This window comes from Thunnus thynnus, chromosome 1 (genome assembly GCF_963924715.1).
Source record: "Thunnus thynnus chromosome 1, fThuThy2.1, whole genome shotgun sequence".
Classification (NCBI taxonomy): Eukaryota; Metazoa; Chordata; class Actinopteri; order Scombriformes; family Scombridae; genus Thunnus; species Thunnus thynnus.
Window position 1 is genome coordinate 34,242,570 of NC_089517.1, and position 72,089 is coordinate 34,314,658.

Here is a 72,089-nt window from a genome sequence, read left to right on the forward strand (position 1 = left end):
GATGGAGCTATAAAACACAGGGGGGGAGGGTCATGTTTGCTCCTTCTCCTCCCCTCCCCACTTCCACCTCCTGGCTCCGTCCTCATTGTAGTGGTCAGCTCCTTATGTCAGAACACAGGGACTATGCCGGAAACTGTACCTTCAAAATAAAATGAAATTCATGTATATGTATTAGTAGCTTGCAGAGTTTTACTCTTTTAAGAGTTTTAGATGACTTTTTTAGAGACTTTGCCATTTTTAGGTTGATTGGATTGTCATTGCTGGTAGAACATATTACATACATTGTTTGGGCCTTTTATAAAGAGTACGGTCTTGACCTGCTCTATGAGAAAAGTGCCTTGAGATGACTTTTGTTGTGATTTGGCGCTATATAAATAAAAATTGATTGAATTGATTGATTGATTTTATGTGCTGTTGATATTTGTGAGGGACACAGAGAAACTGTTGTGAGGGAGAACATGTCACAGGTTTTGATTGGAGAAGAAAAGCAACTGTGTGTATTGGTTGAGTCATTAGCCGTGTTTTGATTGCAGTCAGGACGTATCAGAAAACTCACCTTTTATTTTGAGTGTGGACCGGAACACATCTTTTACCGCATTGTGGTACTTGACGGTAGCATGTGTCCACGTTAGGCACCGAAACACCCGAACAGCCGATCACTGTCCGTCCTGCTCCGGTAGGGAGACAACGCACAGACACTGACTCAGGACAGGACCCATCGCAAGTAGCTAAGTGTCGGCTTCCGAGAAGATTTCCGCCGGGAAAAGGGAGAAACTGGATTTAAAGGGCTAAAAAAAAAAAGAAAAACGTCAAATATAATTTTGACAAGAGAGGTCGCGATCTTTCAGCTACGACACTGCTTGAAGCGACTGCTGAAGGACTCGGTCAAGTGCGGTGAACTTTGTGCTTATGATTTGTTTGCAGTTTGTAACTTTCTCAGGGTAAATTTAACTGCACTTCATTGGGCATTATTATTCAGAGAGCCGATTATTAATCCACTGGATTTGAACATGTGAGCAGTAAATGGTTCACTAGTGGGTTTCTGCGGTAGATGCTTATAGTGGACACTGCTGAAAACGTTGTAAAGTGCAATTTCAAGGTGGCTAATTAAGGAGCGACTTTGAAGTTGATTAAATGAGACATTTTATCTCTGGTGGGTACAGACAACAGAGCACAGTACATAAAGATAGGTAGGTGAGACGGCCTGTCAACGGAGCAGAAAAACTACAAGGGGAAAGCTGTTTGGACCCACAGGCTCACATATGAGTGAGGACAACTCACCGACATTTATGGAGGGTCTGTTTGTAAAGGGGCTCTGGCTGTAAATCTGAAAATGGAGCTCTCTCTTCCAGGATGCAAGTTGTAGGCGCATTTAGCTAGTTTTATTACAGCTTTTCATTTGGTCTTTTACCTCGTAAAGCAGCAATAGCACGAGAGAAAACTCACAAAAAGACATATAACGTCGTATTACGCCGCGGACCATGATGGCCTCCTCCTCGCGGGACAGCTGCCTCTGGTTGCTCTGGAGACGGACCCTCCTCGCGCTGTGGCTGTGCGCGCTCGGGGCTCGTGGAGCGGAGGATGATAGCACTTTCAACGCAGAGGTAAAAACAAAAAAAAACAACATACACAAGATTGCTCCTTACTTACTGACAGAAACCAACTCAGAAGCAGCAGAGGGTAGAAGTGACTCTTAAATATCGAAGTAAATTAAACTTTATCTCTGCACTCTTCAGAAATGACTGAAAGACGTGGAGTTAGTTAGTTCACTGTGGAAGCAAACAGTACCGCAGCCCTTGCTCGTGTCAGATAAACTCAAATAACCACATAACAGTGCTGTTCATATGCTATTCTTCTGGTGAGAAATATAATTCCTCATGGTTAAGTTTATAGCTGCTATGGGAATTTTTGTTGTGAATGGTAATTTTTGTGTTTGCCAATTTAATTAACCGACATGAAGGCATGACTGTACCTATGCAATAGCTTCAAACGTGACCCAGCCAATCAGAATTGAGGCAATCTGTCCGGTGTACAACACCTGCTTTATATTACTCATATCAATTACTTTATTTTGTATGTTTGTTATATTTGGTTAGCAAAGTATGTTAACAGGCAGGTGTACAGTCTATAAAAACAAGATCTTTTGCACTGCAGGTGTATCTAAACATACAATGGTTCCAAAAATCTTCTTGTGACAATTCACAATGTATCATCCCCCTGTCACACCACCTCTTTCAGTAGGACATGTTTTAGTTAAGATGTTTTGTTCTTCTGGCCACCATCCATCACACCATCTCAAAGACCCTTCGTGGTCTCTGGAACCTTTTTAAATAATACCTGTGCTATAATCTAGGAACCCAGTCCCCCAAACGTAGGTAAATGGACAGACACACACACAAGTAAAGCATTACACTAATACTCACTGATTTTAACTTCAGGAGCCATTGTTTAGATGAACTATTTGGAATCAAACTTGTTTATTTGAGTAATCATCACAATACAGACCAGAATCAACATGCCCAGTTGGGTGTTTCCTCTTGTCCAGTTATTCTTTGTCATGCTTAAAATGTTGTTTTTTTCTCTGACCCCTTAACCGCCAAGGACACTCATACACATTTATTCTGTGTTTACTTAAGTGTGGAGACGCCAAAGTGTGCCAAAATGTCAAGAACCAGCCCCCTTTTGTTCTTGTTACACCAGTCCAGCTTCTATCCAGCACATTTGTTTGTTTTGTGGGACAATTAACGAGATAAGAGCGAACCTTATACCAATAAGCAGGTGATTAGTGGTAGAGCTGTTGATGCTGTTTTTGTGTGTTGTTTGACAGAGAGAGACACAGACAGACACAGATCTCCCGGTCATTAGAGGTGAGCTTGCATTACCAAAGTCAGTGACCGGGGGGGGTCTGGTTGCCAGTCAGGTTACAACACATTCTGATGGGGTATTAACATAGTTGTAGTGTGTGTGTGTGTGTGTGTGTGTGTGTGTGTGTGTGTGTGAGTGTGTGTGCATGTGCCAATGTGTTTTACTGAGACAAGAGACAGAGGGTTTACACAATGCGTGGACTGATGAGCAATTCCTAAACACTTGTTGCCAAATGTGTGTCAGCTGAAAGAGTAACAATTGCATTTAGGCTCGGGCGGTATCTTTTTTTTCATACCTTCCTGACATTTCACCAGGGTATACAGTATATGATGGTATTTGTGTTGAAAAAAACAAACAAACAAAAAAAAACCAAACCAAACCAAAAACGTAAAAGCTGAGCTGCTCATGAAAGAAGTCGTCGTAGCATGTATGACATTGTCTAGTGGTGATGCGTGGGTCAGAGATTTTTAATACCTGCACTCACCCGACTCGTTATGAGAGCCTGAGCTGCAAAAATATGCATCAATCAACCGCCCGAACCCGACCCTCAGACCGCCAACTGCGCAGAAAAGACGTTATGAACATGAGCGCTTAGGTAGAAGCACAAGATAAAACAATTAACACTGTCTCTTACTGTTCATCCGGTACCACAGCGGAGAAATGACTGAATAAATGTCAGGAACAAACTGACTGAAAGCCAGAAGATGAATATCAGCTCAAACAAAGAAAAGTCTTGCAAGTTTTATTCGGCACAAACATAACAAGACACAAATATCTCATATTTTGGCTAAAGTTTTCAGCAAAGTTATAAACTCTCAATCACTACTTCTGCAGTCTTCACTTCCTGCAGAGTCAACGAGCGGAAATACAGACAGCGTCACATTTAGTGTGTATATATGAATGCTCCACACAAGGATCTCTCCGAAAAATATAGTGCTTCTGTGCACCTTGGACACAATGCTGTCCTACTTTATTGATGGTTACTGTTCAAGCAGAAGTAAATTTGGGCTGCACAACTGACTGGAGAAGAAAGGCTTGACAGCTTCCCTAACAGGATGTTCTGGTGAAAATCTAAGATGTTGTTGCAAAGAAATGAATGTCCATGATTTTCAAGAAATATTTTTTGTCTCCCTCTGTGTTTATTTTACTGGAGAGCTATTTACTTAATAACATCAACATATTACAAAGCGTTTTCACAGGCGCAAGGGACTGTCCTCTTGAAAACCTGTCATTTTAAAGTGCATGAATGTTTCATTATAACAAGTAGACGATCATTAAAAGTTAAATGATTGAAACAGTGTGATAGTTGTAGGACTGCTTTTATTTAGAAGCTGCATCAGTTTTCACTGAGGTGACCAGGTGAGAATGGGTAAAATTCAGGACAGGGGAGTTGGGATGGGTGGGCGTGGTCATGTGACCATAGTGGGTGTGGTCTACAGTACATTACTGTCAGGGGTGGATTCACAAAAGGATTGCGCAGCTATTGTGGCTGCTAAACCTGCACAAATTAGACAAAAATAAACCGTGTAATTCACAAAGCTCCCGCAAAGGGTGAAGTGCACCACAAACTACGCTGCCAAGCAAATAGCATCTCAGTGCTCCTTTGCTATTTGCACGTTTGGTGCGAATAGCAGATGAGCCTCATTGCAAAAACTGTCCAATTCACAGAGACCAGCGCTAATAGCTACACACAGTTTGAGTGAAATTATTAGCATCTTCAGAGAGTTGGTGGTAACTGAAGCAATCTCTCTCTCTATCTCTCTTTCTTCAAATCTTCAACCTTGTGCGGCTTGAATGACATTGAATTGATATTGAATGATATCAAGGGGGGAATCTTCAGTCAGATATTGGGGGCGGGATCAAGTAGGTATGGGATGGTAGGCTTAGCTTGGGCTACGTAAAAATAAAAATGTCCTGACAGCACTGATGGAGCTCAGGATTCATCTATAAAGGCTACTTTATTACAAACAATCCCACTGTATAAACCTGGAATCTGTGTGTAACAGCTGATCTGTGTGGATGTGTAGCACAACACAGAACATTAATGACCGTCAGATCCTGACAGATCCGGTGTTAATGAAGTTACCGCTGCTGTGCTGCTGTGCTGCTGTGCTGCTGTGCTGCTGTGCTGCTGTGCTGCTGTGCTGCGTGCGTAAATGCACACAGCCTCTTTCTCAGTTTGGAGACGCACTTATTGTTTCAGCTACTGTGTGATGCTGCAGCCAGCTGTGACACACAGCCAGCTGTGGGCAACAAACAGCACATCAGTACTGATGTTTCCTCGAAATCCTTGATACATTCACTGATACCTGAACAACATTATTGTAAGATTCAGACATTAATCTAACACTCTTCAGACCTGCCTGAGTCACATTCAAAGCTGTACTTTTGACATTTGCCATTTCAGTAGATAATGTTAGAGATGTGAAATACTAGAGAACTAACAGAAGCAAAATACATGAAAGTTGGTTTGTGATTGTGGAGAGCTGTGTGTGTGTGCATATCTCTGTTAATTAAATACATGCAATTTGAGGTTTTGTGGCTCTCTGCAGTTTTCATTATGGACCAATCTGTGTGCTGAAATATGGAGAAAAGTTTGAAACACTGTAAACTGCTCCACTCACTCAAACAGATGCAAAACAAGGGCAAATTGCACTCAGCTGCAAACTTTATGGGAATGTCGCTGCAAATGATGTGCAATTCATGGTGCTGTAGCAGCCACAATCCATTTGTGAATCGTGTTAATGAACAATAAAACTTATGAAAATCAAAACTCGACGCTAAAATGTATTATTTTTGTTCATGGAGTCAACTGTCTGTCATTAAGAAAAAGAAACACAGTGACTGTGTTGTCTGGAACAGTGTGTAAATAGTGACATAAAATCCATTTTGTTTTATTCATTTCATCAGTGCCTATCACATCTGTCTGCATGACGCACATCTCAGATCACTCCTCTGTGGCTGCCTGCAGCTACGCTAAGCAAAACTTGGGTTTAGTCTAATTTCGGTGACAAACAGGACAGGGTTCGGGATTCGGGACAACTGTTCATAATTCGAGCTATCCCGAATTTTTCAGGACGTCTGGTCACTTATTTTTCATTACATGCTTATGAGTATATGCACTTAGGCCTATAAATTTTAATGTCAGTGGTCAGGATGCTTGTTCCATGCTGATGTTGTTGTGTTGCCTTGGAGGAAATTATAACGAGCACCTGTCTGCCTGTAGCTCTCCATCTGACTAGTTCATATGATTTTAATGTGAACTGGCAGGACAGACAGGAAGTGTATGCATTGTTAGCTTATGTTAAAATATCTCATATCCGTTAGATTAAAATGAGACTCTAAGTGTTACTTGATGACTAGTCATGCTGCCTGATTGTCGATGGGCCCACTAATCTGTCTTAACTGACAACTAAACTTAACGACAGGGGAATGAAACGCTGCTTTTATGAAGTCACAGTCAGTCATATCTGTGTGGATGATGACGTTTTTCAAAAAGCACATTGCACAGTCTGAACAGGGATTGAAGAAACATTCATGTGTGAGCAGAAAATAGCACATAAAGTCTATTTCTTGAAGGTGGAGGACAGGCAGAGGAGGACAGAGTGAGTCTTGATCAACAAAATCAACATATCAAAGGACCATGCATCTGTTAAACAAATCCATAAAGTGTTGGAACTACATTAAATACATCTACTGTAGAGTTTGACTTGGCTGAGACAACTCTGAGACTTCAACTCCTACTCTGTCTGGACAAAAATGATGAAGTGGGAGGTTAGAAGAATGAGGGGAAAGAGAGGGATTATCTACGTGTGTGTGTGTGTGTGTGTGTGTGTGTGACAAGAATCTGAGAGATTTAGATTGAAAAAGAGAAATGTCACAGCAACCACCAGAAGAAAAAAATATGATGGAGTTATATATGAGAGATGGAAAGAAAAGACAAAGATGGCGAGAGAAAGTTGACGGGGACGGTAGCGGCCAGCCTCAGCTGTGCAGCATGTGATGGCTGAATGTGACAGCTGTTCTCTAACTGGGACACACACACACACACACTGTACACACAGGCATGCTGGGCCTGGGACTCGGAGGCATCTTAGGAAATACAATGGACCCTCTTGTCTAGAGAGAGGGAGCTGTGAGAGCTTGTGAGAAAAAAACTTGCGAATATGAGCAAAAGAGGATGAGAGAGCACAGAAAGACACACGATAAGAGACAGGTTGTGCGGGGACAAAGCAAAGAGTCCGCAACAGCTACTTGTGGCTAAAGCGGAGTAAAAGTGGTGAGGGGTGGGATAATAAGTGGCTTATTGCAGCACATAACTAGACAACTTCCTCAATCCATATCCTCTTTGTATCCATGTAATCTGCAACGTGCCGTCTCTTCACATTCCAGCCGCTTCCCCCCTTGCTCCCCTGTGATTGGCTATCATGTGTGTGGATTATTGTCTCACATGCAAAAAAAAAAAAAAAAAAAAAAGAGACACTTCTAATCTTTTTGACTCTAACCGCACCATATACGTTATAAAACGTTCAAATTGAAGACATTAAATTCTTCCCTTCCTCCTCTCTGTCCGTCTCTCTTGCTCTCTCGCTCCTCCATTTACTCATCCATCCTCTTGGTAGGACTTTAGGGGGGCGGGGGGGTAAGAGATGGCAGCAGACCAAGCCTCGGAATAAAAGCTCTGTTAGTATCTTGGCTGACATTGTGGTGGAGTCACACACACACACTCACACTCACACACACTCACACTCCTGGCAGGTTTTACAACTCCTTGTATATTGCTGGGTCTGGTTTTGGCAGGTAAGCTCAAGGACTCTCTGAAAGACCATTTAATAGAAGAGGTCTAGCGTACACTAACACACACACACACACACACACACAAACAAGCCTTCCCCTATTCCTCCTGTTGTCTAAGACTTATTTTGTATTCAGCCCAGCTGATGAGGGAAGGTGAGCGGCCAGACTGAAGCACTTTACCATTTTAGAGGATGGGGGGTGAGGGGTGGCAGGGGTTCATATGCCTCCATAGATCTTCCAAACAGCACTGCAGCTCTGTCCTTGTACCCAACTACAGCCTGCTGTAAATACTTGCTGGGATGGGACAGAGAAAGAGTTTGTAAGATACACACACCCATAGACCACACAAAGATACAAACATCAACAGACAGGAAGGCATTTCCCTTTTTCATAAAGTCCCATCACTGCAGCAACGACTAGTGAGGAAATGGCTGGAATGTGAGGAGATGTATGTTGGAGATTGCACATAATAATAGCTTTTTTTTATTATTATTGAAATTCAGATATGAATTGTAATTGTAGATACCCACAGTGTCAGTGTTGTGGTTAGATGACCATTAGTAGCATTTCTTTGTTTTTTGTTTTTTTATCTCCAGACAGTATGAAATATGAGCAACATTAGCCGACATGAGAGGAAAATCAATACTGCCCATCACTAATCAGTTCTTGAAAGATTTGTTGTCTCTTGTGAACATGTTTTTTTGTCATTTAAGGAAATTGATTTTCTTCAACCCATCGAGTGGAAACTAACTTATTATGATTTGCATTTCAGTTTTTGACAGAACAGTTGAATGCAGAGGCGGTCGTTCTAAGGAAATCACATCGATGCTTTTAAAACTCCTCAGTAAAGCAGCAGTTACGGTATTGTGTAACAGTGAAGCCAATGTAAGCTGAAGTCACTTGAAAGAGATGAAAGGAGTGTTTTGTGAACACTGCCATCTGTTCCTCAACTGTGTTTTGTGTGTGTGTGTGTGTGTGTGTGTGCGTGTGCGTGTGCGTGCAACAGAGGGAGAGAATAGGACAAAGTTAAGATAGTTTCAGGAAGTGCATATTTGTGCTTGAGTGTGTGTGTGTATTTGATTGTGTGTCAACGTGTTTGAAGCCTCCTTATCTAAAGGCAGAGGTGGGTCAGGGTCATGTCCAGTTCAGCCTTCACTCTGCCTCTTCCTGCTCCTACACACACACACACACACACACACACACACACAGAGATACAGATACACACAAAACTGCTACAGCCAGTGCAACCACTGCCAGAAACAGAAGATAAGAAAGAGAAAGGAAATAATGAAAGAAAACAGCATTGAGTGGTATTCTTCTTTTTGCAGTTCTATACAAAATAAAATAAAAGGTGTAAATAACAATAGAAATGATAGAAAAATAGAAAAAAAAAAGTGCTGGAACAAAAGACCTATAAACCTCACCTCTTACTGTAGCAGCTTTTCTGTACAAATGTGTTTGGGGTAGTGACACAGAGGTGAAACAGGTTTTAAAGGTTTGAGCTCCTCAGGCCAAGTGCTCCACAGCCTGCAGGCTCCAAAACTTCTGCTTTTCATCCTTGACCTCCTGATGGCCAGTGGATAGACGATAAAGACACGAGGCCTCAGGTGCGAACTGGGTTTGACTCACTGCACTGCACCGTTGACGTGCATGTACTATCACTCTGAATCATTCTGCATAAATATCACTATATTTAAAAAAATATATTTTTATGAATATGTAACATGTAACAAACATATTTTGGCTAATGAACATATAGAACAGCTTGATTTTTCCTGCAGCATTCTACTGCTGTCAACGCATTTTTAGGATATAAACTTTTAACCTTCAGGAGAAAAGAGCAGAGGCACTAATTCACACAACAAAGGCCATACATTTAATGGGTGACAGTAGTCATCTACTAAATGATGAGGTGCCATCAGGATCTGTCAGACTCAGCTCAGCGATAGACAGTGATTGATCGATCAGGCATTGTGCGTTCGCTTCATAATTAATCACAGCAGCTCTGTCAGGATTGGCCTAATGGTGGAAGAAGGACACACAGGCAGAATATAGTTTTTTTTGTCAGTCAGGAAGTGTGGGGAAGCAAAGAGTTCACCGAGTTAAAGTTACTTTAAAGTTTGATACGACCAACTGTTCTTTTATTTTAATGTCTGTTGCTCGGTGCTGATAATATTTTGATAATTGATTCATTGTTTTGAGTCATTTTTTAAGAAAAAAAAGTCAGAGAAGCTGGAATTCTCTGATCCCAGCCTCTTAAATGTGAATATTCTCTGGTTTCTTCAGTCCTCTATGACAGTAAACTGAATATCTTTGTGTTGTGGACTGTCGGTCAGAACATTTGAAGACATCATCATCTCAATTTTACAGACCAAACAACTAATCGATTAACTGAGAAAATAATCAACAGATTAAACGATGATGATCGCCACTTGCCGCCCTTATATCAACTCCTTTCATCAGAGGAGGTCCACATATCTGACCTTTTTGTTACATGCAGTCATTTTACAGTTCTGTAGCAAGTGCAGGACGCCCAGGCAGAGTGTCAACAGAGTAAATCACGGCTTTGCAATTTGTTTTCATTGGGCTGTGGGGACATTGTGGGGGCGGGTTACCGGCTACACTTAACCAATTTTGTGGGCAGCACATACAGATATGTGACTACAGCTCTTATAATATACAGTGTTTCATATTTATAGAATGTACGTTTGGGGGAGAGAAAAGACAGAGAGAGCTGGGTTTGTTTTCATGGTTTTAAAAGGAGTGGTTGAGTAAATACAGAGCTTTATCAGAAGTATTTCACATTGTGAAAGATGGGCGTAAACTGCTGCACACACAGACGCTGACACGCTTATATGCACACACACACACACACACACACACACACTTTTTACATTCCCTGCACCACCATAAGGAGTGTATCCATGTGTAGGCATATCCAGTATCTCAGACAACCCACTATGTAAGCGTGCCTGTGTGTGTGTGCGCGTGTGTGCATGTGATATTAGGTTTCTATATAACAGGTGGGATAGACTTTGCGTCATCTGTGATTGGGTCAAGTATCACGTTTTCTCCCTCAAGTCTGTCATTAACCTCCACCCCCACCAGCCCTCCCTGTTACACACTCCCACAGATACAGTCAGATACAGCTGGCCTGACAGTGTACTGATCTCCTCCCTTTCACTGTATGTACAAAACATTACATGCAACCCAAAGCAGCGGTAGTATACATTTCCTCTAATAGAAATTTAATGTGTCTGTATTTATAATAATTAATTTTAAGCATGAGAATTCATCCAGTGCAAAAACGTCATGTTTAACCCGTTTGAGAGACTGCCAACCTGTCTAGTGTGTGTCCTGTCCCAACTTTAATAAGCTGGTAGAGAAAATGGGTTGATGTCTGGACCTGCAACATGTGCCTGTATTCTGCAAAATAAAATAACACAAAAAAACGCCACAAAACAAATGATTATCTTATAATATAGTTTCTTTCTTTTCTTGAAAACAAAACATTTCTGTAAAACAGCAGATGCAACATTCCTCTTCTTCGAGATCAAATAATAAATATGAGTATCTCTGTCATGTCAGTTTATTGGCTTCAGTTCATTGTTATCTGATGTACACGGCACAAATTGCCTGTATGCTCATAAAATATCTGTTTCTGTCATAATTTGCTTCTTGATTATATCAAAATGTTCTCGTTTGCCGGCTTTGATTAAAGGCTTTTATCGTAAATTTTCATTTCGTCAATTAACCTAATGAGCTTTGTTTTCCTACTGTACACTTACTATACTCCTTCACTTCACATTGTACAAACATATGCTACTTGTTCTTCATTCATCTTCCTTTATGTTTTTCCTCCTTTGTGTCTCCAGTCATGGCTGAGGATGTACGGTTACCTGCCCCAGGCCAACAGACAGATGTCAACCATGCGATCAGCTCAGATCCTGTCCAATGCCGTCAGTGACATGCAGCGGTTCTACGGCCTGGAGGTCACTGGACAGATGGACTCACAAACCATCACGTGAGCAAGATTTAAGTTTGACATTTCTATACGTTTAGACTTACACCTCAGAGAAAGGATGAGGATTAGTTCAACTGTCATTGAGCAAGGCATGTTGCTCCTGTGAAGATGCTCAGTGGCCTGGCTGCACTAGGCGGCTCACGGGTATTCTTTAAGTTAAAGAACAAAAAAAAGTACACAACAACATCAAGAGGAGAAAGTAGGAGTTTTTATCGTCATGCTTTCCTTCATCTCTTCTCGTGGGTATTCCTTCCTTGCAACACGCACTCATCCCACTTCCTCTTTCAATTCCTGCAGAGCCATGAGGAGACCCCGCTGCGGTGTGCCTGACAAGTTTGGAGGCCAGATCAAAACCAACGTGCGGCGGAAACGCTACGCCCTAACCGGACATAAATGGAACAAAGGCCACCTCACGTACAGGTGATAAAAAAGAAATCGAGTGTGCCACGAATGGACTGAGTGTTATTTTGTTGTTTGTGGCTACTTTAAAACATCATGTTGTGACCTGAATTAATTCTAAATACTCATATTATGTACAAAACTTGATATACATGCTCGGCTCTGGTCTGATAAACGTGTCAATTTGGCTCAACCCAAAACAATTTTGGAACTAAGATATAAGTGCTGTTATCTTCCAAAGACTTTGAATTGCTTACACATTTTATAACTATTGTTCTTTTTGTTCCCATAGTATCCAGAACTACACGCCTAAGATTGGAGAGTATAATTCATACGAGGCCATCCGGCGGGCCTTTAAAGTCTGGGAGAGTGTCACCCCATTGACCTTTGACGAAATCCCCTACCAGGAGATCAAATATGGACGCCGCAAGGAGCCTGACATCATGATCTTCTTTGCCTCGGGTTTTCATGGAGACAGCTCTCCTTTTGATGGGGAGGGGGGGTTCCTAGCCCATGCCTACTTCCCTGGACCTGGAATGGGTGGGGACACACACTTTGACTCAGATGAACCGTGGACCATAGGAAACCAGAATTTACAAGGTAGGAAGGGGATTGTTGTTGCTGGTATAATTTGGAATGTGTACTTCATTGTGTGTTTTAGAGACAGACGTAATTTTTATGAGAGGCAACTAAATGCCATTTAGAAACATAACAAAAATCAACCGGGAACAGGGAAGAAAGCTATGTTGCGAGCAGAATAATCTAAAGCTAACACCTTCCTAGGAGAGGGTTTTTTAGATCTTTTTAAACAAGTTCAGAGTCTATTGTGGCTTCAGATGGGTGGATGTTTTGCAGCACAAGTTGAGTTGGTGTGTCTGTGTTTATGTGTGTGCAGCCACACAGACGGCTCAGATGTCGAGAGGGAGTCCGCTGCTCATTTTTCAGGTGGAAATGAAGCTTTGAGTCTATATAAAGTCCTTGATTGTTTCTGTGAATGTTCAGCTGATGAGCAGTTGGCAGCACTGAAGTTATGTCATGTTGTTGAGGTTTTAATTGATCTATATAACAGATTGCAAACAGCTGTCCCCATCGCTTTAGTACACACCTAACCAGAGTTGGCATGGCTCCACTACTCCACTTACCTCTGTAAAAGTTCAAAGTCGACACTTTGTGACATCACACAGTTTTTACCCCAACTGCTTCTCCTTATGGTTCTAAAATGTACTCACCATTACACAGCTAAGACCTTGTACTGACACACTAATCTATGGACTCTGTGATCAGTGTACTTACACCATGGTGCATACATGCTGCACTGGACACACACACACACAAGCATACACACATTTGACGGCTTCCTTCTAATTAAAACCCTGAGCCCAATTACAGCTTTTAACCCCAATCTCTAGCACTAAACTAACAATGTGCAGAAGACAGGATTAAGAAGAGATCTTCTTTTTTAAGACTCTTCATAGTTCCTCTTCTCGCTGTGCACCAATCCACCCCACTGACCAGAGGGCTTTTTTATGACAATGGGCTTTCCTGCCCTGTTATCTACATACACACAGCAGACACAGACAGCTGAGCTTTGTGTGTGTGTGTGTGTGTGTCTGTATCTGTGTGATCAGCTGTGTGTGGGATGTGCTGCAGGACAGATCACAGGGACAGTGGAATGCCACAGTAAGTGGGAGTGTGTTCCACTCGGGGAGATCTGTAGACTGGTCCCTTTGTTGCACCACGCTACTTACACTGCTTAAAAGCAAAGTGCAACCAAATTACAATCTTGTCTGGCTTTAGTTAGACACATGTCTAACTAGTCTAACTTTTCACAGATGTAGCCTTCATTTAAGTCCTGCATTTTTGCTGCCCTTAGTTGTGCAGTTGCTTAAATGCTCTACGCTGTTGGGAAAATTTGGAATTTGTCTTCTTTTAAGGCAAGTAAACCTATGGAGACTGATCCAGCAGCTGGTGGAGGGAAAGCACAGAATATGCTAAAGAATGCCTTTTTTAATTATATAAATGAAATAAGGAAAAGTCCATTATAGATTTTTAATGAAATGTTTACGGTCCTGTTTATTGCGGAATAGTTCTTACAGAACTACCATTGTTCATTTACTTGTAGCCTGAATGAACAGGCAGTAATTTTCATTATTGATACATCTGTCTATTATTTTTCCAATTAAAAGATTAATCATTTTTCCTATAAAATGCCAGAAAAAATTGTGAAAAATGTCCATTACAACCTTTCAGAGGCCAGGGTGATGAAAATTAGCACTTTCGCCTGATCACCTGCTTAAAGTATCAAAACTGTTGTTAATACATTTTCTGTCAATCAACTAATCAAATAATTGTTTTAGCCTAAAAAAGTATAGATTGTACCTTAATCTTACATGAAACAAAAGAATTGCATAAAGTAAGAAGAAAGGCCGTCCCTCAACTTGAAGAACCGTGTTCAAACCCCAGTAAGCTTCACTTCTGCCCTGCTGAAATATCCTTGACCATGAAAGAGAATCAGCACTGACCTCTGGCCTCCATTCTCATGGAGGTCAGAGGTCAAACTGTCGTGGCTTAAATGTTAGAGAAGCAAGCTTGTGACCAGAAGGTGGTCGTATCAATCCCCGGACGGTTCATTACCACCAATCCCTTATTGATACTGAGGTGCCCTTGAGCAAGGCTCTTAACCTCAACTGCTCCAGTGCAACTGCACAGTGGCAGTAGATCAGACTGTGGTTGTACTGGGCAGCTTCTAGGTGGGAATGTTTAACTGTGTGAATGTGATCAGGGCGTTCCTACTAAAGAGAGGCTTCCTCCTGCTCAAACTTCCCTGAATAAATAAGGTTCTAAAAAAAAACCAGACTCTAGCCCAGGAATCAATAGCTACACATAAAAAAAATTATATGACAGCGATAGACAGTAAAAGCACACACCCATTTCATTCTTTGCAGCTTTCCCTTTCTCTGACCTCAGTTAAATTTCTCAGTGAATAACAGTTGCATGGGGCTAAACTTTTTCATGTAAACCTTGTGACGCACAGTGTGATTAATCACACTGTGCACAGATGCTCTAACAAAAAAAAACGCTTTTACACTTCATCCACAAATCCCTCAAACACACCTGACATGGATGAAATGCTGCCGGCCAGTAGCTTTAAAAGGTCAGAAACCTTTGTGGTTCTTTGTGATCAGATGAGACTAATGTGAGTAAGTCACTGGAAAAAAGCAGAGCAAACTTGGAGAGTGCATTCTGGTTGTCAGGGTGCTGCTTTAGTGTGCATTTCCCTCACTGGGAGTCTCCTTCGTTGCTGATGAATGAGATGTGAATTGTGGTAAACAAGTGAACAAAGCTTCAGAGAGCAGAAATAGGATTTGAATGACTAAATGTGTGTGTAGGGGAGTCAGAATTAGCATTGGATGCATTGGTTGAACTTCTAACTTCGCTAAGACGTTTGAAGTTTACCGTTGCTTTTCTCTGTCAAACTGAATGGTTGTCACGGTTACCTCACAAAGGTCTCTTTATCTACTTGCAGTACACACACTCTCTCTTTCTTCCTCCTCAGCTATCTCTAGCGCTCTATCTTGCCCTCTGCTGTTTTCTCTCCTCGAGTGTTAGCTGCAGCTTAGCATGCCATGAGGACATTCATGTGACTCTGAAATTATAGACGGGGGTGGGGGAGATGAATTGTGTGTATCTGTGTGTGTGTTTGTTTGTGTGTGTGTGCTGCAAAGAGGAAATGAAGACATGCACAAGGACATGCATCCGGAGCATCTCTTTTTCCTCTGCATGCACAGCAGTGACATCACCAAGTCCCAGTCTCCCAACAGCATTATGTCATTGGCACCAATCTGACCAATCAGCATGTGCCATCAGGCCAGACAAAATGGCTAGCAAGTTCATAGTTCACCCAGAGCAGAGCAGCACAACAAAGAGGTATTTACTGAGGGGAAGTACCCTACTGTGTGCTGGATCCACATCAGAGATGCCCCTATAGGAATATGTTGGTCAACTCGAAACCAGGTTTTCTTTGTTTGTACTTTTCTAAAAAAGAAAAATCTGTAAGAAGTCTTTTGTGCAGAGAGGAAGTTGATGCAGTGGTCAGTGTGTCACAGCTGTGTTGTTTCCTTGTCAATGTGTAATTGTCACAGTGGCAGTGGACAACAGCAGCCCTTGATTGGTCATGTATGCTGATTGATATCAGCGATCATTAGCGTGCCTATCTGTGATTTATGGGTCTGATCTTTGGAGATTTATTTTGACATCATAAGTGGGAGAGAACAATGATGAGGCATTCTTACCCATGCACTGCATCGATAAAAAAAGGACTTTCTGCTGCCTGCAGAGGGAAACGTGGATTCTTTCTTTCTCATTCTATACAGATAAGCCCCCTCAAAAAATAAAGTGTTCAAAAAAGAAGTATATTGTCCAAACTGTCTATCCCCTAACTTTTCTCTTTGCTCCATCATATCTTTACAGGTAATGACCTCTTCCTGGTAGCAGTCCATGAGCTTGGCCACGCCCTGGGTTTAGAGCACTCCAACAACCCCCTGGCCATCATGGCTCCCTTTTATCAATGGATGGAGACTGAGAACTTCCAGCTACCTGAGGACGACCGGCGGGGCATTCAGCAGATCTATGGTAGCATGTTTGGGTATTTTTTGGATGCCCCTTTTGGTATCCAGCAAGTATAATCATTGCAGGGTGTTAAATGCTGACATGAGTGTGTGATTTGTACACTTTTTTGTAAAAGTAGGTTTTATGCATTTTATTTTAAGTCACCACCAGTTTTGCTATTGTCAACAAACCCCATGTAAAGATGAATTAATCTAATTCTATATCTTGTCACCATGCATATGGTTGTTAAATAAGTTTCATTCACTCTGTTTATGTCTCCCTGCAGGTCAACCAGACAGTGGCCCAACCCAGGCCTTGCCCACAGTGATACCCCGTCGCCCGGAGCCCAGGCCACCTCAGACTCCCCCTCGGCACCCCGACCGCCCCAGGACCACTGACAGACCGGATCACTATGGACCCAATATCTGTGAAGGCAACTTTGATACAGTTGCTGTGCTCCGAGGAGAGATGTTTGTTTTCAAGGTAAAGGGGCTGAGGATCTGGAAATAGGGATATTTTTAAGTGAAGCCACAGCCTGCTAGCTTGAGTTAAGTTATGAGCAGAGGACATTAGAGGAGATATGTTTATCTTCACAATCGTTAATTATGTGTCCCTGCTTGGAAATTCAGTTGGCCTTCAGCAGAGGAGCTGTCCTGACAAGTCAATAAATTACTTATTCTTTTCTGGAGAATCAGTTGGAGCCAAATGGCACGTGCATGGCCAACAGGGGATCTGTTTTCAATCAGGTCCTTGTGGACTGTAAACCAACAGGGCCGGTGTTTTTTATGAGATGGAACATTGTTCAAAGGGGTGTGGTGTGGTCAGGTGTTGGCCTTAAAGAGCCTCTGGACCCACACAAATATGGGCTGAAGCAAGCAGCAGTTAGTTATTAGCTGGGTTTGCTAGTCATTTGTACCATTTTACTGTTGGCTGTAGTTGCTATGTCAGCTGTTTTATTATGTATTTAATACTTAAGCCCTTTTGCTATTATGCAACCCAGCCCTGTGCCTTTAGCTATTGTATAAATCTGCAAAGTATTTTCACAGAACGTGTAGGTGCTGTTATTGTTCCTGATGCAAGAAATATATGTAGGCTAGTTTTAGCTTAAAAACTAGATTTTTTTTTTTAATTTCTTGAGAACATTAAGTTAAGAAATTTAAATTTTAGGGTTTGGTGACAACATTTGTTATTATTTCTGACATTTTGTTGATGGAACAATTGATTGATTTGTTGAAAAAAGGGGACTGATAATTGTTCATATAGCCCTTATGTTATCTTATTTCTAGAACCAGACAGTAAACATAACCTGCACTGCAGTTAGTGGGCTGCAGTGTAGGAGACAGTAGTAAAATACGGCTTGGGTTGATATTAAAAATTCCCCTTCGCAAAGTAGCTTGAATTATAATTTCAGTAGCAAATAGGACTCCACTTCCTCCTGTGTTTTCTCTACTAGGTCTGGATCTGTTCAGTGACGGTCTATACATAGTGCAGCTCTACAAAGATAAGCAATGATGTGTTTCAGTGGGAGAGGTCAGAAGAGGTGTCCAGTGTTGGCAGCGTTGAACACCAAAGAGCTTTGCAGATATGAGAGCGAGCTGGACAGAGAACACCCAGGCTTTACTGTAATGGAGCTCTGCTTCCCTTCCAGAAATGTTGTTATGATATCTGAAGTTTTGACATTTGACAGTAGACTGCTACAGTAGGGAGTCACTGACATCCAACAGTGTCGGCCACATATTGAACTGGATCCCAGTAAACCTTTTTTGACACAACAGTATTTAGATGAAAATTACAATCTATATGAAAACCCTGTACAGATATTTACATAAAGCTTATTAGCTTATCTATTTTATTGTGGTACAATAGAATACAATAGACATTAAACTTAACTCTGGCATGGAAATGAAACAGCACTGTATCAAAGGTCTACTAGTCCTGTCCCTACAAAGACATAGAGTCAGTCTATGAATATCTCCTATCTTGGACTGGAAGTGTGTCTGACTCTGACCACTAGTTATAAGATTTGGCATCCAGCTGTCTGGACATGAGCTGCACATGGTCAAGCAGTTATATCTGTGCTCTTGGGTTTCATCTCAGCCAGTAATATCTGTATTCTTGGGTTTCATCCTCAGTCCTGATTTCAGTCTTGACAGCATTAGTGTCCAAAAATAACTTTTTGTCTTCCCCTACCAACAGCTATTACATAGGTCTGGGGAAAATATGCAATTGCGATCTCTCTGACCTGACCCATATGGTGATGGCAATTTAAATTGTGATTATCTTGTGTAAATGTCATTACAGGCAAGGCCAATCAGAAGCCTGGTCGACACAGAGCCATGTTTCTGTCTCGCTTATGTCTTAATGGTCTGAGTGTGGGAAGAAAAGGATTGAGATTGGGAAGTGATATATGCACTTCAGATATTATGTTGTCTCAAAATGTTATCAGCTAGAATTGACTCATTTAATTGTTTTTTATTTATTTATTTTTATCACCTTTTAGCACTTTGCTCAGTATTAAATTCTGACTGTGCTGTTCATATTCTGATGTGCTCTTGTCAATTTGAAAATGATGCCTCCACTGATCAGATATTGTAGCCATAGTTCTTCTCTGTTATTACTCTGCATGGGCAAAAATCACTTACTTGTACTTTATGAGTGGGAGTAATCTGTAGCACATCATTAGTACGCTTCCTTCTCCACAGAGTCCTGTCCATTAGAAGAAGAAAGGGGCCTGTCATTCTGAAGGGAAATTGCTACTTTCTATTATTCACTTCTGCTATTTCTTCACAGCAGAGAGTTGGACATAAAGACAGCCAGCAGTGCACACTGAGCTGCTTTCAATATTGAAACTCCCACATCGAGATCTGGTCTGTTGTGCTGAGGACTAATATGGTCAATTCAGTCTTAATCTGGTCAATGCAATGAGCCATCAGACCACACAAATCGAGGAGCAAGTAGTCTGCCCAGGTCGGCCCTGTTCCGTTACTCCCAGCTCTCCGTTCTGTTCCATTCTGTGCTGTGCCGCGCCGTCCTGTCTGCCAGTGTGTCCTGCGTGAAGGACAAATCTAGGTGTGCTTGCCAGAAAGAAGCAGCTCTGAGCATTTTACCGTTACATTATCCAGGACAGGCAGGGCTACTGACTCACCACTTATGAATGAGTCTGAGGGCTTCTGGTGTAAATCTGTCCCCTGGCTTGTGTGCACAGCATATACACAGTTGTATGAATGTTCACTACAAGTTTCTGTCCGTGCTTAAAATGTGCTACCGGTGACTTGTTTTGTGCTGCCGGCTCGACAGTTAAATCACCTGAACAGTTCTTTATAAAAGTTATCTTGCTATGATGAACAGAGAGAGTGCAATAATGAGACGTGATAAAGCCAGCAGAGTGGAGACTGACTATTATTAGACTGCTAGTGTTCAGCTATTGTTAGTTTATTGTACGTTCTGGTCTAGTTATCCTGCAGAGCTGAGTTTGCTTGGCATAATAACCACCGAGCTTTACAACAGTGCTATGTCGTGGACTGATAAAAACTGCTAATATATAGTGCTAATATAATATTCATAGATCAGCTGTCTGTGTATCCCAACCGTCAGCTGTTCTTCTGTTTGAGATCCCTTAAATTTATCAGCTGATTTTTGAAATTGATTTTCTTTTGGATTTATTTCAGCCAGGAATTAAAAATGATAGAAAGAAAGAAAAACTTTTACTCTTGGGGGTTTTTTTAAGCTGTAGAGTTTAACTGAGGATAAGAAATGATGCACACACAAACACACTTCTTAATTTCTTCCCCTCAGGGCCGTTGGTTCTGGAGGGTCCGCAGGAATAGGGTTCTGGATAACTACCCAATGCCCATCGGTCACTTCTGGAGGGGGCTGCCTGGAGACATAGATGCTGCCTATGAGAGACACGACGGCAGGTTCGTCTTCTTTAAAGGTATGCAGCAAACACTCACATCTCACACACTGATGGATGCATGATCCTCAGCACACAACTCTCATGTGATGAGTCCATCCATCCTCCAATCAGGTCAATAAAGAAGTACTGCTGCAAACAGTCTTCTTCTGGAATTATTAGCCGTCAACAGCCTTTGATAATATTCCCAATTTGGAAATTAAGGTACTAGCTGCCGTACAACGTGCAAGAAAGTAACATACAAACTTTGTGTGACAACACTGCTGTGTTTTAGTAGTAACAATGACAAACAACACCAGTGTTTGGATTCAGTTTCCAGTGAAGCAGCGGTGTTTATTCTACCATGCCAATATACAATCATAGATGGATTCATTGGATGCTGTAGTGTAACACAACATCCAGGTTTTATCATAAGTCAGTCTGTCCTACATTTGTATGTAGCAGCACGTCAGCCTTTCAAGGTAAAAGTATTTGTATCTTTTCTTCTTTATAGATAAGATATTGTATTTTATCTGATGCAGTGCAGGGTTCATATCACAAGTATATGGATAATAAATATACCCTTCAGCATTCTACTGAGTAGAAAACCATGCACCAGCTGGTTTCTCCTTTACAACCTAAATACAGCTGTATCGCTCCACACTCATTTTAAACTGTTATCTCTTAATGCTGTCATATTATAACAGTTAAACACACTCTGGGGCTTTTTCATCTTCTGCAGATGAAGAAGATATACTCTACATACCTGCACCTCCCTTAAAGCAGTGCTACATGATGTATTCTACACGCGAAGTGTGAATCTCTTCTAGCACATCTCATGAATTATACTATTGATTTACTGAAAGCAGCTTGTATTTCACTTTTTCTTTTTATTGAGACTTTTTGGGAGCTTGCATGTTTTTTTTAATGTTTTTTTATTAACTAATAAAAACAAAAATCAGACAGCAGAGTAATAGTTTGTAACTTATACAGACAAGCATGCAGACAATTCCAAAGAGCCAGCAAATGAACTAGCAAGCAAACAACAGAGGTAACCAAAAAAAACATCATAAAACAACAACAAAGAAAAAAATAAATAGATAAAATAAGTATCTAATTAATTTCTAATTTAGTCTAATTTAGGAAGAAAGAATACATAGGGAGTTAGTCTCTGCAGGTCATAAACTTACTACCTTACTGTAGCAAATGGACAGACACATGTTTTTTAAAAATGCAACTCTTTCATTTGGTAACTTTGCCATCTGTAGTCTTCAGGACATTCTGTTATACTTATCTAGACAGCCATTATTCATGTAAATTACTTAAGTTTAGCTATTTGACCCTTTATTAGATAAACATTTCCAGAAAGTGCTATCTGGTCCTAACCTCACCCTCCACAACCTACCGGGAGTCCAGTGATACCTGTGTAAGGTTTTGAGTTGAGTTAGTTTCAGTGAGACATTCTTGGAGATAGGGCGAGCTATTCTCCAGACCTCGTTCCATTCATCATTTGTTATCGCACATCTTAGTCCTTTCCAGAGCTGGAAAATCAGATGATGTTTTTTTTTTATAACTTCATTATAGATATTTTTTGTTGAGGCTTTGGGTAGTTATTTTACCTGATTCCTAAAAGCAATAACTGCACTCCTCACCAAGTTTCAAGTTCAGGTTTCAAGTTTCAAATGTATTTGTCATTCCAACCATATCCATATAGAAATTAAAATACAGTAGAATGAAAATGAAAAATATACTAACATACCTAGAAACACGTAAGGACAATTAAAAACTCAATAAAAAGCAGCAGTAAGAAGACCAGTGCTATGCTAAAAAACTGCAATTAAGTAAATGAATTAAAAATACTTAAGGAAAAGCATGTTTTTATATAAAATAAATAAAGCCTAAATAGATAACATAAAATATGAGAGAATATAGCAGCCCATGTCCTCTAATTAAAGACTCAATAAATAGAGAAGCAATAAAAACAACAGATTCAAATGGTAATATATTGTGCTGGATGTGTAGAGTACTGAGTGTTAGCAATGTTTTAACTGATGGCTGTTACAGATTGCTGTTCAATACTGACCCAAGATGATTTAGGTTGACTAAATCTAACTGTCTTCAGAAATGCATGTAGAGTGACAGCCCAGTGATACAACTGGATACTTGACAGGATAAACCCTCCTTTGTTTGTGCTTTTCTCCTCTTCCTTATAAAATTGGTTATAAGTTATTTAACTTGATTGTATAGATTATCGGGCGTTGCAATTGGAAACTTAACACACAGAATCATTTTGGGATGGCCATCATTTTTATGGCAGATATTTTTCCCCAAAGAAAAAATATCCATCTGAGGCTTTTCTATCTTTCAAACATATTTTTCAATTTCTCCAGAATTGGGGTAGTATTTACTTCTGTTATTTTATCCAAATAGGGAAGAAATAAAATGATAAGATGAGTCAGGCCACTTTGAGCAGTTCACTTTATAACCATTTATGAATAAGCTTGTCTTTTACACTGATGGATGAAGTTGCTGAATGAAAAAGAAAGAACTCAGCCTTTAAGGCGGCTTGAGTCGGAGCTACAGGCTTCAGGGCAGCTGTTGACGAGGAGGAGGAGGATGACGTCATCGGCAAGACTCTCAGTGTGACACTTGGCAGCAAGCCAACAGCATAGATTGAGAGAGAGAGAAAGAAGGAAAGAAGGATGAAAGGAAGAGGAGGCGGACCTGAGAACACAAGAAAAGGGGAGACGAACACAAGAGTAGGATATCCATTTAAATGCGCCAATCAGATCTGTCAACGACATGACTTTGCGTCAGCGTGAAGACAGCAGTACTTTCTCAATCTCCGTTTGAGTCAAATCGAGTCCACTTCAACACAAACTCTTCTCACTGAAACATATATTATATCCAACACACCCTTTCAATAACAGCGTATACTTCACCAGAAAGCTATGCTGCAGCTGTTCGTATAGCATCTCATAACCCCCCCCCCCCCCCCCCCCCCCCCCACCTCAGCATCCACCCGAAGGCTCTGAGTTTACACTTTCCTAAGGAGGAAGTCATTAACGTCACTCCCCGCTCCCTCCCGTTCTGAACGTGGTGTTTCCTTTTGTGGAGTGACCTTTACACCAAATATTGACTCGGCAGCTCAAGATGACCAGCTGGTCAACGTCCATGGTCAGGGTCAGTCTTACATCAGCAAGCTTCAATAAAAACTAATAATGATACTGTATATGTTAAACCAAACAGAGGTATTAGATTTCACATTACAGTGAGATTAACAGGTGTACAGTTGTGTTTGAAACGGAGCTGTCAGCAAGAACACTGCTGGCTCAGTCGCAAACTGACTTCACTTCTGTTTTTCAATTCTTGCACGTTTGGACTACCGAGTTCAGCTTGTTTGGACTCTGCCTGCTATGTATCAAGAGAGGTCTTGTGTGAAGCCTTAAAATTAGGTTTTAAAACTAATTTTTAGCAAACGCCATCAGGGAATAGAATTAGTGAGGATATAAACAGATAGAAGGATGAATGGAAGCACAGATGGAGGTTTGTGTTTGACATCAAATATCTGGAATGTCATTGATTTTGAAAGGAAATCATGACTTACAAAATATAACTCATCATTTTACAATCTTATCCACTTCTTTTTTTTTTTTTTTTTTGTTTTACACAAAGGTTGCACAGCTGTTTTTAACCAAAACAAGCCCAACAGTAATTTAAATCCCTTAAGAAAAACAACTGTTACACAGCAGGAAGGAATCAAATCTTTAGGTCACTGAAGCGCTTTGATGAAAGTCATGGAATAAGTCATGGGATTTTACATCAGGACTCCACACAGCAGGAACCCTGGGAAGCATTGCGTCAACTTCTTGCTCTCTCCAGATGCTGAGTGTAGAGCTTTCATTTTAAACGAGGAGCAAGGGGCCGGAGGTGGATGGGTGGGTGCATAGAGGGAGGGAAAGATGGATTGAAGCCAAGAGGAGCGATGTAATGATGCCAGGAGGAACGGAGTCCCCCTGTCTGACACAGTGAAAAACAATAAAACCTTCCCTTTAGCGAGAAATCTGCTTTAGCCCGACATAAGACAAGCCGCTCCTAATGGATAATTACAAGCCAAACCCAAACTCCTTAGTCAATGATGTCGTACTCGCTTCTGCTGTGCTTTTTGATTGCTTGCCAACAAATCATTATTGCATTCATATAATTTATAAGTGTGTGTAAATGCTGGTGTGGTTTCTATGATTGTTCTTATTGTTGTCTTATTATTCCTCATTCCATTTCAATTATTTTGCAAACTCTGCGCCAACAAATTAAATGCCTGTGCTCGAGCATGTCTGCGCCTGTCAGAGTACGTGTCAAATACAGTATGATTGTGTGTTTGTTAACATTTTCCAGAGTCCACAAGGGTTATGAGTGGGAGTGGAAAGGGAATGTCCCAGTGTATGCACCGTGAAGATCGTTAACAATTCTTTCCTCTCCTCTCTGCTCTTTTCTTTTTAGGACACAGATTCTGGGTTTTCCGGGAAGCTAACCTGGAACCAGGCTATCCGCTGGAGCTAGTCGATTATGGCCAAGAGATTCCCTACGACCGGATAGACACAGCCATCTGGTGGGAGCCATCCGGCTACACCTACCTCTTCCAAGGAGACAGGTAATGTAGCCTACAGGAAACCCCTGTAATTCACCTGCATTTCAAGGAGTATATTAATAATTTTATTAAACTGCTAAATATTTTGTCAATTGATTAATTGTTTAGTGAAATATGAAGAAACTGCGGAGAAAAAAATACCCATCATAGTTTCCCAGAGCCAATGGAGACATCCTTATTTGTCTCTTTTTGTCCAACTAACTAAGACTAAGTCTAAAAGATCTTTCCGTTAAAATGGTATACAAGCAGTGAAAGGCAGCAAATCCTCACATAAGAGAAGCTTGAGCCATCAAATGTTTGAAATTTTTGCTTGAAAAATGATGATTAATTGATTGAAGTGTGTGTGGTTAATCCACCTTCTGTTTCCCAGCAACATGGCTTAGAAGGTTTTCGTGATGCATTCAATCCTTTTCCACTCTTCTTAAGGGAAGACTCATTTGTCATACACCAAATGCCTGTATTTAGTTTTATTCTCCATAGATCAGATAGAAAGAAGACTCCATGACATGAACTCATTACTGTGTGACATTGAAATTATATGTATGAAACGTATATTTGTTAATGACATGCATCATTTCACTGTTGATGTGTTTCTAATGTATATTAATTTATTGTCATGCTAGGAAGTAGAGGCAGCAGATAAGTTCATACAGTATGGTGTTTTTACATCTGTTCTCCAGGTTCACCAGTGTTTTGCTTTTATTTCCATATATAGACTCAAATGACTAAGATCACAGGAATCATTCATGTCAGAGATTCCTAGCATTGTCCTATGAGTGTTATGCTTTACAAGAGGGATAGCAGCAGCTATATTCGTGCAGATCTTTCGTTAGCGATGTTAAAAAATGCTGTGAACAAAGCAAACATTTAAAAGACGCTTTGCAGTGCTGTAAAATAGAAATAACACAAGTGTGTGCTAGGGTAACGTAATAAAAGAACTGAAAAATATTTTTATTGAAAAATAATTACACTATTGGTCAGGCTGAGAACAGTACAACTCTGGACTAATCAAAAAGTAAACTGAATAAAACTCAACAAAGTTTAAGATCATTTATTAAAATTTGAAATGTGACTGATTTGCTTCAGGTTTCACACTTATAGGAAAACAGATATTACTGTCCAGTGGAAGCTGTACTGTTAAATACACACCATGCAGGATCATCATGTACTGTGTAAATAGCCTGCTCTGTCTTGTTTGGACAGTTGATCAACAGTAACAACCATCTCCTCCGCTGCTGTGTGCAGGTACTGGCGCTTCAACGAGCAGTCGCGTTCAGCTGACCGAGGCTACCCGAAACCAATCAACGTCTGGGGAACGTCAGTGCCTTCCACTCCCAAGGGGGCCTTCCTCAGCGATGATGGAGGTGAGCTGAGACAAGGAGAGTGGTTTCTGAGTGTATGTGCACATATGTGATGAAGGGCAAGGAGGGGCTCAGGCAGACAGCGACACGCCTGAAACAAAGAATCAGGGAGTGGTCGGTCATTCATCGGGAGAAAGAGGGGATGGGGTTGTGTTTGTGTTTGTGAGTCTGTTAGGAAGTGAATTTGAGCCTTCATGTGGAGAGTTTTCTGTGCTTAGTGAAAGTAGAGAGGATGATCCAATCTCCGAGCAATTTCTGTGTTCATTTTTTCCGTTCATATATCAAATCATTTTGTCATGGTGATGGTAAGAAATAATCCCACACATGAACCCAACAACTTGTTGATTTTACACTTCCATATTTGTATGGATTAAAGTTAGTGATCTTTTGTTGCCATAAGACAGAGCCAGGCCAGAGTCCTGCACGGGTCTGATTTTCAAGACCTACCCCCCGCGACGTGCAATACCAGGTCTGCCCGTCACCCGAACATATGGCCAATTAGTTCCACAACCCGATCCTACCAGTCGACACAAGATCCATGGCCTGACCCGAAACTGCATATCCTATAATAACCATGTGCAGTGGAAACATCTCATAGGGATCACATTACGGTGATCAACCGCATATTTGGCTCAAAAAGTGTGTGATGGAATCATCTCAAGCGCGTTAGGCAGCAGTATGTTTAAAGTGATCAATTTTGGGCCATTTCATATGTGAAATTAAGATAATATATTTTAAAACAAAAGTAATTCGGGAAATACAATTTAAATGAATATTTCTTGCTTATTCTCATGATACTGAGCAGCACATTTCCACAGTTAACGTGCCTGTTAGTAACGCACCTGATTGAAGCGGTTCTCATATTCCAGGTGGCCAGTCCCGGTGCCAGAGGAAAGTTACTGGCTGGGCATTTGGTTTTTATGGGCGGGCCATTTTTACATTTTTTCTGACATTTCTTTGACTTAATGATTAATAATTAATCAAGATCAGAAGATTAATTGATAAAGAAAACAATAATAGCAACCCTAAAATGAAGCCTGAAGTAGGTTGTATAATCTTTTTATATGTATTATGTAAATTGGTGACCTCATCCAGCAGTAAGCTTTCAGTGATAGCTATACTTGCCAATCACCAGAGTGTGATCAATAGGCATTACAGGAACTAATATAAACAAACTGAAAATCCATCTACAGACACACAGCAGCACAAGACCCCATTAAGTTTTCATCCAAAATATGCACAATAATGTAGCTTAAGTAGCTAACCTTTGACATCCTCAATGAAAATATCTCCCAACAACCAAGTTCAAGAATCTTTATTTACCACCCTCAAATCACTTTTTTTGTGGGTCACCCTATGCAGGACTCTCAGCCAGGCTAACTGTTTCCCCCTGTCTCTGGTCTTTATGCTAAGCTAAGCTAAAGGCTGCTGGCTCCAGTTTCATATTGAACAGACAAATATCAGATCGATCTTTTCATCTAACTCTCTGCAAACAGAATAAGCACATTTCCCAAAATGTAAAACTATTCCTTTAATTTGTCCATCTTCAGACTGTTATGTTGGCTTATATTTTCTGCTCTGCTTGTCTTCTGCAGCTTACACCTTCTTCTACAAGGGCTCCAAGTACTGGAAGTTTGACAACCACCGCATGAAGAGCGAACCAGGCTACCCCAAGTCCATCCTGCGAGACTTCATGGGCTGCAGTGTGGACCTGGACCCTGACAGAGACACCGACACCGACTCAGGACGCAAACAACCAGACGTGAACCGCCCGCCGTTCAACCCTGACGCCGGAGGTGACGGCGACAAGGGCAAAGATGGAACAGATCGTGGCAGGACTGACAAAGACGGAGGCAAAGGCACCGACAACGACATAGACGAAGACTACCGCGAGGGTCGTGAGGAAGACACCAACGAGGTGGACGTGGTGCTGAAGGTGGACGACAGCGAGGAGCGGACCATGAACATCCTGATGGTGACCATCCCACTCGTCCTGGTGCTGTGCATCCTGGGACTGATCTACGCCATCATCAACACGCTGCAGAGCAAAGGGGCGCCGCGGCTGCTGGTGCATTGCAAGCGCTCGCTGCAGGACTGGGTCTGACCCTTGACATTAGAGGACACTGAACTTTGAACTTAAAATGGACCTTAGACGCCCCCGTCCTCCTCTAATCCAACCCTCCTTCCAGTGATCATCTGTCTCAAGTCTCTGTGCTCAGTGGCTCCTGCAACTCATAGTACACGTGGTAGTAGATCCATGCAAATACTGTACTGATACACATACACACACACAAACTAGAAGCAAGCATAATTTATGTCTTTTACACAGACACACACACACACACACACATACACACACACCAAACACACCACCACCCTAACCTCCTCCTGTCTCCCATGGTGCTCTACAATGCGTTGACTGTAGACTATTTATATGAGAGAAGTTTGCACATTGTTTTTTTTTTTTTCTTGTTTTTGTTTTGGTTCATTTTGTGTGACTTTTTACTGTTATTATTATTATTTCTAAACCAGGAAGGCCGTTCTATTCTCTGCACCACCCTCCCCGTTCCCCTAATCTCAGTAGGGGCTTTTTCCTCACTGATAACTTGACATCTGCTTATGCTATCACAGTTGCCACAAATGCAAGACATGAACAGAGCTCGAAAAGAGAGAACTATCAGTCAACAGACCACCAAGCTTTCACAGCCCTCTCTTTCCTCCATCTCTTCCCTTTTCTCTGCAGTACAGTATGTTTTGGGGCGGGAGTTGAGTTAGAGAGAAACGGGGTTTGGTCACAACAGACATTTCACTGGAGTTTACTTTTAAGAGGTATCATGAAGCCAAGTCTGAGACCAGATATTACCCTTTGTTTGAGGCCCTCTGAGCAAGTTTTGGTTGAAAGTCTGGAGGTTGGATTAGAGGTTAGTTTGTTGTTTGGTTTTAAAGGGTGATATATTACAACTTGGATCTTATTTTTGCAGTTATGCACATTTGTACTCAAGTTAATTTCTGAAATCTGGGAAAGCTGCGACATCTCTACGAAGAAGTCAGGCGAGTTGAGCGTTCAGACGATTAGACCAGTTTTTAACAAACTTCCAGGTTATTCAGACTTATTTGAGAGAAAACAAAACAAAGAGAAATGGTTAATTTATTCCCCCAATAGTGGTTTATACTGGCTTACTTGTTTGTTTACAACCAGTTCTAATTCTTAACCTTGTCAGACCTCTTGTAGCAACATTTCCATGTTCTCAGTTCTGATAGAAATGATGGCTAAAACTCAAATCAGACCCAAGTTGTAATAAATCATAATTATCCTTTAAATTCAGACTAACTTCTTTATTTTCTTTCTTTATCTTGTGCTCGCACAGTTGGACAATAGTCGTACCTTGTCTTTCCCTTATTTGGAAACCATTTAAAGAGCTCTTAGGCTGATAGGGTAAACAGACTTTAAAAGGGACCTCTTCCCTTAACTTTCGTTTATGTGGCTAATTCTCTGAGTGCCTCTATCTGTCAGCAATAAGACCTTTTCCTTTGTGCTACAGAGGAAACAGACTAATGGTTAATTTACAAAGTCAGCTCACTGTGAAATAACACAGAAAACAGAGCATTCATTGCATCCATGTGTTTGACGTGAAACAAGCTCAGAACAGGATGTAACACAGCAAGTGCAACACAGCAGTCGCATGGCGCAGCTAATGTACCATGTCGTTTCTAATGCACTTTTTATTGCTGGTGTTTTTTAAAAGGACAAGTCAAGAAACCTCATTCATGACCTGCGGTCTTTCTGTTGTAAAGCTGGGAGCTCCAGGGTGGGCAGTAGATAGATCGCGGCTCATGTGAACACGGACTAATCCTCTTCATTAAAAAACAGCAGGTGTGTGCAAATGCTGTTAACCCCCTTGACCCTTAAACTAAACCTTGAACTCCCAGAACCAAAACATTCTCCACTTCCTTTTCATGTTGCAAGAACAGAAGGGTGTTTGCACAGAAAAACGTCCATCTTAACAACTCATTTAGTTTGCCAGTGTTAAAGGACCATACCAGTGTTTTTTTTAACTACAAATCATTGACAACCATGAGTTGAGTTTTACATTTTTGCAGTGGTGGAAGAAGTCATCCGATCCTTTACTTAAGTAAAAATCCTACTTAAAAAACTCACTTAAGTAAAAGTACATAAGTATAAGCAGCGGAATGTACTTAAAGTATTAAAGTAAAAGTTCTCATTTCATCCCTCTGACTAATATATTATTATATATGACATCATTAGATTATTAATACTGAAGCATCAGTGTGTAAGCAGCATGTTACTGTTGTAGCTGCTGGAGGTGGAGCTAATTTGAACTACTTTATATACAGTTAGCTAGTTTAGTCCAATGCTTCCCAACCTATGGGTTGGGCCCCTCCAAAGTTTCACCAGATAAATCTGAGGGGTCGTGAGACGATTAATGATAATCAAAGCTGTCAAATAAATATAGTGGAGTAGAAATTACAGTATTTCCCTCTGAAATGTAGTGGAGTGGAAGTATAAAGTAGCATCAAATGGAAATACTCAAGTAAAGTACAAGAACCTCAAAATTGTACTTAAGTACAGTACTTGAATAAATGTACATAGTTACTTTCCACCACTGCATTTTTGTATATATATTTCCTAAAGTACAGGACAGCCATTGCTTTCCATTCATTTACATGCAGTATGAGAATCAACTAGCAGACTCTTGAAACACAATTATACTGTAACTTTGACATAGCTTACTTGATTTCTGACCCATATGGAAATGCATGGAAACCAATGGCTGCCTTTGAAAACAGCATTCAGAATTCTAAAACATAACAGCAAAGTTTGCAGAATGGTTGGCTAAAGTGTAAAGTATACTTGAATTCTAGTAAAGAGGCCAAAACATATAAAACCACTAGTGTGGTCCTGTACAAGACAATACAGTTTGATTTGACTTTGTAAATAGATTTTCAAGAATATCATGGGTCAGGTAACATCACTCTTGTGGAAGGAACCGTCCTATTATAGTCACAAAGGTGTAGCAGCAATGAAATGACCTCATACAATCATCCATTTTCTTTAAGAGAAATAAGATTTGGAGAGTGTAGGAGTGGATGACTTCAAAAAAGAATGGGAGGAAGGCTTATCTGAGATAGCATTAAGAAGTAAGCTGCCACTCTGACCAGAGGGGGCTCAGCTCGCCCAGATCAGGTTACACAGATGTGGACGGGGAGGGTGAGGAGAGACCAAATTTCCTGCAGCTGAAACAAGGAAAGTGGGGAGGAAGGAGGGAGAGAGGACAGAGAGAGGCTGACCTCTTCTCCCTGAGCTTGCAAAGTTTAGATCTCAGGAATAAGGAGGGGTGGGAAGAGAGAGAGCGAGAGAGAGAGGGTTTTGATGGCTCTCATTCTATCCCTCTGGCAACAGCCCATGTGACCCAAATTCTCCTGCTAACTCAACAACAGCGCCGGCCAGAGAGGAAACTTTAGCTTACAGTAGGTGACAGGCCTTTTTTAGGAATGTTTGCTGTAAGTGCTTTGCTTGCAGCTGCGTATGTGCCCCGTTACATGTTTTAAAGCCTGTTTATTCACTCCAATCCTGCCTCACACGCAGGGGCAGTTTCATCTATCTTTCTTTGTGCCAGTCAGACTACAGCTTCTATGTTGACGGACTGAGCAGATACATGACACCGCCTCTCTGTAAAGCCCTCCAGTTAGGTGAAGACAGGCTGAAGTGGGTCGGGGGTTACGACACCTTAGCAGACGGAGGTAAAGCCAACAGGACACTTGTAGTGAAAGGAAGAAAAGGAAGAGCATAATCAGCCATCACCAGAAGTCTGGGGATTGATCTGCGGCCAGTCGATAGCGGTTGCCAGGAAACGGTGTCCTGTGTCCATCGCTCACCTCCTCATCATCAGGGTTGAGGGGGTTGGCGGACACAGCTAATCAGCGTTAAAAGCACCCCCTCCCACCCTCAACCCTCCCACATGGTCTATCTATTCCGCCCTGCTCTTCCATTGGTCCTTCCGGCACATCAATGAACAAGAGTGCTTAGACAGCCCAGCGTCTGGACCGGCTCAGAAAATGCCGACTCATTGCGCTAGACACAAATCTGTGTACAACGTTCTTCTTTATCAAGCCTCCCTTTCTCCTCTGTAACCTCCACACACAGCACCCACTTAAAGTTAACCACTTCAAAGCGAAAGTAACCACTTCAAAGTTTAAAAAAAAAAAAAAATTGGATTGCACCTGAGTTTGCTTGACTTGAAATTTCAGTGATTCAGCAGTTTGAGAGATTCTCTGTAAGGTGACACACGGACAAGGATTTGATTTACTACAGTTCATTGTCTCAGGACACAAAATATGGATAGTTCATGAAAAAAAAAAATGTGTCAAGGCTGATTGATGCCCGTTTGTTTGTGCGAGCAGGCACGAGTAGGCGTGCCCGAGGTGTTCAGCTAATCAGCTCTACTCTCCATAAGTGAGGTCTGTTTTCTCTGTGCTGACTGTAAATCTCCCACACTCTCTCTGTCCCCACCCCTCGCAGCCCAGGCCTCTAAGCCCGAGGGGATCATAATAACAACAATGGCCTTCTCTCTCTCTCTCTCTCTCTCTCTCTCTGTCTCTCTCTCTCTCTGTCTCTCTCTTTCTTTCTCCTCCCCCTATTTCTCTCACCCTAATACACACACATAAACACATTATTGTCCTCCCCAACCTCACCCGCCCCCCCCCAGAGGAAACGAGTCCAGGCCAAGGTCCAACCTCACGCAGCAAAGCCTGTTTTTAGATCCACCTCCTCGTGACAGTTCTTTTTCAGGTCCTGAAGCCTTGTTCAGCAATGTTGTTACGCTGTGGAAAGACCTGCTTTAAAGCACTGTAGCTGTCAGGTTTTGATTACAGCAAAGGTTGTTGATGTCACAATGGCCGCGACTTTAAATCTCGTCTGTTTTGACGTGCGGCGCCCCGATGCAAAGTTTAGCTAAGGTTAGGACATCACTGAGCTTGTCTGAGCTTTCATCTCTCTCAGGATGTGTTTCTGTAAACACTGCATGTTAAGCATTCCTCGTCAGCCCCACTGTTTTCTTTTTTGTCAGTTATACTAACGAACAGTCTCCACAGTCATTCACAAGCCATGTTCGTCTTCTAGCTGTCCACTCTAGCTGTACTTCTTGTGTTTCAGATCCATGCTGTCACTGTGTATCCCCGCACTGCCTGATAACCACTAGCTTCAAAAAGTCATTGCATCAGCCCTGTGCAAAGTCTGAACTCTTCCAGGGAAAGCAGATCAATAAATAACGGACAGAAAAGATCAAAGAGAAAAAAAAATCTGTCTGTCCAACGTGACCTACAGCAAGACTGTGTTCTCCTTCAGTTTCGGGTCAACTTTGTGGCTCACGATGGCCTGAACCCAGAGGATTGTGGGTTGTCCGGATGCTTCTCGCTCTTCCCAGAGCGCATCTCACCTCGCTCGTCGAGCCTACTCATTCTGAAACCACTCATTTGAAAGCACCACTCAGCTAGCTCATCTGTTCGCCGCGGGGATGAAACAGAGAAGATGGCTGACAAATGACTCTGAGCGTCTGTGCTGAGCTGTGGCTCGTTGTGCCGCAGCTTCTCCAAGACTTCAGACAGACTTTGAGACTGTTGAGCAGCCCACTTATGAAAACTCTTTTCATCCACTAACTGTAGCTACAGTAGGGAGTAGATTTCTTTTTGGGCTCAGTCGATTCTGCACTGAGCATCAATAGTGGAACTTTGCATCTCACACTAGGCTCTCTTGATTTTCTCTCTTCATTACTACTTAAGTAATGGTTTAGTGACTTTTGGAAAAACCTCGCTGTCATCCTGGACTGGGATGAAATTGGGGGGAAAAAAGAAAAGAAAGCAACGATCAATCAAACCTGATGAGGTTACTGTTTGTCTTTGATAATTTGTGTCTTATTTTGATTTTATTTTGTGCATTTGTTTCTCTCTGTCAAGAATGATTTTTTTTTTGTTAATAACATTCCAATTAGTTTTTTTTGATTGGTTGTTAGTGGGGTTTTTTCTGTAGAAAATGTAAGATTTTATACATTTGTGTTGTGTGTTCACCTCTAGTTGAGTGTGTTAACAAGCCATGCTGGACATGTACACATTAAAAATTGCTCTGAAAAATGTTTTTGTGTTTTGTAAGCTTGACTGATGCAGTACAATGTTCTCTCCACTTTTTGAATTGAATGGAGAACTACACACGGACATACTACACACCCTCCACTCTCTTCCTGCGGTGAGGTCACTGTCCATAGGGCCTTGCTTCCTGTCTCACACGGGACCAGCAGCAGAATGGCCTTATGGGCCATTGGAGGTTTGGCCGACTGCCATGAAGTCACATGAGCAGAGAGGAAACTAGCAGGCAGCGTGTGGAGCCAGTAAGAAATGAACCGGGCAACGGTGTCATCACACTGAGAGGAAATTCATTGTTCACAGCACCAGAAGGCTTTTTTTTGTGATGTATTTTATCCAAACGCCAAAATTACAGAAGAGACTGACAGCAGACTTTAATTAGATGTTTTTGTGACTAAGAGCAAGTTACTCTAAGACAGAAAATGAAGTGACACCTACTCACATCCCGTTGCAGGCGTAATTGCCCAAAATTGACACCAAATGATAGTTATTTTGTCTTCCTCGTGATCAATTAATGGAGGAGCCTAGCTGAGGGCTGCAAGCTTACACAAAGAAAAGGTTTTTATCACAAGGATGAGAAAAAGTACACAAGACGTTTGAGACATTTCTTAAGGATTGACGGTGTGTTGGTCTGTCTCTCTTATGGGTCCAGAGTGAAATATCTCACTAACCATTGGATAGATTGTTGAAAATTGGTAGAGGATAAGTTCTAATGCTTTCAATAATCCTCAGACTTTCCAGCTGGTCACATGTTCCATTTGTCCAGAAAACTAATTAATAATTTAGAAATAGCAAAAGAAAAAAACTTTTCTGTCTCAGAAATACAAAAACCTCATTCAAAATCACAGATATTCCATTGTTTGCATGATGGATTAGTGCTTTGAAATGAGATTAATATCATCAGAAATAAAATAGAAATCTAAAATAAAATCTTTGCAAATCATGGGCAAGTCATTAATGTAAATCAAAAATAGAACCATGATTAGAACCTTGGGATAATCCACAAAGTAATTTTAATCTATCTGAAATACAACCATTTATGGATACAAATTGTTCTATATTGTTTAAATAAATGGCTATTTGGGTGCAACATCCTGTAATCCATATTTGTTAATCTTAGAAATAAGAATATTGTGGTTAACTATCAAATGCTTTGGATGAATCTAAAAAGATGCTGAGTGCAGATAGTTTTCCATGCAAGGCAGTAGAGATCTTGTGAACAAGCTGTGACAGTGCCAATTCTGTTGTGTATATTTTTCGGAAACCATACTGATGTTTGTACAGGATGTTGTTATCAGGATGTTGTGCTTTGAGAGTCTTACACAAGATTCTCCAGTACTTTTGAAAAACAAGGTAGTATAGAGATCGGACGTTGATTTGTAAAAGTATCATGGTCACCTGATTTGTAAAGGGATATAACTTGAACAACTTTAAGATCATATAGCACAACACCTGTTTGTGAGGAGAAAATATGGGTAAGAGGATCAATGACTGAACTAACAATTTCTTTTATCAAGTTACTTCTGATTCCATCATGTCTCTCAGCAGAATCCTTTAGCTTCATAATAACACTGTATTTCTTTAGCAGTGGATGGCTCAAAATTGCAAAGTGAGGAAAATTTACCTGTAATTAAATCAGTTGGAGTCTCACCAGAATCATTAAAATTCTTGGCTAAGGAAAATCCTACATTTATAAAAAAGTATTAAAACCATCAGCTATCTCTCTGCAGTTAAGAGGGATTCTATCACTCCCCAACATCTCAGATGGCTAGACTACAGGAGCTTTTTTTCTCTTTAGTATTTGATTGATGAGGTTCCATGATGACTTAATATTTTAAGAGGCTTGAGGGAATTTTTCTGAAAAATATTTCTTTTTGGCTTTTCTTAATAATTCTTTATAATAGAAGATCTTTTTAATTCTTCAGTAACCCAAGATTTCCTATTTGTGGAGTAATTTGTTTTTCTCTTATGAAGATGATCAAAAATATCAGTCAGCAATAATCCTGCACTAATAGTGTAATCTAAATAATTAATTAATATGTTGTCAGTAAGTGTAGCAGATGAGCCTGTTATTCTAGTATGTGTATGAATCAAGGTATAAAAATAAGTTGAAGGACGTTCATTGAGGAAGTCAACAGTAGATGACAGTTCATCTTTGAGCAGGTTAATATTGAAATCACAAGGTAACACACACATTTTCCCTTCCTTACATCATTTCCAGGGTAAAGTAGAGGGCGTCCATGAAAGCTGATGTCAGAATCAGGTGGTCTATAAATATATCCAATTATAATACTTTTTTCCATCAAATAGTGAACAACAGGAACTGTGATGAACAATGACTCCACATCAGTCTTACCTACATTAAGACTAAGCTTCTGATAAAACAATCACTGAAAAGGTATGCTTTATAGTGGATAAATACTGAGTCAGGTGATCATAGTTTTTAGGAAGACTACAGATATTCAAGTGAAAAGTCGAAAAAGCACGTACTTGATTTTTCTCAGATTGGTTTTGGGTTAAATGATTAAACTGATCCTCATGAAAGTATTGGCATGATAATTTAGATTTTTTAAAATGATCAAGATTATTGTCAGGATCAAAGTATTCATTTTAAATGCCAATATTGTCATCATTTATGTCAAAAGGGTTGAAAACTAAAACAGGACTCAGAGTCATCAGTTATATTGATATTAGTGCTGGAGGATTCAGTGGAGAATTAAAAAACATCCATCAGACAGTATGTATTACATTAGACCCTAGCTCAGTTAGCTAGTTACCTTAGTTGTACGCAGCTATGTTTGCTTATGTTGGGCGCAAACAACAAAGGCAAACATTTTTTCTCCACCAGTGGTAATGATTGAACTGAAACCTTTATTCGTCCATCCAACAACTTTGGTGTTTAAAAAGTGTTATCGATCCTTTAGTGTTGCTACGGAATTTTAGCCATGTATATCTGACAAATACACATTTGTACTGTAACTACTACTACTAGTATAATCAGTAACCAACATCTAGATTTAGAGCCTGTGTTTTGTTGGTCCTTGAACTATTAACTTGCTCATGAAAACAAGCAGAGTCAGGCCTGTTGTAACTCTGGAGGATGTATGCTTTTAAGGAGAAAGTACCAAAACAATCTGTTCAATACTCATGGGTTTGACAAGTTTGTACTCTGACTGTGGGAAGTTAAATCCACCGAATGACCTACTTTAAGATGCACTGTGAGATATTACAAGATGCACTTTAAAAGTAGGACATACCTCCGTGCACTTTGTCAACAAACAACATTAGTGGTGCACATTGTGTGTGCACATAGGGTTTGAGTATGTTAGCCTGCTTTGCACTGTATTTGCATGCTTTTAATGCTTTCCTGCTGTGTGTGTGTGTGTGTGTGTGTGTGTGTGTGTGTGTGTGTGCGTGTGTGTGTGTGTCAGAGTCTGGTCAGGATCATTGCTTGTAAATCTATGTGCTGCAGTTATCACCAGGTATACCTGTGGAGTGCCTTAATTACTTGCAGTCATGTCTTTCCTCCGGGTAGAAAATTAACTCACTTTTAGCCTGATGACACACACATGTGCACACACACACACACACATACACACATAGCAAGGATGATAATCACTAGCAGCTACAGCTAATGAACACTCAGCCCCAAATGTCCGAATGTAGTGGAGTTGAACCATCTATAAAAGAAAAGCTTTACAGTAATACACCTGTTGAGCATCATTAGGGCTGTGTACAAATTAAAGTTTGATTTAACTGTAAGATTAGAGGTTTTTTCATGTAGATTTAAAATTACCTTTGTAATTTTGTTTTGTTTTTTTCCAAATAAACAGTCCTTAAGGTAACTGTTGACAGCAAGGTTTGTGGTTTATCCAGAGTAACAGGGACATTGTCTCTGCTAAGACACATTGCTGTCACTTTGAGTTGGAGTTGGTGGAGACCAAAAATAGAGCTAAAAGAGAGTAGATATTGGATTTATATTGATTAATGATAATGTTTCTCTACAACAGTTTGCTATCAAGTTCACTGCATCGACTTAAAAGCTGATGATATATTTTGTTTAAAAAAATAATTTAATGCAGGTTTACGTCTTAATATCATAACATTTATGAAGAAATAATGTTGCGTAACAGCAAAAAGTCAAAATTGATCCAACAAGTTCTGTAAAACAATTTGGAGATATGTGAGAAATTCAGTTCAGTTCAAAATACTCCCTCAAGGGGCAATTTGAGGCATCTGACAATGTTAGAAAGAGTTTAAATACACAAGGATTAGTCTGTGGCTGGTCAACAATATCCAACACCACAAAGGCTCATATTATGTGAGTGTCAAAAGTGCAAGTGCATGTATCAGTCTATTCACAAGTTACACTGACCATTTCTTATACTGTGGCCGTTCACAAGTTGAATGACCTCTGGAATAAAACCAAACTTCCCTCTGTTTGTTTGTATACAGGTCATCTAAAACATATAAAGTTGAAGTAGTTGAAGAGGACATGTGTGAGCTCTTTGATAGTCTTATTTACTTCCTCAAGGGCTTGTGCAGGATTAAGCTGTACTAGGGATCTCTGTGTTTTGCCAATAATTTTAAAGCTGAGTTTATCAACATCTCGCAATAGGTTCTTGTCTTTTTGACGAAGTGATGTAAACCAACAGATAAATGAAAATATTTTCAATAAAAGAGGAACAAAACATCAATATTCTATGATCTACTCCAAAGGAGTTTAGCAGTACAGATGCTGATGAGCCTTTTTCACAATATCATCTGTATTTGTCACTAAGTCTCAATCTGTCAACAAACACAGCCAAAATTTGTAGGTCTGGATGATTTCAACAAGACAGGAGTAAATTGAATTTTGAATTTGGATTTCTTTATTTGAACAAGGACAATGTACAAAGAATATTAACCTTATACAAAACAAGGGAGGATGTAATGTACCAGGTTTTAGCAAACTGCTTTTTTCCACCCATCGTCCCTGGTGCTGTAAATCCAAAGGACTACAATGTTCTTTTCTTTAGGTGTGACATACTGTATTTAGATTACATGATTGGATTAGATGAAACTTTAATGAGTGCTGGAAGAAAATCTGAGGCAGCAGATAATGGGATGCAGCAAAGAAAAATAAGAATAAAGCATGATGAGCATCCATTCGTTCAAGAAACCATTTAAGCATCATCAGGGATGAAAGTAGCTTGCAGGATGCATTTGAAGGAAAAAAAAAACATAGTTTGCATGATGTACTTTACATCATTACACATGATGTACTGACAGCCTTTGATTGTACAGACACAAAGAAAGAGAATAGAAAGAAAAATGTGGTTTGAACATGATGATTGTTATTGCAATGAAAATTGCAAAATGTGTAGAATTACATGCAAATAATTCCTTGCTATAAAAACACGGTTTAACATTTTTCTTCCCTCTTCTTGCTGTCACATCCCCCTTCCCTCCTTCACTTTTATTGTTTCCCAGTGAGGTAATGTTGAGGTAACATCTGGCGCTGTAATAGAGCTGGCTCCAGTGTGTTTTTGGTGCTAGCTTTGGCACATGTTACCAAACCACAGGGTGTGGAGATGCTGCAGCAGGGCGCCATGGGTTTACAAGTGTGTTTGCCAATGTTTTGGTCAGTTCCATCAGGCTCCTGATGCTTGTAAAGTGCTGCTGGATGCTGATGTGTTGATCCTAGCTACAGCACACTTCATGGGTTTATCACACAATTGTTTGGATTTTGGTTTTCATATAAATATGCCTCCAAGTTTCCCTATAGCTGTGGTAAGTCAGAGATCTCCTGTCAATCAAACAATGTTCTCAGAGGTGCATCTTATTTTTATTAAAATTTTCTGTTAAGTTTTTCTAGATGGCTCTTTTTTTATATTTTGCTACTAAAACACCAGTGATAAACCTGAAAATATGAAATCACTTCCAAATCACGAATAACAATACTGGCATGAAGAAATGGTGCATGAAAATATGAATATATTTTACCTGTTGGATTTTTGGATTGCTGAATGGCTGGTGCTGGGTGCTTTGTTGTTGCTGAAGAACAGCTTGAGGTAGAGGGCCCACTAAAGGTCAAGGGCCCTTTTTCAGTTTCACTGCTAGATACACAATTACATTAAAAAGTCCTTCATGAACTGCATTTAGGCTGGATGACTAAATACTGCTTAAATACTGGATGACAGATTTCTGCCTGAAAATCAGACAGTCCTGAAGTTTTAACTAAAAGTCATGTTTCCACATTATTCTGCCACTACCACTGTTTAAATCACTGTAATTTGGCAAAAAGCTTCTTTTTAAGTCAAAGTTTTACTAGGTGAACCTGTGTAAAATTACAAATCAAAGCCCTCTGTACTTGACCTTGTGTAGAGATCTCTGGTCTGCTCAGCTGCTGAGGGAGCCCAGCTAGTCTCCCAAGTATGGAACCACAAATAACACCTGGATGTACTTAAACACGCAAACATGCAAAGAATGCATAAATTAATGTGCACACATGCAGGTGTGTGTGGGCACCTTGGAGACAAAAATGGAAGTAAACAACAGTGCACTAATTGCAGTGTCTTTATTTCCACAGGTTTCAATAAGTAGATGATCTGAAATCACAAACACATGGTAGGATTATTTATTGATTTTTTTAAGGCATTTGATATTATAGATCATATATTATTCTCCAAACTACAGGCATATGACATTAGAGTACAGTTTGCTGATGATAAAACTGAATGTATGAAGATCAAATGTGGAGTACCTGCAGGGTCGGTATTGAGCCCAAAAGTTTTCATTTTGTACATAAATGATATTTGTGAGGTATCAAAAACATTGCAGTTTGTTTTATTTGCAGATGATAAATGTGTTTTGTTCTGGAGATGTTTAAAAAACACTTTTAGATAATAAAATATTTAAACTTAGGAGGTAGTTTTATTGTCATTAAATTTGAGGTTGAAGTCACAGTCTCTATAGATGAAGTTAATATTGAGAGGGTTCCTCAATCAAAATTTGGGGTGTAAGTATAGAACATAAGCTTTCTAGGAAAAAAGTCTCATAATTCTAAGAAAACAAAGTATATGTTGGATTATTAGGCACTAAAATGTTTACTTTTACCATATTTTAGTTACTTTGTGGAGATGTGGGCAACACATATGCGACTAATATAAATCCACTGTTTACACTACAAAAAAGGGCAGCATGAATAATAAATATGATGGACTCAAGGGAATATACCAACAGACTGTTTATCAAGTCAAGGGTGATAAAACTTTGTTAGTTATATATAGAGCCCAACACAGATTATTACCTGGAAATGTACAGAAGTTGTTTGTGTTAAGATCAGAGGATCATAATCAAAAGAGGAAATTTAATTTTAAAATTCAGTGTGCAGGTATTACATTTGTCTGTTTATTTTAATTATTAAAGAGAAAAACTTTAAAATATATCCGCAGATCAAAAACGCTGTTGTGCACTGTGCTGTTCCATTTTTAAAAACTTAGACAGACCCTAGTGCATATTTAGCAGTTCATTTGCATGTTCTCCCCTATTTTCTCTCTCACTTGAATCATTCTCTGAGCTGTCACACACGGGAGGAAGGTGTTTACTGTAAACTTCTGCGATCAGTGTTGTACTGCAGCAGAAAACACAACTTTGGAAAAAGGTGTTGACAATTTCTTTTAAAGTAATCTCTTCCTTTTAAAAAAAAAAATCGGGGTGTTGGTGTGAATTTGTGTTGCACACTTGCACCGGAAACAGCTCCACAAAACTTCCAGTCTGTCCGTCTCCTTTTTCCTGAGAGAAAGTTCTGACCTTAACTCTGCAGCAGCTGAATCTAACTGGCAACCAGGCTCCTCACTTCCCACAACCCCTTGTGTTATAAACCTTTGACTTCCACAGACCCAGGAGAGAAGAGACACAATAGTATGCAATGTACTCTCAGGAATATTCATCTCTGTGAAGCTCCTGCATTCAGAATTGGGAAAATTAAAAATACACGGACCAATAAACAATCTAACAACCCTTTTAAATTTCTTATTTTGTAATAGTTAGATGCTGAAATAGATTTGATGAAACTGTGAGAGAAAAATCTATCACCTTTCCCACAGGTCTGTTAAATCACTGAATACTACATTTCTATATCCTATATATCCCAAAATATTCAGAACATCCTTCAGCCTATGGGGAGAATTTGAAGCCTAAGAAGACAAGCTATCAAACTCTCTACATTCAGCCCACGCATTAAAATCCGCAGAGAAATCGCAGCACATCATGGGAAGACTTACCTGGTCATCATGTTCTCCTGACTTTATATTACACTCTCTAAACTTTTATCACATCCGACATCAACTCTTTGCAGCGGTTGATGTTCAGCACTGCTCGCTGATGTGCACTACAAAGCTGAGAGTACAAAGACAACCCAGATGAGGTTGTCAGATTTATAATGCAAACCTGCTGTGTCCGTGTTTTATTATGATATGTAGTTCCCCCCCATCTGTACAATAAAACTTCTATCTATGTGTGAATATGTGTGTTTGAGCTCTTATGTGCATGCATTAGGATACAACCTGCACAGAGTCTGGTTTCACGCTGATGTTAAACCTATTATCCTAACAACTGGCAAGAAAGCTCATAAAATTATGAGACGTAATAAAGTTAATGAGCAAAACATCTAAAGGGACACATGGTGCGTGCATCTGTAGCTGTGTATGTGACTGTGACTGTGTATGAAAACAATGAAGACGTTCTGTGTGTGTTTGGAGGTCTGTTTGATTGACGTTAGCTGTCAGGCTACCGGTGCCACACCGTACGGAACGAAATCAGCAAAATCCTGTTAGCTACAAGTTATGACCAGACAGTGCATCACTAACAAGGATTTTGGAGAGCAATGACCAAACTAGTATCTAACGGGGGGGTCTGAAGTGATATTTTCAGGTATGTTTACAGCTACGTAGCGATCTAGCCTGCTAACTGACATTGCACAGTTGGAAATCCAGCCTGACTTCTTTTTAAAACCATTCTATCTTTATTATTCTTTCCTCCATGTTTACTTCCAAATAGTAGTTTTGTTTTTTAAAGGCTTGGGTCTGTAAATACATGCATGTGTTTGTTGTGAGGGTGTGTGAGTTAAAGTGTGTTAATTGCAGGTTATTCAGCTGATATTGCAATAAACACATTCACACACACACACAAACAGATACGCCGAGCATCTGGAGACAAGATTAGTCAAACATTCTCTACTCATGATGTCGGGCGGTCTAACAGCTGTAAGGGTGGCACACACACATACACACACACACAATAGCTTCATCTGGAGAAACTCTGCCTCCATCAGGGCAGGGACATCTGGAGCTGGCAGAGTCCAGCAAGAGGCAGTGTTATTGGGCCACACAGCAGGAGGGGAGCCCCTGGTCCTGGTGAGGCTCTGGAGATGCCGTCATGTTTTCCAGGCAGCTGGGACAGGAATGGTGAGGCGGAATACTAACTTGCAGAAAACAAACAGATGCCAAATGGAGACTGGAATGAAGTCACACACAAGTGCCTGTGTGTGTGTGTGTGTGTGTGTGTGAGGAAATGAGAAACTTTTATGCACCAGGTGGATTCCCACATCCTATTCCCCCTTATTCTGCTTTAGCGGGGAAAGATCCGTATTTCTGTTTGCCAATTCTGATCATAAATCATTTATAGCCAGAATTAATAAAAACATTCATGACCACTGATAACATACAGGACAAGAGCACTTCAACTGGACAAATAGGCTTCTGATAAGAAACTACTCTTGGACATGAGACAAGTTCCCTTAGCCTACAGCCCCTTATATACAGAAAAAAAGGGATGGAATGCTTTTATTTAGACACATAGTTTGACATTTTGGGAAATACACTTGTTCTCTTTCTTATCGAGAGTTAGTTGGAAGAGTGATACCACTCTCTGGGGGAAAGACTTCAGCAGTGCTGCCATATTGGGTGTTTTTTTTCCCACCCAATTGGGCTACTTATTTAATTAGGCGGGTAAAAATAGTCTTGGACGGGTTTGTGATAATCTGTTGTTGTTGTTCATGAAACATGGCAATGTGAAACATGAGTCCGCATCTGTGTCGTTGCTCCCCACCCTTTCCCCCGGAAACTCCTGATGCGTGTACAGCCATGCTAGCGAATCTATGAGGCTGTAGGCACAGCGATGCTTTGATAAATGTTAGCTTCCACAAGCTAATATCATGACTTTGCTAACACACTGATGTTTAGCAAGTGTAATGCTTACCATGTTGTCTTAGTTTAGCATGCTACCATGCTAACGTTTCCTAATCAACACTAAACACAAAGTATATCTGAGTCTGATGGGAATGTAGGCTTGCAGACATTTGGTCATAAACTCTTTGGAACAAAAATCAAACACGCTTTTTTCCCCAAAATGTCACATTATTCCTTTCAGAGTTAGAGGCTGTGCAGTAAAGCACTAATATCTCCTTTGAATGTAAAGGCACAACATTTAGCATTGTAACATCAATGCCCCATTAAGTCAGAAACATGTGTACACTCGAAATGAGACATGAGGAGAAGTGTCATCTAATGCCAGTCTATACACTTCATTTTACATTGTGGATTATATTGTATCTAGTACTGCATGGCACAGGGAAAGGTTGCTGAAAGACACAAACATGAACACACACTTGCACTGCACTTTCATCATAAATAGATGAAGTACCAACATCCTGTCACAAACAAAAAGCAACGGGGTTAAGAGAATACAGCTCTATTTTGAGAACATTAGCACGAGAAATACTGCTTCCCATTACATATAGACTACATATAGATCACAGTCTCATTAGTTTATGGTGATTAAGCTATCCTAATGATTATTAAGCCAAATGCTACATGTAGAAAATTAAATGTTGCTGCTTCAACAACAATGGCTTCTTCAATCTCTACATGCATTAGTCAGACACCGCTCACCGTGATGCTGTCAGAGATAAGAGCTCTTTTTCAGCTCGGTCCTCTACATCTCAGCTCCCATTCTCCCCCGTTTTCATCTTTTTTCATGGCAGAATCACTTCTCGGCTTGCTTCATCTCCCTCTATCACTCCTGCTCATTCATCGCGCTGTCGAGGCGAGTCTGTTCTGTCTAGGTTTCAGCTTCTTTCAGATCCCGCCTGGGGCCAGAAGGAATCCTGTGATAGCATCCTCAAAGTTAAGATATGCCTGCACGCTGACACACATGAAAGAGAGAGGAGAGGTTGCAAGTCGGCGAGAGAGAGTGAGAATCAGACTCGGGGACTTGAACTGTCAGGCCCCTGTTGGCTGTTCAGTTTCAATATGCCTGATTTACCATGTTACATATCAAATGGCACATTACAACATAATGGAAAACTGTTCTTTTTTTTGTAACTTTTAATAAATCGGAAATGAAAAATGAGTATGTAAATGTCGTTTTTTCATTTCAATTTTCTCAATTTTAATTGAATGGGAAAATATATTACTTCTGAGATGCCCCTCACTGTTTTTGATGTCGGCAGCTTCACTCATTTTCTCTAGACAGCTGGTTATCAGCCTCTTCTCACCCCCTCCCTCCATTGGTCTAATGACTACTGTGCCTTTCTCTCATGTCTGCCACAGAATAAAGGATTCTTGTGCGGAGGGAGAGCATTCTGGCCTGACTCTCGCCTCTACATGCATTCCAAGCTCTGTCTCTGCTCTGCCCAGGGCAATGGCTTCAGTGTTGATGCACTCCTGACTGGCTGAGTGGGCTGAGTAGGTGTCTGCTTGTCTATCTGCAGTCCGCCTGAATGGCTTTCTAACAGGCTGACAGGGTTGATAACCAGCTATGTGTGGGTGTGTATGAAGTTCAGGTTTTTTGCTCACTAAGTGTCTGACACTAGCCCCATTTCAATCTTGAACAGCCAGTTAGCTTGTACATGCATCCAGCTCAGAGTTCATCCTCTTGCAAGATGCTCGCTTTACGTGACAAATACAAATTACCAAGACCTGTGCAGTTTTATATCGCGATATAAATAATTTGTGATCATTTCCTACAAACAAATATCCCTCTTGCTTCTGTAAGTGTTTACATATTTAGCATTCACAAGGAGAGTGGAGTAGTATACTATGCTGCAGGAGCAGTTTTAGATACTTTATTAGTATTGGACTAATATAAATTCAAAATGACTCAGCTGCCATGCACCGTGAAGGACAAAACTACAAACTGTTTATAGCCATCTTTCAAGCCAACATGAGTTAATGTTTGATATTTAAAACATAGATTTTGGGGCGAAATGCTATTGAAATATCCAGTGTCTGGTGTGCAGGATGTGAGAGTCTCATATGACCAGTTTGTTTGAAAAAAAAAAAGAAAGGGAAATCTTATAAAGAAAACACAAACTTCACCAACAAAAACAAATCCATCATCTAAATACAAAGCAGCCATCTAAATTCTAATGAACTACTGTAAATATAAAAGTCACAAAACCATGAAGGACACGCATCAGTCTGTGCAGCACAGTTGATTGGTAAGACCATTTCCAAAGGAAATTCTCCTCAGCTATCTCTCAGTTCTTTCTTAGGTTTTTAAGCTGTGATTTACCAGAATGTTCCGCGAACGTTGATAACTGAATGAACTGACGTACAAGCAAAGGCATAATCAAATGTCCACTCTTTGAATAAACCCAAAACTGCACATCTCATTCCACAGAAAGCATGTATGACTTTGTACAATCTGAATAAAGCACTTGCTGATGAGATGGCTGACTGGATGTTTGACCTGCTGCATGTCTGTCTGGCCTGTACTGGCTGGCTGAATGGCAGCATTGTCCATGCACTGTATCCACATTGCATCCTTAAGATCGCCCGGCTCTGTCGCCAAAAGAGCTAGAGGGCAGAGGGGTACCATTCCAAATGAGATGTATGTAAATTAATGATCCGAAGCAGACCAGTCTGTACGTCAATATGACGTACGATATATACAATATGATGATAAGTCTGTCTGAAACTAGGAAACAGAGTGAAAAGCTATGTAAAGTTCATCTTAGAAAAATAATCTGGCTATGTGGGCAAGCGTGTTTAAAACACCTGGATTTATGAACTCATCTTTTTAATATTCATAGGTCGAGTCATAGGACTAAAGCCAGACTGTTGTTGACTGTTGAGTCTTCTTTGATTTTATGGACATATTATACATACAGTAAAGCAGCTGCACCTTGATTAATCATCTCTATGTATTACTTAAAGAAATAGTTCAACATTTTGGGAAATACAATTATTTGCTTTCTTGCTGAGAGTTGGATGAAAAGATTGGTACCACTCAGTAAATATGAAGCTACAGCCAAGAGGCAATTAGGCCAGTTGGTGACGTCATCACACCATATTTTAATCCATGATTCAGTCCCATAGGTCCAGCCACTGCCATGGCCGTACATATGTTCCAGTAAGGAAGAAAAGCTGAGCAGCACATTGTCTAGCCATTAGTGGAGTTTGTATGCAAATTAACCTATAGACCAACATGCATAACCAGTCAAAACTATTCTCGGCGGTTAACCGATTAACGGTCATTCACGTCTACACGTTTTTCGGCAGTGTAACTGTTTATGTTTGACTATGTTGTGAGGGTGAGTAAAGTTCAGCTGCAGCAGTCAATCAGTGTGGATGCCTTTCTGATATGCAGTAGGATAGGACATTACAAGACGTCAGCACCAGGAGACAGAAGAATGCATGCCGGGTGACAAATAAATGAGACGCCACCATAAGAGCCATCTCTGCCACCCCACTGTCTCATTGTGGCACGGAATGTGTTTGCATTGGTAATTGTGTTGCATTGGCTTGTTATTTCATTGGGCTCAGGAATGCAGACAGATAGTAAGTTAGTAACCACCTCTGTTTTGACCACTAACTTTACTTCCGTGGGGTGATCATGCGCACACACACACACACACATAGACAGTAGGCAGCTCGGCAGATTTATAGGGCTATTTATTGTGTCAGTCAGCTGTCTGTCTAGTCCTCATCTATTCTTGTCATGCAGCTGTGTAGGTGTGGATTAAACCTCTTCCTGGATGATGTACGCCACAAGTGCATCTCAATTAATGAGAATAGATGCTATTTAAATGTAATGCAGCCGGTCCTGGCCGGAAATATTAGAAATAAAGGTTATGATGTGTATGGTGCAACTAATCATCATACTGAGGCAACCGGAGACATGGGAAATTTTCTTGGTTTCTGTGGGGGCACAGTGGGCTGTAAGAGGCATAATGTGCACTCACATTGTCTGGTTCATGACCTTTGTTGTGTGTCATCATCTTTGTTTTCTCCCTCTATGTGTGTGATCTAAGGAAGTAAGCCTAAAAATAGTTATTTTTCCAGCCCTGAGGCTTATGTGACAGGTGTGGCAGGTACGGCAATTTGCAATAGAAGCAAAAAGGGTGATGTTACAATAGGAAATCATTGTTGTTTCAGGGCAGACCCAGAACAACATACACATTCACAGACACACACGCCCTTTAACCCTACAACATACATAACCAGCATATGAGGTTTATGGTTTCAAAATAACAACATCAAAACAGCATTAAGTACAAAATGAGAAGGCGAGTTAAGAATGTCAAGTATGAGCCTTAGGATGTAATGAAGTGAGATCTCAACCGCAAGCAGACAAGCGGTGGGGGTTACAGCAAAACAAGGCTAAGTTATAGGCCTCTCTCCTCATCAGGGGAATTACAATGAAGTCTATATCCCTCAGGACATGGGATATTGTGTGTCATACACAATAGCTTGTGATTGTGGGACTTAGTGTTTGTGTGTTGCTGTGTGTGGGCGTGTGCATGTTTGTATTGCTTTGAGCTCGTGATGTTTTCCCTGGTGGCTGCAACTTGCAGTTGTCTGACAGATATAGTACTGTATGTACCAGAAACTACTGGTACAACATCATACTTCAGACTTCAGGGTGGCTTGAAGTTTTTGAAAGACGATCTTGCCGTACAGAAGAACCCTCTGTATGAATAATTCTGTCTGATTTTTCCTATGTCTCTGTGTAAGGTAACTCACACCGACAAATACAAGACATAGAAATGTGTTTCATTGGTTTTTCCTAGTTTCAATGAGCAGCCGCAGAGGCTACTCGGATGTCATGCTGATATAATGTGCATTAAGTGCTTTTAAGAGGCTTGAAACTTGTTCAGCTTCATTTGTCCATTTGTCACAATTCAGAAAGTAATAACAAAAATAATGAGGCTATGTCCACGACAAGCTGACAAAGACAGTATCTCCTAAAATTATTTGTTCACACTTTTTCTCTCTTCCCTTTTCTAAAAGGGATTGTGCAAAGAGGACTTTCGGTTCCCGAGCTGAGGCTCTTAGGTAGAATTTCCTCTACGCAACATAACCATGGCTGCAATTAACCATTTACAACATAAAGCATTGACATTTGCAAAGCTTTTTAAAGAAATGTTGCCCGAGAAGCTGTTGGTGGCATCCAAAAATGACCCAAATAAGAATTTTCTGGCCTGCCACTTCTACAATTAAAGGTACATTAATTTCTTTCTTTTTCTTTCTTGTTCTTCTCTGTTTTTGGCCACTTGGAGTTAGCAGAACAAGCTGAAAACTCAACATCTGACATAGCTGTTGTGGCTAATGTGCTGGCAGACACAAACATCTGGTTGTGTGGGCAAGCATTTAGCTTTTTCCGATAGGTCTTATTTGCCTAGAATATATTGTACTAATTGTGGACTAAGTCCGAACTCTGTTGAGTTGTCTTTGAATGCTGTTAGATGGGGGTGTGCCCGAATACAAATACATTTTTCAACAAAGTACAAATAGTGGGCTTTATACAAATATTTGTTTCATAAAAATATTTAAAAAAATATTTGTTGGGGGTATTTCCCACAGGTATTTCCCCTGAGCTACTGACACAAGCAAAGTGCTTCCAAGGGACTCTCCAAACTTGTTGTTCCCCTTCTCCTTTCCACAAAGTTAGGTTATAAAAAATAGACAATAAATGAAAAGTGGGGACCTCCTTTGTAAGGTAGTTTATTCATGAACACTTATTGTAACACTTTAATTTTCTAAAATTAAAAGTGTCATAAAAACAAAAACAGGATTTTTAAGCTTGAAACTTGTTCAGCTTCATTTGTCCATTTGTCACAATTCAGAAAGTAATAACAAAAATAATGAGGCTATGTCCACGACAAGCTGACAAAGACAGTATCTCCTAAAATTATTTGTTCACACTTTTTCTCTCTTCCCTTTTCTAAAAATGCACTCAGGGATTGTGCAAAGAGGACTTTCGGTTCCCGAGCTGAGGCTCTTAGGTAGAATTTCCTCTACGCAACATAACCATGGCTGCAATTAACCATTTACAACATAAAGCATTGACATTTGCAAAGCTTTTTAAAGAAATGTTGCCCGAGAAGCTGTTGGTGGCATCCAAAAATGACCCAAATAAGAATTTTCTGACCTGCCATTTCTACAATTAAAGGTACATTAATTTCTTTCTTTTTCTTTCTTGTTCTTCTCTGTTTTTGGCCACTTGGAGTTAGCAGAACAAGCTGAAAACTCAACATCTGACATAGCTGTTGTAGCTAATGTGCTGGCAGACACAAACATCTGGTTGTGTGGGCAAGCATTTAGCTTTTTCTGATAGGTCTTATTTGCCTAGAATATATTGTACTAATTGTGGACTAAGTCCGAACTCTGTTGAGTTGTCTTTGAATGCTGTTAGATGGGGGTGTGCCCGAATACAAATACATTTTTCAACAAAGTACAAATAGTGGGCTTTATACAAATATTTGTTTCATAAAAATATTTAAAAAAATATTTGTTGGGGGTATTTCCCACAGGTATTTCCCCTGAGCTACTGACACAAGCAAAGTGCTTCCAAGGGACTCTCCAAACTTGTTGTTCCCCTTCTCCTTTCCACAAAGTTAGGTTGTAAAAAATAGACAATAAATGAAAAGTGGGGACCTCCTTTGTAAGGTAGTTTATTCATGAACACTTATTGTAACACTTTAATTTTCTAAAATTAAAAGTGTCATAAAAACAAAAACAGGATTTTTAAGCCTCTTTCCACTTTTATTCGAATACAAATACAGACACAAATACAAATACTGGGATCTCTGCTCATCCCTACTGTTAGTATATAATGAATACAATGATGGGGCTGTATACTTTTACCAGAAGGAGAGCTTCTAACTAATCATTATCATGTATTACTTAAACCTTCCTTAGTATAGTTTTTGCCAGTTGGGAGCAGTTGTCCAGCTAAGAAACATTAGCCTTCATTTTGTGTAGTGCTTGTGTCCACCTGACAAATGTAAGTGCAATATTCACTCTCTTTTTAGCTTTGTCATGGTCTCCAACAACTCCTGACAAAATATCTGGCTCCTTAACTGCCAAATGCTCAACTATGTTCACCAGTCTTTGTCTTACTAGGCAGGTGAAACCAGCTGCCTGCTGATAGAAACAAGGTTGATGACAGCAACCTGAAAGATAAAGATATTGATTACTATGATCCAAGCTAACTCCCCAACATTGGCTTTAAAGTTTAACTTTAGTTTTAAAGTTATTAGCTTTAAGGTCAAATGTTTAGGGGTCCTGTTTTCTCTGAATTAAGTACAGTCCAATGCTGTTGAGGAGACAATTCATCACCTTATCTGAGCAAAGAACATTTCAGTTTTCAAACACCAGAATTTAATTTGAACAAACAGTGAACTGATTTAGTTGGAACTGGATGTTCTAAATTTCAAGCCTGCTTCTTGATTTAGGCAGTATTTTATTCAAGAATCTTGTCTGGTGCGGTTTAAAAATTCATGTACAATTGTACTGTTTTTAGTAAGTATTTTTATGGAAAGGCTTGTGCAAAATGGCAATATTTTTTCCATGCAATTGGATATTTAATAAAGCTTTCTGAATCAGACAGATGGCTGTGGTTAAGTCCACATGACTGCTGTAACAGATGCTCCACAGGCTGCAACAGGAAGGGAAGCCACAAAACCAGCGAGGACCATTTGATCTGAACACCTTCTGTGGTTATAGACAACCAGCTGCTGGACACCTCGCTCTTTAGTCTAAATCCATCTGGTCACTTTTAAAAAACACTCTAAACTCCATTAAACAGTGTCTGTGAGTACCACCTCATGACCACACACACACACACACACACACACACACACACTTAGATCAATCTTTTCTCACTCGTCTGTTCTGTCACCTTGCTTCACCTCTTTTTTTCTCAGTCTTGTAGGTGTTGCTGCGCAAATTGTTTGCAAGCTGTTTTCACAGTTTTGTGAAGAAAAACGCATCAGAAGATAGAGACATGAACTAGTAGTTCTTAATTCCGAAAATTGATTTTTACATCTAATGGCCACACACACACACACACACACACACACACACACACACACACACATAGAAACAGGCTCCAGGTCAACAGCATTATGCTACTGCCCAAAACTAATGGAGTTTAAACTGTCTGCCTTTTGTTATCTGCCCTTCAAACACACATGTTCTTAGAGATTTGTATCAGTCTAATAAACACACGATTCTTGTGTCTGTCTTTTGTACAAGGGTCTGTGTCACATGTATGGATGCATATGTTTGCCTTGAACCACAGATGTTGGGTAGAAACCTTGTTTCTCCAGAGCTTTTCAGGAGCAAAGATAAACAGCCTTGTCAAGCATTTACAAGTTTTTCTAAAACAATTTGACAGGATTTCTTCGGCAACAGCAATGGAGTTGCAAAGTGGGAGAAACTACTTCTGGTGCCCCCGGTTTCAGGCATGAAACGGGCAAGAACATGCAAGTCACGGATCTTAAAATTCAGTCACGCGAGCCACTAACGGCAGACGGAAGCTAAAGATTATGGTGTTGTGAAACTGATTTCACAATCTGCAGCATGAATCAGTTGTTTTAATTTCTGGGTCACTTTTGAGTGAATTCAGCAACTATGGTGTCGCATTTTGTTAACAACTTCAACAACAAAGTGTTTCCAATTCATTACTGCTCTGATGTGTGCTTCCGACTGGGTTCTTCTCCATAACAATGGCAACTGAGGCTCATGGGTATTTTAGTATTCTTAGCTGTTGGCCAAAATCATAGACAAAACATGATTTCTCAGAAAAGGAGTTGAAATAATTGAAGCTGGTGGTTATGATATAAACCTCCAGTAAAGGATTATTCAAGAGTCCTGTGTCTTTATGTGAAGAAATACTAAGGATAGAATGCTTAAAGAAAATTTTGAAATGGGAATACCGAATGGGAAACAGCACCTCCCAGTTTGCAACTCAATTGTATGATGTTTCTAGAGGATCCACTGACTGCTAAATATTAGAGTTCTAACATGACAATGATATCTGTCTCCAGCCCTGTTGAAAATTTCTCATCAGTTACCATCCACTGCTTGAAGGGTTAAAGGTCAAGCACCCACAAGTGAATATGACGAGTTTATCTCTGCAGGGTCTCTGAAGTTGATGTGTTTGACCCACCAAAATGTCTGGATGTCTCCTCATTAGACTCAAGGGCACAGGTCATGGATGTCTGCTTCACATAAAAGTGGTGACTTGCTCTCTGCCTTTCTTCATGTCCCAAAAAGACATGAAAAAACAGCATTTACTATATTGGGTCAGCGGGGGGCAAAAATAACAGGAGGTGAGAGTGAATCAAAAGAGGAGAAAACAGGAAAAAAAGCAGTTCAATTTTATTGGACGTGCTCGGGAAAATAAGTTCAAATGTTTTTAAGACAATGTTTGCGCTGATGGAGAGTTTAGTCAATAACACCCCTTTAACAAACATCTATAACACTTTATTTTGTGTGAGTGTGAGGTCCCAGTGCATCCAGCCACCAAAACACTTCAACTGAAAAGTAATTATCTCCAGCACTCAGTGTGACACTGTTGTATGTACAATCAAATAAACTTTACTGAAAGCACTGTTGAAGCAGGTGTGTTTATTTGGTGTATCGCCAAGATCTATTTTATTAATGTCTGTACGCTGAATATGAAGCTACAACATGGAGATGATTAGCTTAGTTTAGCATGAAGACTTGAAACAGGGGGAAACAGCTATCTTGGCTCCCTCCAAAGCTAACAAGGTCTGTCTAGCAACACCTCTATAGTTCACAAATAAACATACTATGTCACATTTGTTTAATCTGCATAAAATATAAATGACAAGTTGTGGTTTTACAGGAGATTATGTTCTATCTAGGTGCTGGTAGGCTGTTTTTTGTTCTTTTTACTTTTGGACAGAGCCAGACTGAGAGTGGACAGACATTAAAGTGGTAGCAATCTTCTTATGTAACACTCAACCCGAAAGTTAGTATGTGTATTTTCCAAAGTGCCCTTTAAGTGACATTTCCTATAAAGAAAGCTTCCAAACAAGTTCCTTTGAATTAGCAAAAAATGAGCACTCTGGGAGGACAGGTTCCTCACACATAATGTGTGATGATTCAGTCTTGGTCACAAGCCATTTGGTTAATATTCCTGGTAAACTTGGTTTCATGGATGTTTACTGGACATGATAGTGTTTTATTGTTTTCCAGTATTTGACATCATTAAGGTGTGAGACTGATGGGCAGGGTGGTGACTAATATTGTTCTGTGTGTTCCTGTCTCACCACAGCACACACACGCACACACAGACATGAACCCACACACACAATGCTTACTATGCTGTACTGCATTTCTTTCCATTTGTATGTTTGACTTTTTTAGGACAATCACTTGTCACTTATCACTAGATTTTTGAAAAAGACATCCTTATGAATATTAAAGTGTTAATTTTGTCCAATGGTAACTTTATAACTTTAAATTAAGAATAGAAAATAAAGCTTCCAAAAATATTGATCCTTACATACAAGGCTGCATAATTATATAAAAGCTTATGCTGTCTTTGAAGTCTGTTGCTCTTCATAAAACACACATACACACTTCCTTCAGAAGCAGCACGTAGTCACAAACGTAGTTTTAAGAGGAAGGAGGTGATGTCACCTGAACCTCTTCCCCTGCCTTCCTCTCTGCACCTCCACACTTCCACCACTTTTCTCTATCTTCCGTCTGAAATGCCTGTCGTTGCGTAAGGGAAAAGTAAGCAAAAAACCCATCTCCGCCCAGAACTTCACTTTAACAGCAGTGAACCAGATCAGATAGAGGAGGGATGTGGCTGCACCAAAATGTAACTTGTCTTGATAAAGGAAAAAGAGAGGAAGGGAGGAATTAAATCCATGGTGAACGAGCAAACAAATAATGAGACTAAAATAAGAAAAAAGTTTCTGTGATAACAAGAAAACCAGGAACAGCCATTACAAAAGCTTTGATAACATCTACCTCAGTGTGAACTCATGGGTCGCACATAATTACGAGTTAGCATTCCCTATTCAGTTTCCTTACTTAAGCAAGCCTGACATTAAAGAGCTGCCACTTTATGTGTGTGCACCTGTGTGTGTGTGTTTTGTGCATGTGTGTGTTGCTCCATCATTTACTCCACTCTACCTGGCTGTGATGAATTGGTATGACCTGTCACCCCTCCATCAGAGTAGTTGATGGTGAGTTATGCCTGTGGGTATCTCTGCCAGCTAAATCATTTAGCTGGAGTGACTGCTGGTAAAACATCATAGAAAAGACTTTTATTAAGCAGTGCTGTAAGGAAATATAATAGCTTATCAGCGCTTTGAACAGCAGCTGACTATTATACTGTATGTATTAAAATGTGACTGAGAAATGATCATACAAATACACATATATGAACAGTCTTTTGTACACAGGCGTCATCATCTTTGGATCAATTTGATAAGTCACAGGACAACACAGCATTATGTGGGCTTAAAGGTATAGTCCAGTGATTTACTGTAGTGTTGTACCTTCTTGAAGTTGGGGGGGGGGGGGGGGGGGGGGGATTCGCAAGATACACATTGAAAAAGAATGATGTGTAAAGTGGGACTTTGCAACTTTTGAGAGAAGAAATAACATATCTTGCTTCTATAAATTAAAAACTGAATTCAAATGCAATAAAACATACCCTTCAGTCCACTCAGGGGTTTTGTTGATATGGCCTTACTTGGTCTGGTATGACCAGTAGCATCTGGTGGCTATTGTTAGCAAACATTTACACTCCCCTCGACTTGTGGGTGCTGTTTAGGGCTGCAACTAATGATTTTTTCATTATTCATTATTAATCTGCGGGTTATATTCTAGATTAATTGATTAATCATTTATCATTAATTCTATAAAATATCAGATAATTGTGAAAATTGGCCACAGTCCAAGGTGACACCTTCAGATATCTCATTTTGTCCAACCAACAATTCTCAACCAAAAGATATTCAGTGTTCAAAAATATAAAACAGAGAACAGCAGCAAGTCCTTATATTTCAGAAGCTGGAAAAACAACAAAGACAACAAAGACAAATATTGTCTTATTGATTAATCAACTGATTGTTGCAGCTCAACTGCTGTTCAGGAAAAGTTACATAGTAAGCCAAAATCAGGATAACCCTGATGACATCATCAGGGTCATTTTTCTTAGACTTCATGTATAAAATCTGTGGAGTGCACCTTTAATGCAGCAAAACACAAATACCAGCTCATTTACATTGGAGACACTTTTAATACACTCTCTTAATACACTTATGCTGTTGAGAAATGCTGATTTAACTTGAAGTGATACATTTTCACCATATGTATTGTATATTCACAAAGGGCAGCTAAATTCAGCTAATCTACTTCAGAACCTGTACTGACCTCAAATATTTTCACGTCCTGGACCCAATTAGAAACTGTCAGTGTCCAGATCCAGATTTGACTGATATGGGGGCTGCACATAGAACGAATACTGTTTTTATTTCTACTGAAATACACAGAGGGTGATGAAAATGAAGACAAAACCAGAATCAAGAAGGAGCAAAGGTCATAGTCAGAACACATTGCTTAATAGGGACCATTACACTAAAATGGGATCATTTGTCATTTTGCTTGAGGACCTGCACTTTGAGAGCCAATGGTCTGGAACCGCAGTGGTCAGATAATAAGCCACTGTTTCCCCTTCCGCCCCTCTTCCTTTCCTTCCTCTTTTCTCTCTTCTCTTTCTAACCTTCTTTTTTCCCCGAGGCTCTTCTCCTCTTTCCTACTCCCCAATCCATCATGATTTTGCTCTTTGCCCTTGTGGCTGTCAGAGGGGAAAGAGTGGTCATAGTGGTGAGTGAATCATGCCTCTATAGTCTTTTCTAAAATACCCATAAAAACCTATCCAAAAACTTCAGTTATAATACCCATTAACAATGACAGCAATAAACACAGCAATAAATACAGGAGAGTAAGGCTGCTTATTATAGCTACTGAAGTGCCAGCAGAGATGAGCACTAAAGTAAAAGCAATCAATAAGTAAATCAATGAGGGTAGTGATTTATAGAACCAGAATGGCTTGAGTTCAATACATATTATACTTCCTCAGGATATTTGTTGCAATGAAAAAAAGATATACAGTTACCCTTTCTTCCAAAGAAGGAGAGACTAACAAACAGAGTGAACAGGGGAGTAATACAGAAAAGACAAAGATGTAAAGAAAAGTAAACCATAAAATATGACAGTATATCAATATATAGTTGTCACAAAATTATCATACATTTGAATAAACTGACCGTTGTTGAATTAAGTGTGTTATTAAAATCTAAGCTTCACAAAGAAGAGACTTGTTGCAGAGCTGTTGTATTTGATTGCATTAGATTAGTGGCTCCCCACCTGGGGGTTGGGAACCCCCCAAGGGGTTGCTAGATGATTGGTGAGACGGAAGATGGATTGCCTTTGAATTTTATACAGACATTCATGGTCCCCAGAGAATGAACCCTGCTGACTTTGGTGAGCCACTGAATTTTCCTCCAACACCACCATGAGGTCAGATGGATGGCCATGAAATTTGGTTTAGACATTTATGTTCCCCTCAGGGGGAATTATAATAACTTTGGTGACTTTGGTCCCATAACATTTCCTCTAACGCATCAAGTCAAAATTTTGATTTGTCCAATGCTTTGGTTTATGACCTTTATTAACCTCAGTACTTGTGTTTCATTCAAATTAGCATGCCAACATAGTAAACGATGGTGAACATACAAAAAGACATAACCTGCTGCACATCAGTATGTTAACATTGTCACTGTGATTAGCATCTAGCTCACAGCCTCATGGAGTCGCTTGTATATTACTTTTTAAAGACATCTTAGTTTTTTGTGAAATACTGGAAAGTATATGACCAAGACTCCAGACTAACTTTTTTCACCACTGTCCTGGAGCTGTCCCGAAAAACAATTTTAACCATCTCAAAGTGAATGTAAACTGTCCCAAAATCAAAATGTTGTTTCTTGAACATGAGAGAAAATAATATGTAAAAGAAACACTCACTGTATGAGTTATTACAGTGAGTGGCGGCTGTGGCTCAGGAGGTAGAGTCCACTAATCGGAAGATCGGCGATTTGATTCCCGGCTCGTCCAGTCCACATGTCGATGTGTCCTTGGGCAAGACACTTAACCCCAAATTGCTCCTGATGCCTGTGCCATCAGTGTGTGGATGTGTATGAATGATTAGATTTCCACTGATGGGCCGGTTGGGACCTTGCATGGTAGCCCCTGTACCATTCAGCGTATGAATGTGTGCGAATGGGTGAATGTGATACGTAGTGTAAAAAGCGCTTTGAGTGGTCAGAAGACTAGAAAGGCGCTATACAAGTACAGTCCATTTACCATTTGTTATGGTCATGACTAGAGCTCTTAACACTACATAAATAATTGCAGCTTATACATAAACACTGCAATTCCACAGAAATTTCCAGCAGATCTTACTTATCTGAACCTCATGGTCCCAACCCCACTTTCTGCCAGTCCGCTCGCTGAGTGAGAATTAGCCAATAGCCAGTGAATCATGGCATTGATCCCTCCAGAGGAAATAGCCATTGAATTAAACAGTAAGGTCACTAACAATGATGGGGACCTTCACTCTTCACTCACCTCCTGGGAATTGATCAATCCCCTTAAAAGTGGCTCAGTAGCTTAATATGAAGCTCAACTTTCCACGGCTGCATAAACACACACACACATACATGAACACACATAAACACAGTACAGTAACAGACACACCCATAAACAGAGCAGGCAGCAGGACTATATGAAAGACGATATGCCTGTTTACTTGTTGACCTTTCAATGAACTGCGGTCGGTCTGCCACCCATGGCGCAGTGTCCCTCTGTGTAGGCTGAATAGCTAGATGTAATTACCCAACTCATATGGAAATCCTCTGAAACACAAGAGAATCACAACAGCCAAGCAGGGTAGGCAGACTCAATCTGATCAAGCCCTGTAATTTACATAAATCAGGATGAGACACATGAAAGAATCAAATGAAATATAAAAAGCCTTGTGTTTATTGTCTTTGCTTTGTGTGTGTTTGTGTGTGTGTGTGAGAGAGAGAGTGTATTCTGTATTCATATGAGTGTGAGAGACAGAAAGTAGGAGGCAGTAATTACAGTAACATCAACCTACATTAGAGATAGAGATTGAGATGGATGGATGAATAAGGGATCAAAGAAACAGAGTGGGGCGCATGAGCTGAGGGCAGCGATGATAAGATGGACAGTCACGTGTATGCAACCGAAAAACAGTTTCATCTTTAGGAGAAACTTGAAGACATTCAGAAATTTAAATTTTGGAAGCCAACATCCAACATAATGCCAGCTGTTAACAATCTACAGCTGACTGTCAGCATATAGTACTATACACTATAATTGTAATGGATAACTCTGACTTATATTATCCTGACATCCGGTTTTTGGCTGTGTTGTTGGTCTTATTGCATGCCAAATATTTACACAGACGTATCCTGCTTGTACCAATAGGACGCTGATGTAAATGGCTTTTCCCATTTGGCATATACTCGTAAATCCAATGAATGCAGCATTATTTCCCATTACAGCCATTTTAGACTTGAAGTAGATTGGGAAGCTGCATGAAAGCCCAGCTATGGGCTGCTATTTTTAAAACACCTTGTGAGTCTGACCAACACTTTTAATTTTGCAGATTACCACGTTGACAATGCAAAAAGAAAATTAAAATATTTAAGAATTCAGAGCAATATGGGCCATTTTTTGAATGGTTTCCTCTGCCTGACATTGCTTGCTACTTTGATAAAGACAAGGTCTACTTGATGTTGTCACTTTACTGGAGTACTGCTATATCAACTCTGTGTGTAGAGCCAAGCATTATTTTAATTTTTGTATTCGCTAAAAGTGATGTAGGTGCTAAGAATTTAAAGAGGTACTTCCATAAAGTTGGAAGCCTTGAGAGAGACAGATAAAAAGTCAGTCAATTCAGCAGACACCAAAATATCCTGATTTTTTTGTCCCTAATATGGTTCAAACTCCAAACACAGAATTCTACACATCCCTCGACAGAACTTTAGTGTCTTTTGTGAGACGTTCCCTGAGTGGTAAACACCCACATCATTCAAATGACATGCCTCCAGTTTGTAACACAGAGTTTCTCTCCCAAGCCCCATCTGACCTTTCCAAAATGTATGTTTTGTTTTCAGATTTTGTAAAGGTCCTTCCAGAGCAGACAACATTATACAACTGATAATAAATGGGCGTCATGACGAGTAAACTGATATTTATGAGTCAAAATCAAAGCAGTGCCCCATAAAACTTCCATTGTATCCAGTTTGTTCAGCATCATTTACTCCGGTAACTTTGTCAAATTGTGCAAGAAATTGTCTGCTATTAAGGGAATGTGATGTGAGAATTCACCAAATGTCACCAAATGTCACTATGGGTGCACAGTGGAAGAAAATGTCAATACTGTAATTTAACTCTTTTGTCATTAGTGTCATTTACATCTTTGTATCCTTGTGTGTGTGTATGTGTTGGTGTGTGTGTGCAGGAGAGTACACACACACACACACAAGCCCTTGTCTTTGGTGACCCTGGAAACTGGTCTCCTTAGTAACACTGACTCATTTCCTGGTTAGCATGATTGGATGATGCAAGTCAACCGATGTCCCCTTTGGGATCTTCATAATGAACTCTGTCTGGCACTCTGTCTAGATTGGAGCAAGGTACTCAATGGGACTGTAGGGAATGAGGAAATGACTTACATTAAATAAATAAATATGAAATAAATAATGAATTCATACATGAGTAACACAGTAAATATATACATTAACCAATAAATGTGATAAATGTGAAATATGATAATTAAATAACTTAATAAACTAAAAACTATTAAAGATGCTGTCTTCATTCTTATTTTTACAATTGTATTGGACTAAATCTTCATGTTAAAATGTTTTATAATTTCATAGTGACACTTTCATTTTATAATGGCGCTTTGACAGAGTTGTTGTGACCAATTTCCATCTCCTCACCCTTCAACCAATCACATGATGCATGCTGACATTTCAAAAATAATGGGTTAACCTTTAATAATAGAGTTCACACACACACTCTCAACACAGAACCTCATTAGATGCACAAACGCTATCTGGTTTTCCACCAACCTGGGTTTATTCAGTTTTACCTCTGTCATGTTTTTCCTGGTTAGAATAAAACAATTGTGGTTTGGTTTTAATGCAAAAAACAAAAAAAACTTCTCTGTGTCAGGCATGGCTCATTTTAAACAACTGCATTTGCTCCGGGCTTTTAAGTCTGACTAATTGGTCCCTAAATAATTAAAGACTTTCATTGCAAAATGACTTATCTCCCATTTGTACGAAAGTGACGCCTACTTTTACAAAATGATTGATGGCACCATTTAAAACAAATTATGGTTCTTTGTAAGTCCTTGACTGACAACATTACAATACTTCCACAGACTAGAATCACATCTATACTTCATTAGAGATAATGAATGATAAATCAGTTTATTGGTGTAGTTTATTATTATTTGGATGTGACTTGATCAGAGTTTGTGACCACTCTGTAAAGTGCAAGAAGCAGGACAGATGCAGTGATATCTGCACACTGATATTGTTTGGATGTGAAAAGGAAGCGCTTCAATGAGAAATAGGTCAAGATAAAGCTGCCAATTTCTCCACAAATTATGTCCCGCACTTTTTTTGTTTGCTTTTACTGGGAGGAGTGCGGAGAGGGTCGAGGCACAAATACCTATCTGTTTGCCACAGGGGTCACAATTACCTGGGGGCTGCTAGCCAGGGTGTTCTCTCTGAGGGGGGCCGCTTGAACATGTAGCCCAAAAAAGTTCAATTTTTCAACATTAACTTATGACTATATACAGTATCTTAAACACATTTGGTGTCTATTGTCAGACACTTGGCAGCGCTTCTGCTGAACCAGATGAGCCACATTTGCTTTTACAGAGCTGGTAGTGAGTAGTCGAGATGGGCAACAGTCAGTCTAGATCTGTGTTTTGACTTATTGAAGTTCATTGTTGAGAACAGTTTTTCAGAAGGAGAAAGGGTCTGTAAACATCTGGAAAGTGGAGCTGTCAGACTTGAAGTCAAAAAATCAGTGTCATGCACTGTGGGAGGTCTGAGTGCTCTCAGTCCTGCTAAAATGTTTATGTTGATGAGTTGTGCAATTTAGATGGGGCTTTATAAATGCTAAATGTGAATGTCAGCTTTTATGCAACAATTTCACAACCTTACTAGAACAAAAGCTTTAGTAAAAATAATAATGGGAAATTAAAACTAAAATTAAATAACTTTTATTTAATTTATTAAATGAATTTGCAGGTTGGATCTAACAATAAATTGGAAGCATGTGCAGGGCCGTATGAAATTGTCTGGCGAGCCAGATATGGCCCATGGGCCAGCAGTTTGAGACCTCTAGTTTACCATGAAGGACAAAATTTTGGCTCACCTCCCACAATGCTCTGTGCCAAGGGAGCGGGGCAGTGCATTGGCTGACCTCACAACTTGGCTAACTTTCTCCTTCTCTCTCCCTCTTCTTCTGTTTTTCTCTCTCTCACACACACACACAGCAGTTGTTGCTTAAAGATGACGTATTATGCACATATCCAGGTCTATATTTATATTCTGGGACTCTACTGGGATATCTTTGCATGATTTACAGTTCCAAAAACTCCTTATTTATCTTATACTGACCCTTTACCCAGCCCCTCAGTTCAGCCTCTGTCTGAAACAGGATATTTTAGCTCCTGTCTCTTTAAGGCCCCCCTCCTGATGACCCACTCTGTTCTGATTGGTTAGCCTCTGGAAGTTGCATCATGGCCAACTTCTGGCCACTTGGGAGGCTACGTAAACAAACCATGAAACAAAATGTAGAAACAGGATTTTACTATTTTTTCCTGTTCTTTACTCCAAATGTCAACTTCTCAAATGTTCTCATGTTCAAGACAGAATCCAATGTGAAATATGAGAAATGGACAATGTGAACAACACATGGAAAAACTTAGCGACAACCTTAGCAACTAAGGCTACGGAGCTGACACCAGCTCGTCAGCAAGGTCGAAAAAAACAAACATGCAGTCCATTTACCATTTAATCATCATCTCTCTTCTCAACCTAGCATCCACTACTTTTTCCCATAACTTCATGCTGTGGCTGATCAACTTTATATCTCTGCAGTTACTACAGCTTGGCACATCACCCATATTCTCCTTATTCACCCCTTATTCTTGAAAATCAATACAAATACACTTCTCCTCTGCTCCTCAAGCATCCTCTCACTTTCCAAGACTGTGTTAAACAATCTAGTGAATAACTCCACTGCCATCTTTCCTAAACATCACCATGCCTCCACAGGTATGTCATCTGGACCAACCACCTTTCCACTTTTCATCCTCTTCATAGCTGCCCTCACTTCCTCCTTGCTAATCCACCGCACTTCCTCATTCACTATCCACACATTTTCTTCATTCATCAGCCCTCAAAGTTCTCCTTCCACCTTCTCTACTTTCTCCATCTCTCTGGCTATCTCACTTCTTTTTCACCAACCTCTTCCTCTGTATACTTTCCTGTACTTCCTCATTCCATCACCAAGTCTCCTTGTCTTCCTTCCTCTGTCCAGATGACACACCAAGTACCTTCCTAACTGTCTCCCTCACTGCTTCTGCTGTAGTTACCCAGCCATCTGGCAACTCTTCATCTACCACCCAGTGCCTGGAGTCTTAACTCCTCCCTGAACTTCACACAAGAGTTTTCAACTTGCATCTTCTGATCCTTGGCTTTGCCTTCATTCTCTTCCTCTTCTTGGTCTCCAAAGTCATCCTATAGACCACCATCCCGTGCTGCCTAGTTATGTTCTCCCCTGCCACCACCTTGCAGTCTCCAATCTCATAAAACCAAAACTATGAGCTGAGAGATGCTAAAACACTTTTAGAGATGAGGGGAACTATAGAGTCAGTTGATAATATTTGTGTTTGTCACTATAGCAGCTTGGATTAATACTTGGTTCAGCTAAATCCTTGAGTTATTTTTTTTTTAAAAACCTATCAAACACTGACTATACACAACAGGCCGATATCTATTCATTGAAAGGTCAACATCAGTCTGCTTTCAGTTTTACTCAGTGTATCAGCCTGAGGCTACACAGGTGAATAAGCAGGAATAAAGCCAATGTAGAGTCATCCTGTCAATCAATACAGCTGCTTGCTGTGTCTGTGGTAACCTGCTTGTCTTGTGTATAATACTAGAAAACTCTCCCATTGCTGTTCTTTGTGAGTGATACATCCCACGCCAATTTTTCTTTCCCGATCACAGTGTGAAGTCACTGTTGGCTAAACTGACTGTTACCACATAAAACCTATATGTCCCCCTCCCCTGTCCCACATGACCCCAGCTGTGTTTACTGTCTGCTACTGTGTTTGATTCCCAGGACCTAGAGACAGGAGATCCTGGGAGAAACAGCATACACAACCACAAACACACACAGTAGCTTGAATGGATGGATGACTGAAAGCCAGGACACAGAAGGCCAATCGATCAGTACAGTGGTAAATGATAAAGTCTTTGTGCTCACAGGAACTGTACAATGGATTATTTTGTAACATTTGCAGAACAGTGTGTTCTCCCTCTAGGCATCAGCACAACGAAGGAAGAAGAAATTATTTTAAAGCCAAGATCTTTATCAAAAACAAGAGAAATTCTGTTCAGGAAAATGTCTGTGAAAATGAAAAGAGTTTTTTTTAGATCTTGTAACAGATGAACAGAACCATATCTTAAGCAAGACATTTAAACTGTCACTACACAGTAACCAGACATCTCTAGCTGCCAACCACCCTGACCAGTATTGTTTTACAGCAGGTTAGATTAGACTAGCCATTATTAATCCTTAATTAGATTGGTGCAGCGGAAAAGTGATGCGATTGAGTGGGAATAAAAGATCAAATATGAACACACAAATGAAATAGAAAGTAATTTGTTAGAAGAAAGAAACAGTTCACGAGAGGACAGTTTCATCCCACAGAAACCAGAGAGGAGAAAGAGCTGCTATATTGGTTACACTGAAAAAAATTAAAAGAATGAATCACATGAAGAAAGTTTTACCTCTTTTGTTGTTAAACTTTTTATACCACCCAAATGACTGTCTGGCATCCACAAAAAGCCAGAGGAAAGATTTAATTATTTAGGTTAAAGTTGAACTGATATTTTTTAAAAAAGTTAGAAAAAGAAGAAAGAAATCAGTAGTATATATATCCTAGGTATTTGTTTTGACTGGTATACTTATATGTTAAAAACTGTAATTACCAAAACAAAGAAATTTAAGTTTTATGTATTTTTTCTGCGGTTACAGCACCCCTACATGTACATACCAACTTTTTTTTTTTTTTTTGGTTTCAATTGAGAATGTTGGTACGATAATTTGATTGGTGCACTATCGTAATATTATTTCAATTCCGCTGCCAGAAACTGGCCACACAGGCAGTTGTTGCTGGTGGGGCTGACAGAAATAAGCTAATTTGGAGCAGAAAAAGCAGTTTTTACACATGATATGTGTAGGGGTGGAAAAATCTCCTGTATTAACATAATATGCCAACAAGAATGTATGTAATTATGTGTACAACACCAAAAATAATAATGTAGTCTGTAGGTCCTCTTTAAGGAAAACAGATTATCTGCTGTGCAAGGTGAGGCATTATGAAAATAATAACAGGGAGCACAATCAAAAGCAGCTGGTTGAACAAGATGAAGGGTCTTATAAAACAAAGAAAGTGATTTAAGGGAAGGGGAGAACAAAGAGGAGGTTAATTATTGAGACAGATGGCACAAAACGGCACACATTAACCATTAACCAATCACAAAGGTTTAACGAATGAGGTAAGCGGTGAGGTCAGTACCTGTAACCACTTCAGCATTGGAGTTAATGTTTGAGGTCGAGTGATTTAGGAGTGAGGGTCTGTTCCCTGAAACCATGTTTGTGTGTGTGTGTGTGTGTTTGCATTAGTGTCAGCAAGTGTTTGTGCATGCTTATATATGAGGTCACATGTTTGTAAGGAGGCACTACTTTAACAAGGGACCATTTATCAGAAATATAAAAATTCTTCTTTTAACGTCTAACAGTGTAACATGTAATTACATAGAAGAAAATTACACCTGTAAACATTTTAAAATGAACATTAAGGCAAATATGTTGTGACCGATGCTGTTTGACTTAGATGTGTGTGTGTGTGTGTGTGTGTGTGTGTGTGTGTGTGTGTGTGTGTGTGAGACACCTGACATAGTGCTCAGCAGAACAGAGAAACCCTATCACTGCCAAAAGTGCATCATAAGGGATGTCTGCACATAGAGACCGAGTGTCACCTTGGACAATTTAAGAGGTATGTTTCCTTTACTCAGCCATATGCACACACACACACACACACACACACACACACACACACACACACACACAACAGGACATAGCAGACGCCACCAGTACATTAGTTTGTCTGTGACCAAGGCGGTCATTATTAGAATAGTTGCTGTTGATGCAGACCTTCATTTAAACCTGGCTAATGGCTCACTGTCGCCTGCACATACCCCCACACACACTCGCACACTGATAATTATACATTCCAGGGACACATTGTCTCAGTATGGCGATTCTCTATGCCAGTCTGTCTCCATGTGTCCATCGCTCTTTTCCCATCTCACTGCAGTATTTCTCTTGTTAAGTTTCCATGTAGTCATTACCTCTATCATCTGGGTTGGACATCCCTGAATGATATGCAGTTAAGTGAACCGGTGGTAAACACATACACACACACACACGCACACACACACATACGTTACAAACTGTACTTTCTAATGGCAGGCCTTCATTACATCCATTGCTGTGCCACTTACCCCACCCTTACATCGACCTTCATGTGACCTGCAGAACATGCCATGTTTTCGGGAGATTATCCCTCTCTATAATAAATGAAAAGCCAACAATGTCATCATTTTGAATGAGTTGAACTACAGGTGTGAAAACCCCAGCATTCTTACCAGTTCGATGAGAAGACCAATATGACTCTTTGTTTTAAGTAGGGAGCTGCAGTGTTAGCTTAGCATAAAGACTAGAAACAGGAGGAAACAGCTAGCCTGGCTCTGGTAAAGGTAAAAAATCCCCCCTTTCAACACCTATTAAACGGACTAATTAACACACTGTATCTTGTTTGTACAAAAATGGAAATGAAGAACCGGGGCGTTATGGGCTGTATTCTTAATTCCTGGTCTAAATTCCTGCTGAACAACAGGTGGGAGAAATGACTTCCTTGAGTCTTATTGTCATCGTGATGTTGCATGCTAACAGGCTATTTGCTGTCGTGAGCCAGGATAGCTGTCTCCCCCTGCTTCCAGTCTTTATGAGAACTCCTCCTGCCTCTAGCTCCATACATACAGATGTGAGAGTGGTACCAGTCTTCTTATCAGCGAAAAAGCATTTTATGTCCAACTATTCCTATAACCCTCTAATACAATCCAATTCTAATCTCAATCCTAATCCTTAAATAGTCCATTGTAGAAATAAGAACCAACAAATTGTCCTCACTATAAGTCTCTCTCTCTCTCTCTCTCTCTCTCACACACACACACACACACACACTCTTCCTCTCACCCCCTCTGTGCTGCATTTTGTCCTCAGGCAGCATTATAAAGACTGTCATGTCTGTCAGAGACACACGTGAAGCAATGGATGATGGTTGATGGACCACTTTCATTTTAACATTCTTGACAACTGAAAAATAACACTCATCACACACATGAATCCATACGTACCAAACACACACACACAGTCATACCATGTACATACGCACATGCACGTATACATACTATAGATACACATCAGTTGCCCGCCCTGCCTCTCTCTATTTAGGGCTTGTCCTTTTTCTTGTCCGCTTCCAGATCATAACTCCAACCCCCCCTCCCCTCCTCCACTCCCCCCCTCACTGCCTGCAGAGCCTCCGCAAATGAGATAAGAGCACTAATGTGATTGGGAGAGAGAGAGAGGGAAAGAGAGACAGAGATAGAGAGAGAGAGAGACTTTCTAATTTAATAGAAACTCCATCAGGCTAATGGAACTGTGGACTGACCGCCCAGCCTCCTACATACACACACACACGCACACACACACACACACACACACACACACAGTCATTTACTCTTCACTATATTGTACCTTGCGAGCGTGGGAACCTATTAGCATTCACCACAATACGTTGGGCCACCGAGTTAAATGAATACGCAGAAAGAGGGGACATGGGGGGTTGAAATAGAAGGATAAACCAATGAGTGTGATAGATGGACTGGCAGGGAAGAAAAATGAATTGATACTTTTAGATGGATGTTCAAGGAAAAACAAAAAGACCCCAAATTAGAGGGAACAAAGCACAAAGTGAGGCGGAGAGACGACTGATGTGGCGGTCACTCCGTGTAGACAGTTCACCAATTATGGCTGCGCAGGTTTCTGGTACTTGTTGAGGATGGGACAATGTGAATGGACACTGAGAAGGTGGAGTCAGTTTGGAGGAGAGGTGGGGATGACGGATGGCTGTTCACTCGCAATCTGTCTGGCACAACGGTAATAAATGAGTGTACTCCTACTCTTGCTATCTTACACACACAAACACTGCTGATTCTCATTCACACAGAGGCTTGTCGGCTGATTTATTTCCACTTACGCTCTCAAGTGCGGAAATTTGGACGAGTGACAAAAAGTACAAACAGGACGTGTCCTTGAGCAGCACAGTTCTTGCTCTTCTCTCTCTGTTGTTCTCTCTCTTTTCGTCTTCTTCCTTTCAGCCGCAGCACTTTTCTTTCACCTCTGGTCTGTCTGTGTCTTTTTTCTCATTTGACTTCCTCATTTATTAAAGTAAAGCTAGTACATTATGTCCCGCAGATGTTTCCCTACCCGTACCCTACGGGATGTCATCACATCTTTCTTGTTTGTGACCCTGATGAGACAAACGATCAGAGTTTGAGTAGCCATGTACAGCAGCAAACAACTCAGACAGAATGACGGTTTGTATAGCCAAATACTTTCAATCTGAAACACAGATTAGTTTAGTTTAGATAACTTTAGAAAATGAATGTGATTTTAAAAGATAAATAATTTATCTCTAAACAGAAATTCACAAGACCTCTTCAAAGGTCCAGATAGGAATGAATGCATTCTCTGTAAGTGTTGTATATTTGCAAGTAATGTTACTTTATGTTGAGAGGGAAAAAAAAGTATTTCTACTCCAAGTCTGAATTTACAAGTAGGACATCTACACTGAACCTGGCAGGTAGTCAAGTCCTCTTTTTTTCTGTCACTACTTGCGCAAGAAAGACGTAATCTCGTACAAATGCACGAAAGCACATTTCTCAGAAATGATCGTTTGACCGATGAAATCTGCGTCTCTGTAAAGTTGTAAGTCGTCACCACAGGCGGAGGTCACAACAAGGAAGAGTCTTCTTTTCCCAAGCAAACTGTTTCATCTGACCTGGCTTGAGTTGTTCTTGTGTGAAATTTATTCAAACTACTGTTTTGCATCATAATTTCGCTTGGAGGGAGGCGAGCAACAGGTATAAATATGTCTGCTCTAACATAGAAAATTAGACAAGAGGAACTATCAGAACAGCTGGAGTAAACCAAAATATAACAAGACTAAATGTCTTTAAAACTCAATAATCACATCACTAAAATTTTACTAAAACTAATGTACATTTTTATCTAAAGGCAAAGGTGCTAAAATGTACCAATGTATATATTGGCACCTGATTGTACACATTACATGTAGTAGTATGGATTACATATGCATTTAAAACAGCATAAACACTATGAAAGCCTGATTCTGACTAAAAAAAACTGACCTGATAGTACATCTTAGCAGTTTTTGGCATTTTTGAAAATCATAGGTTGGCCTAATAAGAGTGATAATTAAAGGTCAAAAATGTTATCCTAAATAGCATGATCAAATTTGAAATCGCACACATTTGTCTCTGTGCTTAATTACTTAATTGGCTTCATAGGGTTGCTGTGCTAAAGCTCAAAATATTCAACCTGATTGAGATATTTCCAACAGTAGTTTAGATTTTGATAAACTCCCTCCTCAGTGTGTAAATATGACTCAAATATCGGTGTCCTTTTAACAGCACAAGCTGTGCTTGAACCGGCACAGCGAGCAAAACAAGAATTAACATAATTGCTGGTAAAGCATGACTAGAACAAATAATTAGAGAGGAGTGGCATAAGGTGTGCAGACATAAAAATACAAGACAAAGTCAGTACAGCACATCATCTGGATAGACAACGTGGACTCAGACATCCTCAATCTGGCTAAGTAATACAATTAAACTGAAGTAAGCAAGCAAGCGAAGAGGACTGTCTCTGTCTGCAACTGTTGTGCTGTCTCACATATCATCTCTTTTTCTTTAGTCATTGTTGTTTTTGGTAAGCAAATGCACATAAGAGAGAGGATGTGGAAGCTGTTGCTCTCAGAGGAAGAAGAGGCAGGGATTTGATCACCAGACTGATTACTGCTAATATCGTTTGTAATGAGATTACTACATACTGGATCATAAAGGGTCCATTGTGTGTCACATTAATTTTTGCATGTGTGTGGTAAGGCTGGTAACAAGTTCCATAACCGTCTGAATGCATTATACATTCCATCTCCTCGTAGCAGCCAAGATTTATAAAGAGATTCATACCCAGGCACATGCAGACAGACACCAACTCCCACTGGCAGCCACACTAATATCTCACTGTGACTCTGGGATCAAATTTTTATTGCTCTTAGTCTAGATAAATCTCTCTACTAAACCTTACTAGATTTCAGGTTTGTGTGTTTGACATGAATAATTACGTGCAGCATCCAAGCAGATCCCACTGTAAGTCATGAAACCTCTAGTTGATCCCTAAAGGATGCATCAGCTGGTGTACAGGATTAGATGACTCAGAAGGGAAATAATAAATATTA

The 72,089-nt window shown here is 40.1% G+C and overlaps 1 protein-coding gene across 1 annotated transcript; it reads left to right on the top strand.

Moving 5' to 3' along the window:
* Positions 1-565: 565 nt before the first annotated feature.
* On the top strand, positions 566-31,642 carry mmp15b (matrix metallopeptidase 15b). The gene is made up of 10 exons (XM_067596218.1): positions 566-1,604; positions 11,538-11,686; positions 11,984-12,106; positions 12,378-12,685; positions 16,556-16,717; positions 16,980-17,176; positions 20,489-20,627; positions 25,086-25,236; positions 26,479-26,597; positions 28,190-31,642. The coding sequence occupies exons 1-10, from the start codon at positions 1,482-1,484 to the stop codon at positions 28,696-28,698; spliced, it is 1,980 nt and encodes a 659-aa protein (XP_067452319.1). The 5' UTR covers positions 566-1,481; the 3' UTR covers positions 28,699-31,642.
* Positions 31,643-72,089: the final 40,447 nt, after the last annotated feature.

Coding starts and splice junctions, on each gene's coding strand:
- mmp15b (XM_067596218.1), top strand. CDS start 1,482: ATGATGGCCTCCTCCTCGCGGGACAGCTGCCTCTGGTTGCTCTGGAGA. Junction 1,605..11,537: donor ATAGCACTTTCAACGCAGAG/GTAAAAACAAAA, acceptor TTGTGTCTCCAG/TCATGGCTGAGGATGTACGG. Junction 12,107..12,377: donor AAAGGCCACCTCACGTACAG/GTGATAAAAAAG, acceptor TTGTTCCCATAG/TATCCAGAACTACACGCCTA.